General features: G+C 55.8%; 1 protein-coding gene across 2 annotated transcripts; it reads right to left on the bottom strand.

Moving 5' to 3' along the window:
• Positions 1-14,160: 14,160 nt before the first annotated feature.
• On the bottom strand, positions 14,161-39,902 carry CDK18 (cyclin dependent kinase 18). 2 transcript variants are annotated; one of them, XM_042976666.1, is made up of 16 exons: positions 39,851-39,902; positions 22,228-22,377; positions 21,903-22,042; positions 21,181-21,306; positions 20,301-20,357; positions 19,381-19,495; positions 19,092-19,186; positions 18,806-18,868; positions 17,781-17,904; positions 17,559-17,679; positions 16,692-16,789; positions 16,358-16,463; positions 16,189-16,231; positions 15,436-15,526; positions 15,038-15,115; positions 14,161-14,283 (listed from the first exon to the last, which is right to left on the bottom strand). In XM_042976666.1, the coding sequence occupies exons 2-16, from the start codon at positions 22,349-22,351 to the stop codon at positions 14,249-14,251; spliced, it is 1,416 nt and encodes a 471-aa protein (XP_042832600.1). In that variant the 5' UTR covers positions 22,352-22,377; positions 39,851-39,902; the 3' UTR covers positions 14,161-14,248. The 2 variants fall into 2 exon arrangements, with proteins under 2 accessions (XP_042832600.1, XP_042832599.1); XM_042976665.1 differs by lacking the exon at positions 39,851-39,902 and having other exon boundaries at positions 22,228-22,548.
• Between the last annotated feature and the right edge of the window lie 28,581 nt (positions 39,903-68,483).

The following is a 68,483-nucleotide window of genomic DNA, read 5'->3' as shown; positions in this document are numbered from 1 at the left end:
TGGGTAGTTGGCAGATGAGTGATTTTAATTTTCTTCTCTCTTCTTTTTCTGTTTCTCCCCCCACTTATTTTAAATTTTTAAAAATTTATTTATTTTGAGGGGTGCCTGGGTGGCTCAGTCGGTTGAGCATCCGACTTCGGCTCAGGTCGTGATCTCCCAGCTCGTGGGTTCGAGCCCCGCGTCGGGATCTGTGCTGACGGCTCAGAGCCTGGATCCTGCTTTGGATTCTGTGTCTCCCTCTCTCTCTCCCCTTAACCCACTTGTATTCTGTCTCTGTCTCTCTCAAAAATAAACGTAAAAAATTTTTTTTTAATTTATTTATTTTTGAGAGAGACGGAGACAGCAAGAGTGGGGAAGGGGCAGAGAGAGAGAGAGAGAGAGAGAGAGAGAGAGAGGATCCCAAGCAGGCTCCGTGCTGCCAGTGCTGAGGCCGACGCGGGGCTCAATCTCAAGAACCTTGAGATCATGACCTGCGCTGAAACCAAGAATCGGGCACTTAACTGAGCCACCCAGGAACCCCTCCCCCAATTTTTAATGATAAAGATATATTGCTTCTAATGATCAGGAAAAAGCCATGTATGTTCCCCCTCCCCACTGTTTGCAGGAATCCTTTCAATGTGCACGTCGAGGCCCCTGTTGCATTTGCATCCTCCTCTGTGGTTCCCCGTCCCTCCCCCCGACCCCGCACCTCTGGGAGGGTTTATGACCCGTGAACACGGCCCCTTGGCTGTTCTCCCCTGTCCTGCAGTAATGCGACCCAGTCTGTCCAGCTCAAATATCCCCCCTCCCAGATAGAATCAGGAGCGCCCTCCTTTGTGGCCGGGTAACGCACCATCCCCCTCTGCACCGGATTCCTCATGTGTGTGGCCCTTGTCTTATGAGTCACCGTGCTTCCTGGTGCAGTGCAGGCCCTGACTCACTCCGAGTGCCAGGAAAGTGTGGGCCTAACGGCTGTTCCCTCATGGCTTCTTCCACCTTCTGCAAGATGGAGGTACTGAGAGAATTACTATTGGCCACAGTCTCTGCTTCGGTGTCTCCTTTCCGCGTGTCAGAGTTTCTAGGGTGTGAACTTGGTGTTCTGCCTGACCTGGCTGCAGTCCTTGTTCCCCCCCTCGCGGGGCCCCCTACCTAAGTGGCGTTCTTCAAACGGGGATGAATCTTCCAAACCAACAAGGGGTGCTGGACCCCCTCCCAGTGGTCCGGTGTGAGGAGACAGGGCTCTCCCGGGGTGGTTCTTCTGAGGAAGTAGAGGAGTCCCCTTCTTCATGTCCCTGGAGAACACGGGGCTGGGAGACGAGGTGGCATTTGTGGCAGAGACTTGTCCACGGACCCCCCCCCCCCGCCCTCCAGGAGCCTTCCAGTCTTCCTGCCCGCCCCTATCTGGAGGGATGCTGGCCAGAAGGGACAGGGTGGGAGCCGGAGGGGTGACTGGAGCAGGGCCCTGCTGCCCGTCTCCCTGCCTGGAGGACCTGAATTTTCTTTCCGTTTTGCAGAAGAAAGTTGCTGCCAGAGAATTCCATTCCTTCCCGGTTTCCCAGAGTCCATAGACCCAGTGGTTCATAAACTGCGCCCCCGCCCCTGTGCCCCCCATCTCTCACCAAGCCCTGCCCCCAGTTCACAGGGGAGCTGAACCTAAAGGAAATGACAGCGGAGAAGATGTCAAGTTCCTCTCCCGTCCATTTTTGCCCTGGCTTCAGGGATGCTATTTGAGACCTTGCCCCTAATCTGGCCACTGTTGTTCTCATCCTTCTTCCCCAGATTTCCCAAAAGGCTGAGTCTCGGCCTGAGAGTCTGGACACTGGCTCCCTTTGCAGCATCGCCCTCGGATGAGAGCGCCACGAAGGCTGGAGGCGGGGCACACATGGCCCTGGGAGGACACGGGCAGTTACTGATGGAGCCCAGACCATTAACGGTCTCCCGTGTCCGAAACCCTTCCATTAATAAGCGCTAATGGCTGATATTTACAAAGGACCTGGTACGTCCCAGACAGGTTCTGAGTGCTCTCCTGCGTTAAGGAAATGGATTCGTTGACCACATCTGTTTTGCACACAAGGAAACTGAGGCACAGAGAGGTAAAGCAGGTGACCCAAGGTGAATGGTCTAGCCAGGATCTGAACCCTTTGGCTCCAGAGCCTGTGCCCTTAACTGCAAGGCCAAGCTGCCAGGGGAGAGGCCGTCTGCCAGCCCTGCTCTGCCTCCTTCCTGCAGCTTCTTGTGAAGCGCACACGTTCCCGGCGAGGGCCCAGGGACGCCTTGTCCACCTCCTGAGTGTGAATTAGTTTAACAGGTCCTTCCCCCCCGGAAGGAGTTGGCTGCGGGCCTAAGGATAACCCTGGGCTTCTCGCGGGGTGGGTGGGGAATGGAGCCTCAAAAGAGGGCATGTGGGTCAAGGAAGAGCGGGCAGTGTCCTCAGAGCCGCTGAGGGTGGCGGAGAGGGGGAACGGTTAGGTCCCCCAGCTCGGTAGGGACAACAGCAGGGAGACAAGAGGAGGAACAGTGAGGGTAGAGTGAGGAAAGGCCTGAGCTGGCCTCTCAGAGCCAATGCGTTTAGTGTGACCTCCTGGAGAGGAGCAAAGGGGCTTGGAAGCGGATGGACAGGGGAGTGGACAGACAGGGCAGTGGAGGGGTGGCAACAGCCCTCGAGGCCTGATCTGGGTGTCAGGGTCCTGCGGGCCATAGCCTGAGCCCTGACCCTCCAAGGATGCCCTGGGCCACTCCATCAGAGTCCAGAGTCATGATTCTGAATTTGAACCCCCCACACCCAGCCCAGCTCTTGGCTCCCCAGGGGCATGAAGTGTGTCTGTGCCAGCTGGAGGCCAGATGCGGCCAGGATCCTTCTGTTGGAATTGCCTAAAAACCTAGAATAAACTTGTGCCACCACACCCGTGCCGTGGACCATTCAGGGCCTACAGCATGCCCCCTGGTCTTCACGGTGATGCGGGGAGGTGGCCCAGACTATCCTCATCTAGCCCGTGAGCACTTGCGCTCAGGGAGGTTGCCACTCGCTCGGGATTCAAACCCAGAATTGCACACACCGAGCGTGACGCCCCTTCCACTAACCCACAGCTGCCCCCCGGGGCTCCCAGCCAATGCTGTAGCTGTGGGGCCTTCCTGGGATCCCCGCAGGAGTTCCTTGCCTTCCAGACCCTTTGCGCACTGCTTCCCAAACCTCTGTTTGCTTCAGAATCGCCCGGGGAGGGTATTTAAGATGCAGATTTCCAGAGTTCACCCGGCCCCGAGATTCTGACTGTGGCGTCTGGGTTGGGGCCCAGGGTTCTGAATTCGCAGCACACAGCAAATAATTCTAAAGCAGGAGGTTCCTGGAGGCACCCAGCTCTGAGAAACCTGTACTATTTGTCAGCTCAGGATCTCAGCTGTCTGTCCCAAACCCTTTCCCATGGCAAAGGTCCATAAACATCCAAGGGATGAACGAGGACCCCTTTATCCCTGATTTTGTCACTCAGGTTTCTCTTGTGGGCTTAACATGTTGTAAAGGGCGACGGGAGACTTTTCTAGGCTGCAGATTGTCGTCCTCATAGGCTCCAGGCTGCTTCTCCTGGGTTTCACTCCTCAGGCAAGGGACATGTGCGTGAGGTGAGGCCACCATGAGGTCGTGGCAGGGGCATCGGGCTGCACCCACATTTTCAGACCAGGTTGGTGCTCTCTTTGGCGAAAGTCACAGAAGGCAATCCAGACCCCAAGGCAGTGTTTCTCTGATTGTGCCCCAGCAACTTCAGAGTCACCTGTGTTGTCTGGCAAAAAAATGCAGATTCCAGTCACCTAACCTTGTTCTGTTGAGAGGTGGGGTGGGGGACGGGGCCCAGAACTCTGCATTCTTAGCTAACACCCCAACCAATTCTTATGCACGCGAACGGTTGAGAAATCCTGCTGTAGAATGTGGATTTTGCAGCGTCACGGACCTGGGTTCAAAGCTCAGCTCTGCCACGAAATAGCTGTGTGTGTGTGGTCTGGTTAATTCCTTAACCTTTGTGAGACGGTTTCCTCATCTCTAAGAAGCGGGTTACTATGCCGGCCTCTTGAGGATTAAATCAAACTGTGGGAAAATCGATACACAACACCCGGCATCGGGGAACCTCTCCGGGGGCACACCCAGCCACGTGGTAAAGAGGGGGGGGGTGCACAAATTAAATGCCTTCCCCGGGAGGGAAGAGCTGGGCGTACACCCAGCATTACTCATCCATGGCAAACGCCGAACTGTTTTAACACATTTCTGACCCGCGTTTCCTGTAGGATGAGCTCCATGAGCTTTCCAAGGTGACCAGATCCGGTTCCCGTCCTCAGGTGTGAGCCGTCCCAAGTTGGAGTCAGGTGATGTAAACAGAATAACCGTTCAATTTGGCCCCTCGTAGGCAAGTCCTCCACCCCCCCCTCGCCCCCAACCCCTTTCCCCTCCACTTTACATTCCCAAACCCCTCTCTCTGTGGGACTAGCCCCTCTCGGCAAATCACAGGTCAGCCAAGGTCCCTGGGACCTTTAGTCTGGTAGCCGGCTGCCAGGAGTGGGGAGTCTGGGAGTCTTCCTTGCCTTGGCTCCCCGAGTCTGGCCCATCCAAAGAAATGCCAACACTTGTGAGAAGCTTCCATCATTCATAACGGGTCAGTTCCCTCCGGAAATGTTCCCCAGCTCTGCTGAAAGCCTGCCAGGCGACTCGGTGACGTCCAGCTCTCAGCCCACACAATGGGCACGGGCAGAACAATGTGGAGTCAGAAAAACATCCCGCCTGTCCTTAGGCTCACATCCTCCTGGGAGCCCACCCCACGCCCATCCCAAGGCTCCCAGAGCTAGTGGGAAAGGGTGGGGGGAGAAGGAGGGGTGCAGAGAGGGGCCCGGAGCAGCTGTGGAAGAGGCAAGGTGAAGAGTGGCTGTCTTCCGAACCAGCTGGGCGAGTCAGATTAGAAGTCAAATCTGCTTATTCTGGCTCCCCTGCCAGCTCTAAGGGGCCAAGGGCTCAACAGCTCCACACTGGAACGGATTAAAATCGGAGCTGGCAAAAAACTAGTTCAGTGAGGCAAATAGGTGTACCTGATGGGAGACCTTGCTTTGTCACTTAACTAACCGTGTGCAAGGCGTTAAACCTCCCAGGGCCTCAGTTTCCACATCCGTGAAATGGGGTAATCGCGCCTGCCCTGTCTACCCCACAGGATGTTTTCAGAGCAAAATGGGCTACTGTGCTTGAGAGTGCCTCAGTCATTGCAAACAAATTCACCAACCGGTGTTGTTCGCCTAACAAAGCAGTTAGGGTTGGGGTGGCAGTGAAGACCGCTCAGACAGTTTACAATCCGAACCCTAGGAAGACACTGGAAACCCGAGTACAGAACGCAGGCTGTTAGAATTTCTAGACAGTGAGGCTTGGGGGTACGACTGGTTGGAGGTGGAGGGTGTTGGATGACTTACCTCGAGGTCACATTACCATATCAAGCTCTGGTTTTACTCAGGTTGTGTGTATTTGGGTGACGTTTGGGTGATGGGGGTTATGAGAGGCTGAGACCCCCTGAAGCCCTAGTGTCAGCACTTTGGTGCCGGCAGAGCTGAGCACACAGAAAATATTCATGGGGTGGATCACGGAAGACTTCCTGGAGGAGGGGAGTTTGAGACATGCTTGAAAGGAGGAGGGAGGGAAATGATTCATACAAAACACTGAAGTGGAAACAGGTTGGTGTAAAATCTGGAGCAGAGGGGACACTCTAGGGCATCTGGGGCCCCCCTTCACTCTAGGGACAGGGGCGCTGAACTCCCAGCAAGGGGAAGCACCTGTCCAAGGCCCAGTGAGTCTGACTGAGCCGGAGCTGCTGAGGGAGGTGGAAGGAGAAGTCCAGGCAGAGGGAACACGGACAGATGGGCTCTGGAGGTGCAGAGCCTTGAGAGAGGAAGCCCCTTCCGGGAAGGGTGGGTCCTTGGCCCAGCAGCACGAGTGTAGATGGTCACACTACAGAGTGGATGGTCAGACACAGGTGGAGAAAGAGGCTCAGAGGCTGGGGAACATAGGGCTTGGGAACCTTGCGAAGATGCCGGTAGGACCATCGACGGGAAGATTCCTGATGGATCAGACGTTTCATTTTTATATTAATTCATGTTTCTTCACGACCCTGACCCGAACCTAGAGTGTAAAGGTGCAACTCACTTTATGAGGCTTGTAACACTCACAGGTACTGCGGGGGCTGAGGAAGGGGAGGGGAGGGAGGCTCACGGCGGGCAGGCCGCTCCCACCCTCTGGGATTATCACCCGGGCATCTGTGAGGAGCAGATAAACGAAGCCCACTTCGAAGCCATTATTATTATTCCTGCAATCAGCTTATCTCTCCCTGACCAGACGTGAGTTCCTTGAGGAGAGAGCACTGTTTACTTATTTCTAAATCTTTAGTGCTTCACAGGGTTGCTTGGGCCAAGGAGATGTTTAATAAATGTCTGTTGAAGTAAACAAAGGACATTTTTTTAAATTTGGTCAATTTGTTAAATTCACAGCACTCTGCCTGGAACATAGATGTGTTAGGATAAGGGACGTCGGAATTCTCCAGCTCTGATGGCAGTTCGGGAGGAAGAGTGGCTCCCTTCGGACAGAAGGGGTTTTATTCATCCCTGGACCCCCCCACCCCCACCCCAGCACTTCCTCCCTCTAGTGCTCCCTCATGGCACTCACTGGGAAAACAGAGGGTGAGTGATGTCTGCTTCTATGCTGTGAGACAGGTAACAACGCTAACACTTCATGTGATGCTTTCTACGTGGCCAATAAATTCTGAGTGCTTTCCGTGTATGAACTCGTTAAATTTTTTTTTGATGTTTATTCATTGCCGAGAGAGAGAGAGAGAGAGAGAGAGACAGCACAAGTGGAGGAGGGGCAGAGAGAGAGAGAGAGAGGGAGACACAGAATCCGAAGCAGGCTCAGGCTCCGAGGTGTCCGCACAGAGCCCGACGTGGGGCTCGAACTTGGGAACGGCGAGGTAATGACCTAGGCCAAAGTCGGATGCTTAACCAACTGAGCCACCCAGGCGCCCCTATGTATTAACTCGTTTAATCTCCACATTAATCCTACACTCACCCTATTTTACGGATGGGGAAACTGAGGCACGGAGAAGCCATGTTATGTGGTCCCACAACCAGGAAGTGATGGAACAGGATTCAAGTCGAGGCAGCCAGGCACTAGAGAGAGCTCTGCTCTTGACCTCTGCCCTGCTTGTGAATCCTGACCTTCCCTGCTACCTTATATGGTGAAGCTGGGCCGTCCTTTCCATTACCAGGTGGAACTCTTGGCCAGAGGCATACAGTCACAGGTGGCTGAGGATCACCTCTCTAACCCCTGGCCCCATCCCCTCTTCCCCAAGGCAGCCTTCCCACCCTCAACAGCTCCAGCTTCTGGAACCCCAGGTTTGTTCATTCCCACACCCCAGAGTCAGTCCCAGCTCTTGAAAAGCCAAGGTAGTCTGGTCTTAAAGCGAGTGACCTGATTGGGAGGGTGGCCCAAGCCTCCTGGAGTCCAGGGGGAAGGAGGTTTGCAACCCACAGCCACGGTTTACTACATTTTTCTCGGCCACTCTGAGCAATGTTTCTCACTTGTGGGCCAGACCTTGCTCCCCCGCTTGGCAAAGTGGAGACCCAAAGAGTAGTGTCAGACCAGGTACGGATCCGGCCGACCCAGATGGCCCCTTCCTCTGCAAGCCGGTAGGACTTAGGAGAGGCAGTGCACGCCCCCAGAGCTCCCAACAGGTGCTCCCCCAGCCCCTGCCACAGTGCTTCTAGGGACAGAGCACTGGCTACTTCGGAAGGCAGCTGACCCACTTTGAGTGACACCTTGACCCAATGCTTTTATTGTAAACTTTTCCATGCTTCCTTCCCCAGCTCTGTGGAGACAATACTCTGGGCTGAGGTCATCTTAAAGGTTTGCAAAATCTTTGAGATGGAAGGTGCCTAATACATTGTTGAAAATAACAGATCTTATCAAGGGTGAAGAAAGCAAGAAACGAAAAAGCGGCCAATTCTAATGTCAGGATTGGGATCCTGGGGGGAAGGAGGGGGCTGGAATCCCTGCTGCTGGGGACCAGGGTGGGCATGCGCAGCGTACCCATGCCACCGTTTACCGAGCACTGGGTGCCAGCCCCAGGGTTCTCATGAACCCTCACAATCCTGTGAAAAAGGGTGATGCCGCAGAGAAGGAAACTGAGGCACAGAGGGGTGTAACATGCCCAAGGTGACCCAGCTTGCAAGCAGCAGAGATGGGATTTGAATCCAGGCCTGTGTATTTTGGAGCCCTGGATGTGTAAGACTCCGTCTCAGGAACCCAGGACCCAGCTGACCCCTCCTCCAGGGAAAACCTGGATGGCATAAAAAGGTTTTGTTGTGTTTGAAATGTTAAAGAAGAAAAGAACAAAAAGAAAAGAAAGGAAAAGAAAAGAAAAGAAAACAAAAAGAAAAGAAACAAAAAGAAAAGAAAAGAAAGAAAAGAAAAGAAAAGAAAAGAAAGAAAAGAAAAGAAAAGGAAAAAAGAAAAGAAAAGAAAGAAAAAAGAAAAGAAAAGGAAAAAAGAAAAGAAAAGAACTTGGTAAATTTTAAAAGACAACTCTCCTTCCCTCAAGTAACTGAGATCTCATGAGAGGAAGCCAAGACCACATCCTAACTGACTCCGACTCTGAGCTCCCCCAACTAGGGTCTAAGTCAGGGTCAAGTTTGTATCCGGGTGGTACTGGAAACAGAGCCTGGCACATTGTCAGGAGCCCTCAGATGAATAATGAATGAGGGAAGGAGGCAGGGAGGGAGGAGGGAGAGGGGAAGGAGGAGACAGAGGGGAGAGGGGAGGGGGGGAGGGGTCAGGAAATAGGAACAGGGCAGAAGCTCCAAGCAGGGAGGAGTGCTGCCTGCATCCAGGAGGACAAAGCCACGCGCCTGCCACGCTCTGGCTGCACCCCCCCATGGCCGCACAGCCACTGCCACAGCGCCCCATGCCCCCTGCTTGTGTCAACGTCACTAGAAAAGGGATGAGGGTGAAAGAAAGGGAAGCTTGGCCTCAAGAGAGCTTCTCAGGGATTCGGGGCTTGGGGAGGCCGCAAGATCTTCTTCCTCAGGGAGAAGGCCAGGTCAGCTGATGGCTCCCCAGGGTTAAGTGTTCCCCCGCAAAGAGGAAGGGGGAGGGGCAGAAAGAGGGCGTGGCAGAGGGGAAAAGGGAGCGAGAGCCAGGAAGAAGGAGGGAAGGAGGGAGAGGAGAAGAGGCTGATGGGCGGGGGAGGCGCCGGCAGGCAGCGTACCCTCTGCCCCGTCCTGTCCTGTCTCGGGCGGTGGCACACCCTCACCGGAGCTGAGCACCGACCTTCAGAAAGGCCGCCAGGCACAGCGGCCTCCAGCCTCCATGTCCTATGCTGCCCTTCCCATTGGTGGATGGTGGGAGGTCCAGAGGGTCCAGAGGAGGAGCTGGCTGGTGGCAGGGGGCGTGTGGTGGGGTGGGGGCGCAGTGACTGTTGGCTAACCTTCTGGTGCCTATGGTGACCTTTGCTTGTAGGTGACCGGAGGGCGAGGGTGCTGCTCCCAGTCCTCAGGACCCCAGCTGTGCATCCTCTGTGCTGGCCGCCGGCCGCCCACATCTCCCCGGGAGGCCGGTGGTGCTGCTCAGGTGGGCGGGCCTGGGTTCAAGTCCTGACAAACCTGCTCACTGCACACGTTCCATTAGGGTCATCTAAGGAGCTTTTGAAAAACTACTGATGCCTGTCCCCGCCGCCAGGTCTGAGCGAACCGATCTGAGCTGGAGCCAGGCATTGGCATGTCCTACGTGCTCCCCGGCGGCCTCACCAGCCTGCCCGGCCACTGTGCTCCAGCCTGCCTCCTCCTTGCTCATTCTCAAGTACGCTCCCTTCAGGGCCTTTGCTGGAATGCTCTGTCCTTGGGGGTACACCTTCCCCGCCTCCCCCTCAAGTCACGGCTGCCCCTGATCTTGTCAGAGCCCCCACCCCTGGCTGTCACATCTGTCCTGGCCCTGCTCAATTTTGTCCTATCACACTTCTGACCCCTGGATGTACCATGTGTGTATCTGGGTGACATCTTTCTAAGCTCTTTGACAGCAGGGACATGGCGGTTCTTTCACTGCCGCATCCTCAGGGCCCAACATAGCGCCTGGCACTCAATGAGCACTTGACAAGAAGGTGTATGGAGATACCTTCTCTGCCAGCAGGCCTGAGCCCCTGGAAGGTGAGGGCAACCCATGCACCTCGGCGTCCTGGGCCCAGCGACCGATTCATGGTGTGAGGGTTTGCTCTGGAGACAGAAGGGCTCATGAGTGCTGGGAGGCCTCAAGATGGAAGCAGGGGTCCAAAGGGACGGAGGTGGAAAGATGGGCCACAGGGGCGCTGATTCAAGGAAGACAAGGAGGTCTGGTGACAGCGCTGACCCTCAGCGGGTCCAAGCAGCCGAGCAGGGCGAAGGGAGTGGCGGCCTGGGGGACTGGACCAGACTGGAGGGGCAGGGCGACTGGGAGCCCACAGGAAGGGAAGGGTGGGGCTGCGGAGAGCCAGCCCAGGTCCCACCCCACCCCTGCAGCCATCCACAACTAGGACCTTTTGTCAGGCAGCTGCAAACTACAAACGCCCGGCAGAGCGGGCATGGTGAAGGGAGAGGTCAGTTGAGACCCCGGGATCCCTGACCTACTCCAGGAGCAGATGGGGCAGTGGTACCAAGGGGGATATGACTCGCTAAGGGGTGCTTTTGCCCAGGGCTCCAGTGAAACGGGCAGGCTCCTGAGCCCTAAGGTATAAGGACATGATGGCGGGGGTGTCCAGGAAACACGTGCCTGTGTTGTTTAGCCTGGTCGCTAGAGAGCCAGGTGATGGCGCCTGACGCCCTCCACCCCTACAGCTCATAACCAGACTCACCGGGCCCTCCAGCTGCCTTCTCCAGAAGCACTTCTGCACTGAAAGGTTTGGAGCGCTAACTACATACGAAGCCTGGTGCGAACCTGTCACTGGGGGCCCCAGGCTTTCTTGGGCAGCTCAGAGTGCCTTGATGCCCCCCCCATAGACCTCCAACATCCCCCCTACCCATGTGAGCCTCCACAACAGACGGAACAGCTGTCCCCCCCAGGAACTCTTAAAGGGGCAGGCCCCTCTGTGAACTGGTGGCCATCGCTGTCTGCCCACAACGGTGGTCTCGCGAGGTGCTCCAGCAAAGCAGCGGCAGCCTGGAGTCCTGCCTTGTGTTGGCTCCCCTGGCTCCGAGGGCCCCGCACTGTCCACACCTCCTTCTCTCTGCTCCTTTCCCTCCTTGAAGACCAATGGCTGGTATGGCCGACAGACCTGGGATTCTTATTTGCTTGATGACTCTGGGGAAGACAGTTAACTTCACTGTCCTCACCTGCAGAGCAGGGAGAGCGACGGGGCTGTTGTGAGGGGTCAGTGAGATGCTTCCGCACGTGCTTGGCACGTAGTAGGGAGTCTCATCAATATCAGGTCTGTCTGGGTTCTTTCCAAACTCAGCTTGTTTTGTTTTGTGTGTGTGTGTGTGTGTGTGTGTGTGTTTGAGAGAGAGAGAGCTCACTGAAGGGGCAGAGAGAGAGAGAGAGGGAGAGAGTGAATCCCAAGCAGCCTCCGTGCTGTGAGTACAGAGCCCAATTCAGGGCTAGATCTCACAACAGTGAGACCATGACCTGAGCGGAAACTAAGAGTCGGACCCTTAACCGACTGAGCCACCCGGGTGACCCCCCACTCAACTTAGCTTAAAAAGTCTGACTTGGGGGGCACCGGGATGGCTCAGTCAGTTGAATGTCCGACTCTTGATTTCAGCTCAGGTCATGATCCCAGGGTCGTGGGATCAAGCCCTCTGTTGCTTAGCATGGAGCCTGCTTAAGAGTCTCTCTCTCTCCCCCTCTGCCCCTCTCCCTGGCTCACGGTCTCTCTCATATTCATATATATCCCTGATTCCCACCACTACGTCTCCCAACAAGCACTAACTGTCCTATAGTTTGGTGACCGGCTGCCTGAAAAGGGTGAGGAAGTCCAGGGGGCGGAAGTGGTGCTGGGCTGAGAGCCAAGCCCTGGTCCGCCCCTTACTTTCATGACCTTGGAAGACATCACCCAACCTCAGCATTAGCCTCCTTCTCTGAAAGCAGCCACGCCAAGGATGTCAGCGGATTGGAAAGTGGTTATGGCTGGCTATGAGGCCACTGGACAGGGAAAGTCAGGAGGTGCGGTTTGGGGCCGGCCTTCTCCGCGTGCTCTTGGGAGAACAAGCCTGGACGCTGACTTGGAAGACAGAGCAGGATGCTGGGAACTTTGGAAGATGTGTGTGCAAGAAGGTTGTGTGTACCCGAGGGGAGAGGCGGTCTGGGCAGCACAAGGTGGATTCAGGGTTTGTGGACACTGCTGCTGGGCTGGAGGACAGAGGTGCTCACCCTCGTTCTGTGCCCTGGCCTTGGCCATTCCCCATGTCAACCCTCTCTTAAACCTCCCTCCTTCCCTCCCCATTAGTCAGGAAGCTGTTCAGTTGGGGGAGCAGGAGGGTCAGCTACAGCAGCCGGCACCCCTCCCCGGGCCTCCCTCTCTGGCTGGCCCCACCCCTCCAGCCACCACCCTGGGCAGAGGCCTCCTCCACTCCACCCCACAACACCCAGAGCTGACTTCCGGCCCTGGAGGCGGCAGCATCCGGAATCCAGCAGGAAGGGTGCAGGGAACCCCGCCCAAGCCCAGGGTGGGCTCAGAGATCCACACAAACCAAACTCTCTGTCCACTTTATATATATATACATCTACAAGCACGCCCCAGCCGCACTCACGAGGCCTGGAGAAGGGCCTTCGGTCGTCCGTCTTTGGGATCAATCTGTCAAAATCAGCTTTTCGGTACAGACTGCTCGCTCCTTTCTGTACAACATGAATTAAATATATTATCTGTCTTTGTGCTGAGTCACAGGACATTCACAGTACAGTGGGGGAGGAAGGGAGGGACTTGTGGGGAGGCCAAGACCCTCCAGGGCTGCCCCTCAGGCTGAGGGGTCGGGCTGGGCAGGGGTCTTGTGTAGCAAGGCCGGGCCTGGCCTCCTCTTGGCCTTGCCATTCGAGATTCAGCCAAGTGTTGAGGAGACCTTGGGGATACAACAGGCGTGCTCTGAAGGGGTGGTGAGGGTGCCTTCTTTGGGGCTGCGGCCCCTCATACTCCCAGCCTCTCAGGATCAAAGCCTGTGCGTTCTATCCCGCCTTCGTCCACCTCAGACCGTGGCATTTACACCCTACCCTCTGGGGAGAGGGGTGGGCAGAGGTATGGGGAGGCTGGTGCCAGGATTGGGTGGAGCATGGATAGGGACACAGGGGTGGGAAGGAGGGAACGGGGTGGGGGGGGGGCAGGGGCTGTGCTAGCCCCAAGGAGCCGAGGCCGGCCTGGCACCAGTGTCAGGGTGACCTTGCATATCTGCGTGTCACCCCAGGACCCTGGCCCAGGGCCGGCTGATCAGCGCCCGGGCTCGATAAGCAGGAACCGCTCTCGGGAAAGGGTGGACAGGCAGGAGCTTGGGTCAGAGCTCCAAGGGCAGTGAGTGCTCTACCACCTGCCAATTTAAGGCAATCCCGTTCAGGCCAGGAAGAGGGGTGGGAGCCAGCTGAGGTGACAGAGTGAAGCTGGTGGTACCAGGCCACCTCTGGACTCAGCTGGACTCCAGCAGCATACGGGGCCTCTGGCCAGGAGAGGGGATGGGAACATGATGAGGGTGTGGAGAAGGGGGGTGGGCTGCTATTCTCTCTGTTGCTCCCGGGACACCCTCCCTTCGAGTGGGGGGTGGTGGGCTTTGGCACACACATTGGCACGCAGGACTCCAGGGTCCTAGACGAGGTGCCGTGCCGCTTCCTGCTCTCAGAGGGGAAGAGGGTGAGTGAAGTGTGGGCAGGGGTGGGGGGGCACGGTGCTGCCCATGTCCTGGGCACGGTGCTCAGTCTGGCCCCTGGAGTCTCCCGCCTGTGTGGGTCCCACGCTGGTGCCCGAGCACTTCAGGGTGAGACAGGGTCTGAGGTCCCTCCCCGCCCCCTCGTCTCCTAGGACAGCGGCTCCCGCCCCGGCTCCAGGGCCGGTGACAGACGGTGTGGTGTGTAGGTGAAGGCTGCAGGGGAGGCATGTGGGAAGCAGGAAGAGGAAACAGCCGTGGCCAGAGGTCTTCTGGGCCAGCCATCAGCCCTTGCTCCTCAGTCCTGCTGGGGCCACGCAGGCCCCGTCCTGCCTGTGGTTGTGCTCACTGTGACCTCTCGTCTCTCGGGCCGCAGCAGGGGGGTCACGGCTCAGAAGATGCTCTGCCTCCGGCTCTTCCCTCGTCCTGGACAACAGAGGGGAGAGGTGGGGCTGCAGAGAGGGGCCTGGGCGGAAGGGGGCCCGAGATCGGGAGGGACGGCCGTGCTCCGGTGCCACTCTGACAGAGCCAGCAAAAGTATGGTCTCAGAAGCCAGCAGGTCCTGGGTTCAAATCCCATCTCTGTTACTTACTAGCCACATGAAACTGTGACTTAACCTCCCCTATGCCTCAGATTCAGTGATTATGGGATTATTCAGCATTAATAGTACCTACTTCAGGGCACCTGGCTGGCTCAGTTGGGAGAGCCTGTGATGCTTGATCTTGGGGTCGTGAGTTTGAGCCCCACGCTGGGTGTAGAGATTACGTAAGAAAATATATATACACACACACAAGCACCAGCTATAAGGGGTGTTTTAGGATGGACTGGAATAACGCACCTGTCACCCCCTCAGCTGTCCTAGAGACATGGTATGGAGGTGAGAGTATTCAGAGTGTGAACGCACCAGAGAGAGCATGCACCTTCATCAGGGCTTTGTCAGTGCTGTGTCTGGGGTGGGAGTTGACAAGGGACACCCTGGAGGAGGAAGCCTGGGCAGGAGATAGGGAAGCCAGCCCCTTCCCCGCTCCCCACGGGCTCCCCAAAGGAAGGCCCATGTTGCGGAGGCCATGCTGATTTCCCCGCTGCAGGAGGGGCTGGTGGGTCCCATCTCTGTTCTTCCGGAGGGAGGAGCAGCCTGCCTGGTCTACTCCAATAAGGGGAGTGGTGGGGGAGCCCCTACCTGGCTGCTGAAAGGCCAGGCCCCGGTAGCCCGGGTCCTTCTGGAGCTGAATCTCCTTCAGGGAGAAGATGGAGGCAGCTGTGACGAGGGAGGGAAAAGGCAGGGAGAGAGCTGGGTAGGGGCGACCTGCTCCTGGGGCCCATGACCCCCCACACCTCCTGGCTGGGGAACCCCTTCATTCAGGACTGGGCCTTTCAGGCGGTGTCTTAGATCCCACAGTTTCTCCCCTTAGGGTCGGACGAGAACCCAAGGAAGAGAAGCCCCGGGCCCAAGGCTGCTCGGCTAGACTGGGATCTGTGGCTTCTTTGCTCCAGCTCTTCCCCCCACACCTGCTGCCCCTTCTTTGCTTCCAGGGCGACCCTGGTCCCCCCCCCCCCAAGCCTCCCCCAGACACTCACTATCTTCGAGCTGGTGCACACGCTCCCCCAGAGACCGGAAGTAGGGGTGGCTCAGGGCGGCCTCTGCTGACATGCGACTCTTGGATTCATACTGAAAGGCAGAGGGTAGGCTATTGGGCCCTGGCTGGGGACTCTGGGCACCCCTCTGGGCAGGGCAACTACTGCACTAAATTAGGTGGCCAGGATGCGAGGGGCCGCAGTCTAACCCAGGAGCCCCCGGGGTCAGCCGCCAGCCTCCAACTCCAAGCCAGTCCTAGGTCTCCACTCTTAGGGTCTCCAACTACCAAGAGAAAGACAGAAACGGGACTTCCAGAGAGTGACCTCCTCTTGGGATGGAAACACAGACGCTAAAGCAACCATGACCACAACATCAATAATAGAAACATTAACATGGGATATCACCAACTACCCTTCGCTGCGTATTTACTTCACGACAGGTCCCATACTGTGTTCCATGATCTCAATTTGTCCTTGTGACCATCTTCAAAACTACGAATTATTAATTCCTCTTTGCAGTTGAGGAAAAGGAAGCCCAGAAAAGTTCTAGAACTTGCCCACGGCTACACTGCTAGTAGGTGGGTCTGAACTGAGGTTCGAGTTCAGAGCACACCCACTCCCAAGTCCCTCTTGGGCCTGGGTTGGGGCGACAGGGTGGAAGATGGGGGAGACGCCTGAGCTCTGGCGGAGGGCCCAGGTGGGGCACGGGGGTTCGGCGCTATTTGGCTGCCTGGGCCCGGCCAGGCGCACACTCACCAGGAGGAGGCTGGTCAGGAGGTGGATGCCTTCGGTGTCCAACCTGCACGAGAACGGAGCGGGCACAAGCCTGATCTGGGTGGGGTGTGTGTGTGTGTGTGTGTGGCCACCTCCAGAAGGGACAGCCGGGACCACGAGCAGGCCAGGAGGTGTGGGGAAGCACGGCTACCTGGGAGCGTGACTGATGAGCGGCTGGGGGAGGTATCGGGGGAAGTTGTAGGCTCTGAACTCCGACAGGGCCAGCACACCGGGCCACGTCTCTTCCGTAGGGGTCCCTGGGGAGACGAGAGGGGGTGGGAAGGGCATGGTGAGGGGCCAGGGCCAAGGGCGGCTTGGAAAGGTGCAACGAAGGAGGCGGGGGCAGAGAATGGCCGAGGCCACAGGGGTGGCCGCCCGGTTGAGAGCGAGGGGGAGCCCCTCTTCCCAGTCCCTTTAGGCGCCTGGGCTGGACAGAGTCCTGGCGCCCCCTGGTGGCGAGAGGGAGGGAGCGGCCGGAGACTGACCGAGGAGTCGGAAGATGAGGTGTAGTTCCTCCTTGACCGTGGAGCCGGGGAAGAGGGGCCTCCCCGTGGCCATCTCGTAGTGGATGCAGCCCACGCCCCTGCGGGGAGCAATGGGCAGGGGCGGCGTCAGGCTGGGCCTCCTCGCACCTGCCCTTCCTAGGGCTGCTCCACCAGGGCACCAAGGATGCCCTGCCTGCCACGGTGGCTCGAATGGTCATGGCTCTGGGGTGGGCGGCCCGGGACACTGGAGGCTGGCACAGCCCAATCCGCCACCGTGGCCTCTCTCTGGGGCTTCTCTCGGCTCTCCCCTCACGCTGTGGAGTTTGCGGCTGCACCCATGTGGCATCCTTAAGCAGTGCTGTCTCAAGCTTTGTCCACGTGTGCCCCCACCGGAAGAGGAAAGTCCATAAATCCACTCTCCTGGGGAACCCCTGGCACAGAGCACAGTGGCCATTCATCGGAAACCTGTGTTTTAGCTTTAAAACTGGGCTGACTTTTCATTCGACCCCAAATCATACGCGTGTTAATTTTCACACAAAAACAATGTATCCTTTCCGAAATTTTCAGTAGAACCGATGCTTGGGGGAGATTCCTCACGTTTACTCTGGAAGGCCTCCCGTACCCTCTGGTCACCTCCTAGGGGTCCCTGGGGGCATGTTTCAGAAGCATAGCCTTGGAGGGTCTGTTTAGAGCCAGGGGAACCCCGGGGTAGTCCAGACTTAGTTTTTCGTATCCAGCTACTTCAGCTGGATGTCACACGGCTTCTAGTCAAAGGTTAGGCAGTTCTTTGCAGAGGGACTTGAGGCCGCGAAAGGGAATGTGGGGGTGTGAATCCCCCCTCACCTTGGCCCCACGGCGCTCACTCACCACATATCGATGGGGGTGGAGTACTCTGTGGACCCCAACAGCACATCGGGGGGCCTGTACCACAGGGTCACCACCTCATTGGAGTAGGTCTTCGTGGGCACCGACTTGGCCCGCGCCAGGCCTGGGGACAGACGTGTCACTGAATCTCCCTCCCCCACAGCCCCCGCCTCCCGAGGACACCGTGGCGGATCCCCCCTCGCCCTGCCGGGCCGTGGCCCTCACCAAAGTCAGCCAGCTTCAGCTCCCCCCTCTCGCTAATGAGCAGGTTCTGTGGTTTCAGGTCCCGGTGCAGGATCTTGCGGCGGTGGCAGTAGGCAAGGCCCCGGAGCAGCTGGAACATGAAAATCTGCGGGAGGAGGGGAAGAGGACGGCGAGTAAAGGAGACAGCGTGTCCCACGTGGGAGACCCTGCGTCTCTGCCCCACGGCTCGGATGGGGATGGGGCAGGGACGGAGGGGCAGCGAGGTGTCTGGAGAAGAGCTACCTCGTGTTCTACCCACGCTGCTCCCCATCCTGGGCTCCGTCCGTCCCAGGGGATCGCATCCACAGAGGAGGGCATCAGGTGTGCTGGAGGCCAGAGAGTTCTCTGGCCTGGGAGCTGGGGGGGGTGGGCGGGTGGGGCACGAAGGGCCAGGAAGGGCCTGGGCGGGGAGGTGTGCCCTTGATTCTTTAACAATGACCAGAAGAGGTCACTCATCCTTTTACGCTTCTCCAGAAGCCTCCCTTTATCCATACACTCATTTGATGGATGGGAAAGTGGTGCTCAGAGCTGGCGAGGGGATTCTATGTCAACAGCTAGATGGTGGTAGAGGGTGTGTGTCTGCACTGGTGGGGTAGAGAAGGGTGCTGACCCCGAATGGCTGTGACCTTGCACACCCTCATACATTTGAAATTTTTTTTTTTAACGTTTATTTATTTATTTTTGGAGAAAAAGAGACAGAACGTGACGGGGAGAGGGACAGAGAGAGGGAGACACAGAATCGGAAGCAGGCTCCAGGCTCCCAGCTGTCAGCACAGAGCCCGACGCAGGGCTCGAACCCACGGGCCGTGAGATCATGACCTGAGCCGAAGTCGGCCGCTCAACCGACTGAGCCCCCTAGGCGCCCCAATCCTCATACACTTGAAGGTCTGAGCAACCTCAGCAGCTGGGCCCCTATTGGTGAGCGTGGGTTCCCACGCTGGGCTTGAAAACAGGTGGGTGACAAGATGGGGTGTCAGAGGGGCGGTGGCCCTCCTTGAGGCCCTCACCTTGACATTGTGCATGCTCATGAGGTTTCCACAGTGGTCCAGATACTGCTTCAGGTCACTGTCCTGGAACACAGAGCCTGGCTCAGCCCTGACTTGTCCTGACCCCCGGCCGGAAGCCCCTCCCTGGGCAGAGCCCAAGCTCCGAGCTGCCCTTTAAGCCCCCCTGGCCCACTCCCGCACGGGAGCATCTGAGAACCTGGTTCTAGAACAAGGCCTGGGCTGCCCCCTCCCGCTGTCCCCACCCCTACCACTGAAAGGAGAAGCCGCTAGCCCCAGCCCGACTCACCAGGTACTCAAACACCAGGGTGAGAGACCGCTCCGTGTGGATGAGGTCATGCAGAGTCACAATATTGGCATGCTTTAGATTCTTCAGAAGAGACACTGTGGGGTGACAGGCCCACCTGGGTCCCTGGGGCCCCACAAACCCCTCATTCCCTCTCTTCCTGCGATCAGCCTCAGGAGCCCCCCCCCCCCCCCAGCAATGACCCTCTGTCCCCAAGCTCCCACTGGGGATCAGGTCAATGAAGCCCTCCTCCCAGGAGCCCCCAGGAGAGCAGGACCCTAGGACGTTGTACCCTCTCGGATGGCGGTGCAAGGTGCCCCCTCCTCATGCTCCAGCCGGATCTCCTTCAGGGCCACGAGGTTCTCTGTCAGTTTGCTGCGCCCCTTGAAGACTGTGGCATAGGTACCCTGGGGACAAGAACCCCAGCCGCACCAGCCACACTCAGGGCCCACAGTCCTCTGTCCAGCACCCTCCCCCTCGTGCCTCCGCTTGGGCTGGGCCCTGCGTCCCTCTTCTCCTTTCACTGATATTCTCTGTTTCCTCCGAGGCCCACCTCTCTATGACTTTCTCCCTCCCTCCTCCCTGTTCAGGATGCACCGTCCTCCCCCGAGGCCCCCAGTAGGCTAGGTGCCCTTCTATTCTAACACCAGTTTTGCCCTTCCTCGTGTCGACGTTTACAGGTCGGTCTCCTCTTTGGGTTCCGGGAGGGAGAGGGCCACGTCTGTAGACCTCCGCCCACCCCAAGGCTCTGCACCAAGCGTGGTAACAGAAACTGCGGACGGCACCCAGTGCTTACTGTGTGCCGGGCACTAAGTGTGCACACGAGCTTATTATAGTAACCTGTTCTGGCCTCACAACCCTAGGCGGCAGTGCAAGTGCGTCTCCATTTCCAGAGGAAGAAACTAAGGCAGAGAGAGGTCATACGACTGGCCATGGCGACAGAGCTAGCAAATGCTAGAGCAGGGATTTGAATCCAGAGAAGTACTTTCAGGCAAAAAAAAAAAAAAAAAAAAGGCTGGATTATGCCCAGAGCCCACGGGCCACTGTGTCCTCAATGTCCTCCAGGACCTGGGCCCCCCTCAACGCCTGCAAAAGGCTGGGCCAGACTGGCCGGCCAAAATGGTACGCCTCTGTGGGGCGGGGGCAGTGAGAAGGCAGGGAGGGCAAGGAAGACGCTGACCCTGCTCTGAAGCGTCCTGCCCGGTCTCTTACCTCCCCCAGTTTGTCCAGTTTCACGTATGTTTCCAGTTTCCCAAAGCCGATATCTGACTGAGAGGGAGAGACACAGGGTCCTGTGAGCTTCAAGGCCCCAGTAGCCCCACATACATGACACCCCCCCAACCAGCCTCTGGGAGGGAAGGGAATGAGACCCCCATTGGTGAGAGGGAAGAACAGAGGCTAGCGGGGATGAGGGCAGCCACAAATCCTGCCTCTTGGCCTCTCCCCTCTATCCCTGTGATAAAGGAAGGAGTCTTGGAAGTAAGAGTTCCCTCCTCCCCTGGCAGTGGAGGGTGTGGAGCCAGGGCTGGGGCACATGGGACTGCCGCACAACTTCTCCCTGTCTGTCTCCGCCTTGCTTGGATGACCAGCTCCCCCTGGGCAGGAACTGTGCCTTTCAGGACCCAGTTCAGAACCCACCTCCCCGGCAGCCTCTCTCATCAGCATACCTTCTCTAGCTCAGTGGTACCCGACCCTTAACAACGAGATTCCTGGACCCCACCACCCAGAGTCTGATTCTGTAGGTATCTGGAACAGGGACCAGAGTCCATGTTTTTTGCAAGATCCTCCCAAGGAAATCTGATAAGCGTCCGCGACTGGAAAGCACGTGCCAGCTGGTCTATGGATCTCACCCGAGTGGAGATCCTGGGGCCCAGAGAGGACTGGGGGCTCAGCCCCAGGCCCGGCGGGACTCTTCTAGGGAAGGGATGTTGACCAAGTACAAGGTTTGTGAGTCTCCTGAGGCCAGCAGGTGGCGCTGGAGGCCCACAGACTACTGCAGGCCTCAGCTGGGACCCTCAAAACGAGGACTGACGTATCCAAGTTGGGGAGAGGATGGTCCACCCTGGTGACCTCTGACCCTTTTAGGACTCACCAGGGATGCTCGGCGGGACATGCGGCTGAGCGGTTTGGGCAGGTCTGGACTCTCCAGCTGTAGCTTCTGCAGGAATTCCTGGGGCAGGCGGATGTCCATGGGTAGAGAGAGCCTCTTACTGATGTCCTACGTGGCCGGGATGAGACAGGGACACTAGCATTTGCTCCAGGGTACCTCGTGCTGTGGGACCCTCGCCTTTCCCCCAGGGCCCGGCTTTCCTGTACCGCAATCCCAGCAGGGCCACACCATGGACTGTGGTCCCAGGCTCACAGCTGCTTCAAAGATGTGCTCAGAGACATATGTGAACACACAGGGGTTGCTGTGTGACCTTAGGAGGTCCCTTCCCCTCTCTGGGCTGCAGTATAACCATCTACGGAATGAGGTTCCTCCAGACGCTGTGATTCCGTAAGCCTGTTTTTCATTTACTTGGGCACATGCATACGGGTCACAAGAACAATAGTCAAATTGTCCAGCCCTTGCCGTGTACCGGGACTGTTCTACGCACTTGGTATATATTAACTTGCCTAATCTCCACGATGGCCATTTTGACACAAGGAGACTGGTATGCAGTGCTTGAGAAACTTGCTCAAGGTCGCAGAGCTGAATAGTGGCGGAGCTGGGATTTGAACCCATGAAGTCTGGCTCCCACGCAACCACCCTCCTTGGGCATACGTTGTAGACGCGTCTGTCACCTGCACAGGGCAGAGCCCTGGGCCCCTCACCTCCATGGAGAAGCGGCGCTGATTCTGCCGCCGGTACTGCATGCCCGGGGACAGCTGCCCAGGGTCCTCCCTGCTGTCTGTCGGGGAGAAGGTGCTGGACGCCGGCTGGGGGTCTCTGCCGAGAGGACTGAGCTGCAGGTCTGAGAGCAGAGGCATGAGTTGCCCACCCTGGCCCTCTGCCCCGGAGGGAGGGGAGGGGTGGGGAGGGGAGCCTGCTGCCCCACCTCTGTCCTTCCCCAGCAGTGAGGGCGTGGTCAGGACGGGCCAGGAGGGGCTGTGGGGGAGCATCAAGGATGGGGCGGGGGTGGGAGGGCAGACACCTCACCCTCATTGCGCTGGTTGTGGAGCTGGTTGAACTGCTCTGTGAACTCGGTCAAGGACTCCTCGATGGTCTCTGTGCGGGGCACGGATAAGGAAAGACGACGCTTAAAGTTCTTCATCTTGTTCATGGTCAGCAGGGACCAGGCAGCAGGGCCTAAGACGGGAGAGGGGAGAAGGGCAGGTGAGGACACAGCACCGGGTCCGTGCTGACACCAGATGTGAATTCTGGGTCTTGGTCTCCGTCTGCCCCTCGAGCTCTGGGGCCCTGCATCCAGAAGCTGGGGTTGCATCTTCTTAACCAAAGTTCGAGCCCCCAGAGGGGAGGACCTAGCAGCTCTCTTCCTCCCTGCAAATCTCGTTTCCCCAGGATCCCCTGCCCCTGGGGGGAGACGGTCACACCATGAATCAATCAGTATAGCAAAGTACTGCTCATAATAGCCGCAGGATGTGCCAGCAGGACCCTGGGGGCCTCACCGGGGCCAGATGGTAACCTTTTAGCTGCTGGAGGTCTAGAGGGTTCTCAAAAGAGGCCTCGAGTGGCAACAAGGGGACCAGAACTCGGTGACGCTCAGGCCAAATAGCTCTTTACCAACTTGTATGTGAGAGCCTGAGTATGCGAACAGCCAGTAAGCCTTACTGATTGACGCCCACAAGCTGAACATCAGCTCTGCCTACAGCTTTGTGACAGAATCTGGCCCCAACTCCCATTTCACCGTGCTACTGACACCTGGAGGTCCCTCTCTGGCTTGTCCTAGGTCCCTGGGAGACAGGAGAAGAGAAGGAAGGGACAAGGGAGGGGACATATGCATCTGAGCGGGCCCGGCCCCATCTCTCCAGCTGGAGGGAGGTCAGGAGCAGCTGAAGGTCTCAGGGGAACCACAGAAGTTTGCCGGAAAAAGAGGGCCCCAGGGACAGGAGGCTGGGCCCGTCCCTCGCCAGAGCCCCGAGGGCGGCAGGGTGTCCACTGCAGAGAACACAATGGGGGAAGAGGGTGGGCTGCTAGGCTCACCTCCAAGGCCCCTGTCCCAACCAGAAAGGGTTCCCTCCTTGTGGCTCCCCAGCCCTCCTGCCCTCTGAGTGAGGGGACACCCCCAGCCACCCAGTAAGACTGCTTCTTCCTACAGACACTTTCTTTTCTATCCTGCCCTGAAAACCAGAGCGGGGCTGGGCCACCTCGCTTCCCCAAATCACCCCCTCCCTGCTCTCCTCCATGATTTCATAAGCTCTCGGTGTGGCTGCCCTCATCCCGCACTGCCCACACCTCCCTCAGCTGCAGGAGGACTGAGAGGCCTCACAAGGGCCCCACTGATGCCTGACAAGAAGACACCCAGGGCCAGTCCTGTGATGGGAGGGGGGCACCCTGCACCCTCTCCCAGCTTTTACCCAAGCACCAGGCACAGCCCATCCCCAGGGGATGCTCTCCGCCCCGTCACTAGCCAGTACCCCGTTGCCGAGGCAACCAGACCCCTCCGGAATCCTCCCGGTTTAAGGGATTATGGGTCAGTAACATGTTTGCTTTGCTTAATGATCATCCTCTGTCCTCAGCCAGCCTGGAAAGGGTCCCTTCCGTGGGCCTGCTGGCTCCTGGCTGCCCCCAAATGCACCTGAGTCGTGGCCCTGCAGCAACCCTGAGCCCAGAGACTGGGGGTGGCCAGGCCCTCTTTCCTCAGGCCGGCAGGTCTCAGCGTAGAGGTCTCAGGTCTGCACTGCCTACCGAGCCCATCTCTGTCAGCGGGTCGTGGAGGCTCACTTAGTTCAGTGAGGACTGAGCAAATGAGGACTGAGCACCTACAGTGTCCAGCCATTGTGCTAAGGCACGGGGGTCACGATGGCGAGTAAAGTGCGGCCTGTGTTCTCAAGGAACTCGGGCTGGTGACACCTTTGATGAGAAGGTTTCAGAAGCTCTTCTACCAGCTTCCTTGGCAAAGCCCAGCAGGCTTGGACTTTCCCGGTTCTCCATCCCTAAGCTCATTCCTGCCAGCCAACCTCAGCCACTCCTCCATGGCTCTTTGCCATCTCGGGCCTGCCTTCCCCTTTTTAAAAAAAAAAAATTTTTTTGATGTTTATTTACTTTTTTTGAGAGAGAGACAGAGACAGAGCGTGAGCAGGGGAGGGGCAGGGAGACAGGGAGACACAGGATCCGAAGCGGGCTCCAGGCTCCGAGCTGTCAGCACAGAGCCCGACGCGGGGCTCAAACCCACGAACTGCGAGATCATGACCTGAGCCAAAGTCGGACGCTCAACCGACTGAGCCACCCAGGCGCCCCAACAAGACTAATTTTTAAAAATCAATGTCAAAAGCTCATTCTGATTAGTTTACAAAGAATAACATTAAGGACGGACCAATGTATTTTCTAATTACATACGTTCTATTAAAATCTGTCATCATAGAATAAATGCACAAAGGAATTTAGTCCATTGAGGCAGAGCTAAACTCCATATTTTAATCCAGATTCTTACACTTTCTAGGTTATCAACACATTAACACAAAACTATAGTGCAAAATTTTAAGGATCCGAACAAAGAATTTATCTTAGTTTTAAGGCAAGTCAGAAAAATTTTCAGTTGAGCAGCACAAGATTTATCAACCTTAATAAAGATTTAAGTAACACACATATGAAATACAACATAAAAAGACTACTTTTTCATGGCATTAACAGTTTTATGTCAGTATGATGTCCTTAAGACACGTGCACAAAGTGGCAGAACTGGGCACACCATAATCATTGTAAGTCCCCATCTATAAATTTAAAAACAAGCAGAGTTACTATTTGTGAGTCCCTCAGTGGAGTCCAATGACCACTCACTGATGGGTGTCTATCAGGAAAGGTTTTGGTTTTTTGTTTATTTATTTTTGAGACAGAGAGAGACAGCACAAGAGGGCAAAGGGCAGAGAGAGAGGGAGACACAGGATCCGAAGCAGGCTCCAGGCTCCGAGCTGTCAGCACAGAGCCCAACATGGGGCTCGAACCCACGAAGCGTGAGATCATGACCTGAACCGAAGTCGCATGCTCAACCGACTGAGCCCCCCGGGCGCCCCTGGTGCCTTCTGTAGGACTCACAGACGGGAAGCTCCCAGAGGGCAGCCACCCCGCTTCACGCTGTAGTGGCAGCCAGCTGAGGGCGAGGGGTGTCCCACAATAGAAGTTTCATGATAGCGGCGGCATATGGGTTCCGGGGACAAGAAGATCTAGACGCGTCCTACCTGTGGCCTCCCATTCCCAAGCAGGACAGGAGAGCGGAGATGTCCCCACCGTACAGGTCCATTGTTTACCAAACGGGCTGAACATTAGCAGCACGAAGGGAGTATTTTTAAAAACTCAGATTCCTGGGTCTCACCCTCAGAGTCTGGAACGGAGAAGGGGGACTGGGAAAACAAACTTTTTTTTTTTTTTTTTTTAAAGAAGCATCCTCAGTGCTCTGGACACGGAGCCATGGTGAAAAGCATCCGATGTCCAGGTAAGGGATGGTAGTTCACCCCGGTTTCCAGCTTCTGTGCTGATGGGGAATCCTCAGAGCTGGGGAGGTGCAGGAGGGCAGAAGGAAGGCATGCTGAGTAAAGCAGCAGACCCCCCACCCCTCCCTGCCAACCACCACTGCACAGAAGGGAAGGGAATGTCTGCCCTGCAGACTGATGCCCCAGGCTTGGTCATCGTTATCCTAGGGCCTCGTGGCAGTGGGGGGGCGGGGGGGGCAGTCACTTGGCTCCTTGAGGTCTGAGCTCTGCCAAGAGGGACTAGTCACGCCCCCTCCTAAAAACAGGGCTCCCCATAAAGCCGTCCTGCAGTCTGGGATTTATGGGATGGCATGTTGGGTTTGTGTTCAGGAATCCACCAGTAGCTGCCATAAATCTTATGCCCTTGCTCTTGTCTGTAGGGAAGGGGGGCTCATTAAAGGCCTTGGGGGAGGGAGGCCCCCAATTTCTGCAAGACTCGCACCTGCTCCTGCTCTCCCCTCACTTCAGTTAGGAGCCAGGAGCCACCGGCTTGGGTCTAGGGTGGGGTGGAGGGTGGGGTGGGAGCTGGAAGGAGGGTGAAGCAGAGGACGGCTTCTCAAGCAGGAATGCAGGGCCACGCGATGCAGAGGGATGGGGACCGGCTGTTCTCCACCCACTCGGGACCCAGAGGAAGTGATTGTCACTGCAGCAGGAGGGATAGAGGGCAGATGTAAGGATGGACTTTCTGATGGTGACAGTGGAGCAGGCGGCAGGGGTGGTGGCCACAGCAGAGAGTGGACGTCTCTCTCTGCTGGGGACAATCGGGGCATTGAGCCGGACAGGGTCTTGGGTGTGACAGGGCAGACGGAGTGGTGAATGGTTAGTTGTTCCCCAGCTCAAGACATAAGATGCCTCTGTCGCTTTTCCCTTGAGAGAATCGGCTCTTCAGATTTGGGGGTCAAGGGGGAAGGGAGACAGGAAAAAGGCCTGTCACCTTGGTGCTGTCTGCCCCTCACCCCCATCTGGGGACAGAAGGGCTCAGTGTGACCCAGCCTGCGGCCGGCCCAAGGCCGGGCACAGTGTGGCCTTTGTCCCTGGGCCAGGGAGCCATCTGGGGCTGCCTTCGTGCAACTGGTGCCAGGGGAGGAGGGGGATGGGCGTGGGGGATGCTGGCCTGGCTGGGCTGTCTGGGGGGGGGCATGTCGAAGCAAAAGGGCCCCCCTCAGGAACTGTGGGGTAGGCCCTCCACAAGCAGATGCCCAACTAGGCCTTCCCTCCTGCACCCCCTGCCAGGGAAGCCTAAAGCTCTCAGCCTACCTGCTGTCACTTTCTCCCGGGCATACACCGGCTAGCCCGGAGCTTCCTGCTGGGGCCAGAGAAGCGGGCAGCACAGGAGGAACCGGCCGGGAGGAAACCGACACTTGCCCTGAGGCCACCATGCACCCAGTGATGAAGGGCTGAACTTCTGGAATGTTAGCCGCAGCACTTACAGATCCACCACTGCACCCCCTTGCTGGCCCGGGCAGGGAGGACGCTGAGGCTCCAAGATGAGAGCTGACTTGCTCAGAATCATGCGGCAACTTCCTGGTCATTGCCGAGCACACAGACTCCGTGACCACACGGCTCCTTGCTTCTCCTAAGGGGAGCTCTCCCCACCCCACCCCTCCCTATGGACGAGGCTGTGAGTGCTGTTTCCTGTTCCGGGTCTCTCCCACCCCCGCCCCGAATTAAAAACCAAATTCAAATCCTGGTGTTACATTAGCAGGGCTGGATGGTGGCAGTGATGTTCTATGATCTCTTTTAGCTTTGGTTCTGGTCCTTCATTTGACAAGTATCTATTGAACAGCTATTACATGCCATGCCCTGTTGTAGACCCTGAGAATCCATTTATGAAAGAAACAGACATAGTTCCTGCCCTCATGGTATTTATATTTTAATGGTGGGGAGCAGCAGACAAGCAAACAAATACATAAATGCACAGGATGTTAGATGGCGACAAGTGCAATGGAGGAAAACAAAGTAGCAGAGAAGGATGGGGTGTGGGGGTGGGGTGTCGCAACCTGAAACAGGGTGGTCAGGAAGGTCTCCGTGGGCAACTGACACCTTAGGAAGAATTCCAAGAAGGTGTAGGCGAGGGAGTTAGTCATGCCGAACCTGGGGGGAAGCAGATCAGTGCGGAACAGGAGGTGCAAAGGTCCTGAGGCAGAAGTGTTAGTGTGCTCTAAGAACAGCAGTGTGGTTGCAGAGGAGGCCATGGAGGAGCACGGAGCAGATGGTGTTGGTCCCCACAGGGAATAGAAAAGTTTTGGCAGATGACTGACATGATCCCACTTAGATTTTAACAGGGTACCTCTGGCTGCTGTGTTGAGAACAGACTGTATGGGCAAGGAAGGAAGCGGGGAGCCTAGTCAGGAGGCTCCTGTAGAGATCCAGGTGACAGATGGTGGTGGCTGAGACCAGCGTGGGAGCAGTAGACGTGGTTGGCTTCTGGATATATCTTGCAGGTGGAGCCAAAGGGATTTACGGACGGATTTGTAAAGGGGGTGACAGCAGGGAGTCAAGCGGGACCCTGAAGGGCTCTGGCTGGAGCACGTGGAAGGATGGGGTGGCCATCGGTGCAGGTGAGCAAAGCTGGGATGGAGGTTCTGGAGGGAAGCCCAGGAACTGGGTTTGGGGCAAGTGTAGATGTCCAGTGGGCACCTGTGTGTAGGCACGGACCACCCGGACACGGTGCAGCCCGCACAAGGAAGACACTAGGAGACGTCAGCCCTTCTCTAGTCTTCTCTCAAGCCCCTGCTAAGATGCAAGGATGTGCCGGAAGAGAGGCCCCAGATCAAGCTCATCAGACACGTCCCTCGCACACCTCTTTCCAGCCCGTGAAGGGCTCTGAGACCCCGGATGGAAGAGGGGCAGGAGGCAGGAGCCCGTCAGCTATCTGCAGGCCTGAATCCCCTGACAAAGAGGGACAGGCCAGGCAGGCAGGGTCCCCCCCCTCCCCCCACCCCTGCTCAGACTGATAACAACTCTCCAAAGCCATGCAGGGCAGAGGACCCCGGTCCTCAGAGGGGAGAAAGCTCCCCACAGCAGGCCAGGCCGGTCCACAGGCCCTTTGCACAGGTAGTCCGGACACAGCCTGCTGCCCCTGACCCCAGGACAGCCTCTCCCAGCCCCTCCCGCCTACCACCTGCCGGGCCCTTACCGGGAAGCTATGGAGGCAGAGGAGGTTGGCAGAGCATCCAGGGAAGCTGGGTAGGAATGTCCACCTCACGGAAGTGAGACTAACGTGGAAGGCAGGGGTCAGCTCCATCCCTTAACCTCCAGGGAGCCAGGCTTTGAGATTCCTCTCAGCGAACCCTTCCGAGAAGCCCTTTGCCTTCTCCCTAAATAAAGCCCCAATCTGCAGCCTGCACCCAAGGTCCTTCGATCCAGCCCCCTTGCTCCCCGGCTTTGCTCTCCCCACTCCCCACAACCCTAGCTCGGCTCCAGCACCTGTACCCCCTGCACACGGTTCAGGCCTGGGGTCTTCCAAGGCTTCCCCGAACCCCCAGGGCCACCGGGCAGCCCTGTGATGGACACAGTCCGAGAACGCGCATAATCTCCCAGGGCCACAGTGAGGACTTTTCAAGTGCCTCTCCCACAAGGGTGCTCTGCTCTCTCTGCCCGGTGCCGGTGACATACAGCAGACAGGCACGTGGTGAGCACCTACTGGGTTCCAGGAACAAGTCAGATGCTTCTCCCAGCCCCTCTTCTGGTTTTGTCCCGTTTCCTTTTCTTTTTTAGATCCCTGTCTCCGTGGTCCCAGGGGCAGGGCTCCAAGGACAGAACTCCCAACTGCCCACTTTCTGGAGGCCAGAGGGTCTGAGCCTCAGTCTCAAAGGCTGCCCACTGGCCAGGATCCTCAGGGCACCCTCTGCTGCTCGCTCCCTGCCCCCAATCCCGGTCACTCTGCCGCTTTGGGCGGGTTTCAAAAGAACAAGAGGCCACGGGCCGAGCGAGTTTGCAGCCGTCATGAGCTGGGACTTCAGAGACTCGCCTTCCTCCCAGTGAGAAGGGTGCCTCAGGGAGCCCTGCAGATACTGCCTGTTCCACCCTCCTCTGGCTGCCCCTGCCCTGCACAGCGTGGGGCTTCGGTTTCTCCAGCTTGTGACAAGCCTCAGGCCCACCCGTCACCCCACGGCTGCCTGGAGCTGTTGCCACAGCAGAAGCCCCGGAGCCCCCATCACGGACCTCACCCCCGCCCCAGCTCCGGCCTGGATGGGAGGCTGGGAGCCTGGTGCATTCTGGGTGGCCAGCCTCGAGGAGGACACACAGGCCCACAGCCGCCCTGCCAGTGAACAGATGCTGCCTGCAGCCTCTGTTTGGAATGCAGGAAGCAGGCGGGGAAGGCCTTCCGGGAGCCGGCCGGGCTGACCCACAGGAAGCATGGTCAGGAGGTGAAGTGTCTGGGGCTCAGGGGGGCCTCTGCTCTCTGGACAGATGCACCATTTACCCCTGCAGGGTCCCACCTGATGGAAGCATCCTAGAGTGAGGGCCACATGCTGTCCAGGCCTGCTCTCCGAAATTCTCTGCCGCTCGGAGTATGGAAGAAACCCCAGCTCTCCCACCTACCAGCACCGTGACCTGGGAAGACCCCCCCCGCCCCCCATGTCTCAGTTTCCTTGTCCGCTAAGTGGAGAGAATACCTAATCCCTGATCCAACTGCCAAGAAGCTGCCAGACTTAACTTTCTTTCTTGGCTACTTTCTGACAATGTCACTCTATTTAAAATCCTTCAAAATAACATCGCCCTCAGACAAAAGTCCAAACTCCAGGGCCCAGCCGACTAGGCCTCTTGTGTTTTGACCTGTCTCCTTCTGGAGTCTCGGCTCTCACCCCTCCCTGGAGGGTCCGGTGTTACGGAGTGTGCTCGGCATTCCCAGAGTAAGCCACACTCGTGCCCCGCAGCCTTGCACAGGTCGTTCCTTTGGCCTGGATGCCCTTCTTCATTGTTCCCTTGGTAAGACTGCTTCTAAACTCCAGTGTTGCTCTCCCTGGAAAGTCACATGTGACCGCACCTCCTTCCTTTAGGTAAAATGGGATGCTTCCTCCTTGTCGCTCCCATTCCAGCCTGTGAACATCTGTCCTTAGACTGTGGTGTCCTTCGGGACAAGAGCAGGGGCTCTGTGAGCTGTTTTCCCAGCATCTTACACAGTGTAAGGAACCTACAAGGTGCTCAGTCCGTGTTCATGGAGTGAATGAGACCATCGGGCCACTGCACCCCAGTGGCCTGTTTCAAGCTCTTCCCTCTGCAGCTATAATGGGGACGAGGCCCATTGTCCTCCCTCCACCCCCCAAGGTCCCCTTGAACCTCCAGGGTGCTCTCTCTGTGTGAGGCATATGTGATTCTCTTCCTACATCCAGCCCAGCCAAGGTCCTGATTCTAAGTGGTTCTCCTCATCAGGCCAGCTCTACTCTAAGCAGGTAGGCCTCGAGCGCAATGGGGGTGAGCCTGGCCCTGCCCTCCTTCCGGGCACACCAGAGCGAGCCCTTCGGCCCAGTCAACCAGCCCTAGTCCCCCGGGACGTCGCTCCTCCTTGGTTCCCCTGACTCTCAGTGGGAACTGGAACACGGGCAGGACTGGTGGGCCAGGGACTAGGGAAAGCCAGGGAAACGCTCACATCTTCAAGGCCTGACAGAGGTGCAGACTCTTCCACGAGGCCCTCTGCGACGGTCCTCCCTTCTCCTCCAACTGGAAAGCCCACTGGCCCCAGCCTGCGGCATGCCAGCCGTCCCCAAGCAGGGCACTTGGCTCCCTGTACTGTTCCTGTTCACCTGTCTGCTTCTCCAGTTTGCCTGTGAGTTGTCAGGGCAAGGACTGGGTCTGACTCGTCATTACATCCCCAGGGCCTGGCACTGAGCGAGCCCTCAAACGATCAGTGAGGGAGTACCTGGAAGGTGTGAGTTCTGAGTTCTAGGGGCTGTTCAGAGACAAGAGAACAGCCAGGAACAGCCAGGAGACTGTCCGTTGCTCACTGGCCTCGAGGCCTCAGCTGTAACCGAACCTTCCTTCTCTAGCCCTCCACTGATGGCAGTGGTGGGGGCCAGGGGGCCACTGAGGCATGGGGGGAAGCTGCCTGCCCCACGACAACTCCCTCAGTGAGGTCTGCAGAGGTCTCTACTTGGGCTGATGACCCACCATGATGGCTAGACTGGTGATGGAGAAAGTCCTAAGGGGGGGTTCCAACCAAACACCATCGATTGGGGCCTACAGGGCTTGTGGGGAAGGGGGGATGACAGGGCCTGGACCTTCCTCATGGGTTCCCATCCCTCAGGGGCAGACTCCCAGTGCCTCACAGGTCAGGTGCATTATCCGGGATCAGACCTTGACCTTGACCCCTCCTGACCCCCTGACTGCCCACTTCTCTAGCCCCTCTGTGTGGGCCCCACACCAACCCTGTTGATATTCACTCTCTGTTGTTCTCTTTGGCTTCTTACGGTTCAAGGAATGGAGGCTCATGTATCATCTTCTCATATTTTCTTTTTGACCCTTTTTGAGACCCAGCTAAGTCTAGTCTGCAATCTTTAAGGAGGCTCTGAATTTGCAAGTGATACGATGGGACAAGGTGCCCTTCCGCCAGTTCTAGTCCTGGCAGAACATCCCAGACCAGAGGCTACAGCAAGGGGCAGTGTAGGCAAGGCCTGTCCCCACACTGTCCTGCTTCCAAACCGGGCCCGCCTCCCCCCCCCAGGGGAGAAGCCTGCTCCTTTCAGCAGGCTCCATTAAAGACCCTCAAGGATGGGATGCCTGGGTGGCTCAGTCGGTTGAGCATCCAACTTCGGCTCAGGTCATGATCTCACGGTTTGTGGGTTCGAGCCCTGTGTCGGGCTCTGTGCTGACAGCTCGGAGCCTGGAGCCTGCTTCGGATTCTGTGTCTCCCTCTCTCTCTGCCCCTCCCCTGCTCATGCTCCATCTCTCAAAAATAAATAAATGTAAATAAAATAAAATAAAGACCCTTAAGGAAGGTCCCTCAGCCACCTAGCCCAGCATTTTCATTTTTTTGTTGTTTTTGTTTTGTTTTTTAGATTTAATTTTTAAGCAATCTCTATACTCAACATGGGGCTTGAACACACAACCCTGAGATCGAGAGTTGCATGCTCCACCGGCTGGGCCAGGCGGCCCCAGTCTAGTGTTTTCAAAATCCCAAGGTCTGGAACCTTTTCTTCAGTCCCAAAGGAAACAGCTCACACCTGTGTCCTCTGCATTTGCTGAAGTTTAGAGGCCGGTGCCCACCAGCTTCCACACGATAATAAGGAGGAGAAATAAGGCCTATCAAGTTCACCCACCCTGTCCCTCATCCATGGAAGAAGCCCAGCTTTCATGGTGGTCTGTCACAGGATCTTTGTTAACATCAAGCGCTGGCATCCCTGGGGACCTCTCAGTCTCAGGAGCAGGGAGGGCAGGAGGGGAGGCTTTCCCAGCATCTCTCGACTCCGTTCCTATTTATATTCCACTCCCAGTCGCACCCCGCCCACCCCCCCCCCAAAGTCTGGCCCACATTCCAACAGGACCCCCGGCCAATATTTCCCAACCTTTAAGGCAAGCTGGCCTCCTCACATTCAGTAGGGCTTCCCTCCCACCAGGCTGGGCCCAGGCGGCCCCCTCTGCCCAGACCTCCTCCCACCCCTCCCCGCTTCCAAGGCGCCCTCCGAACATCTCACAGTTGTTCAGCTTATCCTCTAAATGCCCCCATCAGTGGCCCCTGCTGCCTGGAGCTCAGGCTCCCCCACTGGTTTTCTCCTCGTCACTCGCTCCTTCCACAAGTACCTGCTCTGGGCCAGGCATAGTCCCAGGCTCCACGCCCCGTCTTCCCCTCCCTCAGCCTCCCAGCTCTCCTGCTTCTCTCTGCCCCTTGCGTCTGTCAGATTCACTTCCTCTACCTGTCCCTCAGTGCCCGGGCTCCCCAGAGTTCCCTCTCCGGCCTCTGTTCTTCCCCTCCACACACTTTCCTGGTGACCTCATGCTCTCCCGTGGTGGAAACCACCAGCCACGTGCCGATGACTCCCAGACCCACAGCTCTGGCCCCAGCAAGCCCCGGAGCCTCAGTGCTACCTGTAGATCTGACCACCTGCCGGGCCACCGCCGTCTGGATGTCCCCCCACCAGGGTCTGAAATACTAGAATAAACCTCACTGGGCCCGGATGTAGCAAATAGTTTGAGATGTGTTTTTAAGTGGAAAGGGCAGATGTGTACAACTGGGAAAGCTGTGTGTGTGCTAGATAGGCACGTGTCATACGTATACACTTACACGTGTCGACTTGTAAATATGAACACTAGATACAGTCCAGAAAGATGCAGGTTAAAATGCTAACGGTAGTGAGCTCAGGGTGGCAGAATGGGGGTGACTGTCGCATCTTCTTTTTGCTTATTCGCATCTTCCAATACTTCCACAATGGCCATTCATTGCTTATTTTAAAAGAAGTAACACTTCTTTTTAAATAAAAAGAAAGTATTTTTAGATTGAGATTCCGAAACTGTTTAGTGCAAGCCTTGGGAGGGCTATAATTATCTGGAACAGGGATTGGCCAACTTTTTCTGTAAAAGGCCAGAGAGTCAATATTTTAAGCTTTGGGGGTCATATGGTCTCTGTGGCAGTCACACAACCCTCCCCCCGCCCTTGTAGAAAAGTCTCCAGAGATGGGGCGCCTGGGTGGCTCAGCGGGTTAAGTGTCCGACTTCAGCTCAGGTCATGATCTCATGGTTTGTGGGTCCGAGCCCCGCATCGGGCTCTGTGCTGACAACTCAGAGCCTGGAGCCTGCTTCAGATTCTGTGTCTCCCTCTCTCTCTGTCCCTCCCCTGGCTTGCGATCTGTCTCTCTCAAAAATAAATGCACATTTAAAAAAAAATTTTTTTTTAGATACCCAGAGACCAGATGTAACCAAGTGAGTGTGGCTGCATTCCAGTAAACTTTGACTCGTGGACAGTAAAACTTGAATTTTATGTAAGTCTCCATGTCTTCGAATATTATTTTCTTCTTCTGACTCTTCCCCAACCATTTAAAACTGTAGAAACCATTCTTAGCTCACGTGCCATACTGCAACAGGCTGGACCCGGCCGAGAGCCAAGTCCCTTGTCCCCGAGAGTCCAGTGCCTGTGTGACACTTGAATCCAGCACCCCCTGCTTTGAGAGTTTTTTTTTTTTCCCCTCATTATCTGACTGTGGGGAGGCCTTCCAGGGTTTCCTGGTTCATCTGAGCCGTGGCAGGGACCAGGTCCGCAGGCCTCCACTGGGGAAGCCCCTGTCCGTGCTCCAGAGTTTAAAAGAACGGCAGAGAGAGTGTCCCTCCTGGAGTCTCAGAGTACAGCTCACCTGATCAGCATGACCGGCAAAAGCTGGAACCACAAACCAGCAGTCTTGCATGGAGCTTTAGAAATCCCTTGATCTGTGCCCTCATTTTTCAGGCGAAGGCAAGACTCTCAGAAAGGGGAATGGGCTGCCCAAGACCACTCAGGCTGAAGAGGCCGAGCTGAGACCAGAACTGAGGGCCTGTGACTGTAAGTGCAATGCCCTTTTTGTTCCCTCAGGGACTGCAAGGACCTGCCCAGAGATAGCTCTCTCTGCACAGGGCAATATCACCTAGACAATCATCAGGCCACCCAAGGACCCGCTTGCCTAGGGAAGAAGCCATGTCAGGTATGGCCTCAGCCCAGAACACGGCACCCAGCCCAGCCACAGTGGAGGGTACTGCCCGCTGGGCTCTGTGCCAGGAACAGGGAGGGGCTCTGGGACCCCTCGTCTGGCCTCATCCCAGAGGTGGTCTGGAGACCCAGCATTGCTGACGTTTTGAGGGATACCCTCCGGCACAGGACCTACCTCCTACTTGCTTCCAGGCACCGAACCCTGCCACGGACACGGGGAAGGACCCAACCCGGTCACCCAGCAAGGGTCTCCTCTGCTGGATGGCTGGGGCCAGGGGAGACAAGCAGCCCCGGTTCCTGAAGGGACCCCCAGAGGCAAGAAAGGGTGGGTTTCTTTAGGGAGGCAAGATGTAAGGACAGAAACCATTCTGGAGTTCTGCTGGAACTTACCACGATAACAATAAAAATGCAGAAGGTGCCTGGAATGAGGGAGGGAGGAAATGGCTTAGGAATATTGCCCTTCTGGATTTGAGGCCTAAGCCCTGGTTTCTTCAGGGGCCATGCAGAGGCCAGGCTACCGAGAACTGCTACGCGTGTCCCAGTGACTCTGCTGGCCACCGCTCCTCGATAACGACACGAGGTGAGGCAAAAAGCTAGGAGGGCTGTGGCCACGACCTCACAGACATCCTCGTAACCACACAAAGTAATACTGCGACTCTCCCCGTTTTCTAAATGAGGAAACTGAACCTTGGGTGAACAAGTCCCTTCACCTAGAGCAATCGCTCACTGAACAGCAGGGGCAGGATTTGAACGAACCTCAAAGTCTGTAAAGTGCCCCCACCCATGCAGGACATTAGACGGGCACTTGTAAAGAATGAGTGAAGGCATCAGCCATTACGGAGTCCTCTTGTCTGTCCCCCGGCCCCCCCCCCCCGACCCCCCCTGATTCCAGGGAAGACCTGAACGTCGGGAGGTGTGGTGGCAGCACAGGGTGAGACCGCCATCCGCGGTTCCAAGAAAGAGGCTCTCACCACCGTCCCTTCAAAATTCTGGCCAGTGTCTCTGCCACCAGCGTGCCCTGTCTCAGCGGGGACACTCATGCCTGCAGGGAGCTTCAGGACCCTTTTTGGTTGGAAGCTAAACCTCTTCCTTGCCTGCCCACCCCTCCCCCTCTGCAGACGAAACTGGGAAAATTTCAGAAGCAGATGGGCTCTCCTTCAGACAGGAGTTCTGGCTGAGATGCGCCTACAGCTTTCCTTCTTCCTTCATCTGCTGCCGCACCACTGGCCAGCTCCTGCCGGGCCCGGCCCCCAGCTCTGGGGCGACCCCCAGGACCCCAGCCCCCTGCCCCAACTGCCAGAAGCCCAGCCTCAGCGCTGGGTTCTGTGGGTGTGCACGCCGCTGTGGGGACCAGGACGAGACAAGACTAGCCGTGGCGTGTTCCCACCCCCTGGAAATGGCAGAGTGCCCACTCAGCAGCTCACGCCAGGAGGGCAAAGGCAAAGGGTCCAGGGTGGGGGAGAGAAGGGGTTAGGGCAGGACACAGGGCTAGAGAAGAGAAATGTGACTTGTTCCCAACGAGGTAAAGCTGATCAGGTGAGTTTGGACCCAGGCCAGCCACTCCCTCATGGACAACAGAGCCAAACGGGGACCGTCATTAATTAAGTAGTGAGCAAGGGTCTCCTTACCCCAGGAAATGGAGGCCCCGCCAGAGGCCTGTCAGAGCAGGAGGCTGTTGGTTTTCCAGCTTCCGGTGCCCCCCTCACTCATGCTGGAAACTAGAGGGCGGAGTCCCTACCACACAGACTCCTGGTCCCCTCCTGGCAGGTTTCCATCCAACCCTTCTTTCCCAACCTGCAAGAACAGAAACGATGTGCAGGGCCCAGCCTGCTGGAATTAGGAAAGCCTGCCTCAGTCTCTACCCCAGAGCCAGGCATGGTGTGATAACCAGGAAATTTCCTTCCCAAATAACCGTCCACGGTACAGCTAGCGGTCATTTAACATCTGCTGCGTGCCAGGCACTAGGAGTTGTTTTATTTAACTCATGTGACAATCCTCCTTACGATGAGCCCCATTTCACAGATGAGGACACTGAGGCTGAGAGAAGCTCAGGAGTTTGCTGGGGAGAAGGGAGTCACACAGCTTGTATGTTCTGGAGCCGGAGTCCAACAAGACCCTGGGTTTGCCCTCCCGTGTAGGTCTCAGACTCAGCGAGGAAAGGAATCGGGAGGGATAGACAGACATGCCGGACAAAAATCCCAGACAGGGTGACCCCCGAAAGAAGACGCATGGCTGGGGTAGCAGCTGAGAAGACAAGCCAGGCTCCACCCTACAGCATGGGGCGTGTTTGCCCGGCCGGCCGACGACAGAGTCTGGGTCTACAGAGAAAACAAGTACAGCCGTAAAGGCAGCTCCACGTCCCCTGGGCCCTGGGGGGTGGCTTCCAGGGCAGGTGGCTGGATCCCAGGAGATCTCAGACCAAGAACCCACTTGTTCCTCAGATCTGGTGCCTTCTCTCCTGCGACCCATGGAGAAGCCTGGCTCTGCCTGGCACAGGACAAGCAGGGGGGCCTCATTTACTCGGAGCACCACACCCATCCTTCCTTCTCCTGAGGACTGATGTCAAACCAGAGAATCCCCAGAGTGGGCTGGGATCTCCTTTGATGGGGCAGGGACTGCGAGCAGGGAGCTCGGGGTCGGATGAAAGAAGGCTGGATCCCACTTATGTGGGACTCTGGGAAAGTTGGCCCCTCAGAGTCTCTGTTTCCTTGCCTGTAAAATGGGGCTAGTAATGCTTACTTTATAAAGCCGGGTAAGACACTGCTTGGCACCCAGTAGATATTCTATAAATGGTAGCCATCAAGGCGTTCAGAAATCGGATGTAACTACTGAAGTCTACTCTGGTTCCGGGAAGCCCCATGAATATGGGAAGAACAAAGGCTCCAGGCTCCTGGAAGGGCATGGGCAGACAGCGGGGAGAGTCCCAGAACCCCAATGGGCAGTGAGGTTGCAGGGGTCGGGGGAGGTCTGCCTCACAGGTTCATCAGTCCAAACAGGAGGTGGCTGGGGCAGAGTAATCCGAGACAGGAGCTTTGCTGTGGCAAGGTGACCCTCTCTCCAGACCGCCTTCAAGATGCAGACCCAAACCCAGAAGCCACTGTTGCCTGGGCCCATCCTTGCCTCCCCTCCACCCTCAGCAATTTTCCCAGCCCCCTCCCAAGGCCACACTAAAGGTAGGGGCTCTCCCAGGGCCGGCAGTGCCTGTCAGCCCGTCCTCCCAGCATCCTGGAGGCCTCTGCTCCCTCAGGCCAGCGTCCTGGAATGTGCTGTGTGCCCATGCCCAGTGGAAAACGCCACCGAACATGCTGTATCTCACAGGGTACTGACCAGGAGGGGCAAGCTGGTGTTGGTAGTGAGTCACAGCGCCCAGGCCGCAGCTGGGGAACTGCTGAGGGTGAGGCTGGGGGGAGGGAGGAGATTCGGGGGGAGCTGACCTCCCCCCACTCCTCACACCACCCTAACTTTGCGGCCCCCCCCTCCCCCCCCTCCTCCCCACCGCCTCCCTGTCAGGAAAGGGTTTGGAGAGCCTTAAAGAGGCCACTGGTGCCTAGGGGCGTGCTGACCCCACAGCACAGAAAATCAGTCACTGTCTCAACAGCCGGAGGCCCACAGGGCCTGCAGACAGCTCCAGGGAACCCCTGCCACCAACAGGGAGAGAGGAGAGGCTTCCAGCCCATTCCCGATTTCAGATCCCCGATCCTCTCCCTCCAACCACCCGCCCCCCCCCATACAGCAGAATCCTCCTGCCACATAGCGCAACAGGCCGCCCGCCCTTCCCCACCGCTCGCTGTATTATTAACCCTTCGCCCACGACTGCTGCGGGGTGGGGGCCGCTGCCCCGTGGTCTCCCTGGTGGGCAGAGAAGAGGCAGCAATCCCCAGAGGCCCCAATCCATCCCCCTCTCCCCAGCGCTGGAACCTGCAGGGCTCCGCGCGTCCTTCCACCTTCACCCCAGGGCTCTGGTCTCCCACCCTCCAGCCTGCCACTCTGGAAAGTTCACCGGAGCCCAGAAAGCCCTTCAAGGCGCGATCTGGCCCCACATTCGCGGGTTCTCCCGTCACCCGGAGACTCCTGACCCTTGCCCTTTCCAGAAGGAAGGGCGACTAGAAAGCGCCTGGTCGGAGCCTGGGTGGAAAACTTTGCTTCCTAGGGTTCTGACCGGAGCCCGGGGGCCAAAGTGAGTCCCGGCGGAGACTCCCTGGGTGGGGGGTGGGGGAAAGCTGCGGCTGCAAAATAGCGCACCTGGAACTTGGGAGGGGGCCGCACGGGGCATCACCCACCCCCGGCACACTGGCCCCTACGCCTCGTGATCTCCGATCTCCCCGCGGCGCTCCGGCATTTCCCTCCAACCTCTCGCCCCAGGGCAAAAGCAGACCGGCGCCTTTAAGAGCCGCTCCGCTTACCTTTGCTCGGTTTACCCGGCGCCGCGGTGCCCCCTCCTCCGACCGCCCCCTTCCTCCCCCGGCGCGCCGCCCGCCCAGCTCTCCGGACACGGCGCGTCGCCCGCGGGACTCACCGCGCGTGTCCTGGGGGCCGCGGCGCGCCGGGTCCCGCCCGCGACGGCCGGGGTGCCGCGGGGCTGGGCGCCGTGCCCTGCGCCCTGCTGGGGTCCCTGCCCGGGCGCGGGGCTGCTTCCCCTGCTCCGGAAAGGTGAGCGGCTCCCCAGAGGAGCCGCAACCTGAGCTGGAGGAGGAGGAGGAGGAGGGAGAAGGGGAGGGGAAGGGAGGGTTGGAGGAAGGTGGGGAAAAGGAGGGAGGGGGAGGAGGAGGAGGAGGAAGGGAAAAACCCGGCCCCCGCCAGAGTTTTTCACGTGTACAAGTTGACTCCTCCCCCGTGCCTCCCGCCCTGCCCACAGCCGCTGCCAATCCCCAGGGCTCCCTCTGCCCGAGTGCCCACCCCTTTCTCCCACTCTGGGAACCAGGGTCCAAGGGCTTCTTCCGGTTTCGTTCCTTAGGCCTGGCCCCTGCCAGCCCTCTGGGGCTGGCCCGGTTAACCCCGACTAGGCAATGAGACCCTCTGGACTGGAGCACCCCAGGACTGGGGCCAGACCACCACGGGTGACTTGCTGACAGTGCTTTTCTGGAAAGGTAGCTTTCCTACCGAGGCTGATCCTGGATCCCAGCCCCTGGCATCCCAGGAGCTAACTTGCAAAGAGTGATCCTGTTGGCTACATTTGCCTTTTGCGTTCTTGGCGACAGTAGCCCTAGGGCTCTCCCTCCGGTGGGACTTGTCACTAACGTTTTGGGACAAAACTCCCACCTGGTTTCCCCACCTCTCCGGGGCCTGAATGAAGCTTCCCTGCTAGTCATCACCGCCACTTCCTACCCGGGAGGGTAATTCAGTTTGTCCTTTTGGAATGAAACTCTGCAGGCCGACTGAGATTCATCCAGGAACCCTTACAGAATAGCCAGTGCCGGTCCCGCTTTCATTTTACAGAAGGGGAAACTGAGGCCCAGAAAGGTGATTGGACTGGCCTACAGTTCCACAAAGAGTCAGAGACAAACCATGATTGGGACTCAAGCCAATGACCACACCATCTAACTTCAGGGATCGAAGGAAAACTGGGATGGAGTGAAGGGCACACCTGTCCCATCCGGGCCCCGCCCAGCCCTGCTTCCTTGCGGGGGCTATCAGAGAGCAGGTGGTACCTCAGACCGTAGGGGCACCGAATCAGAGAGATCTGTGTCCTTGGCCTTGCCAGTGGGCGTGGCCTTTACAGTCTGGGGGTCTTCACAGGCGGTGGGGGGGTGACCTTGAGGAGGGTGGTCCACAGTGTGGATGTGTTTCCTTTCTGGAGGACATGGGCCTACCTACCGTCTGCCCCCCAACACCAGCCCGCATGCAGCCGGCAACACGGATCTCTCCAGACTCCACGGGGGCTGGAGATGGCAGAAAGAAGGAAGACCCTGGGCCCTTGCAGTAGAGTGACTTGTGGGCCGTCAGCAGGGGCACACCACAAAGGGCGTCCCAACTCTGCCACCTGTTTTCTCTGCCAGGGCATGAGATTTCCTGGGCACGCGCACTTTAGGAAGAGAAAACTGCCTGGTGCCGAAGGGGTGCAAAAAGTGGATGGACCCATAGCCTTCAGGCTATGGGAACAGACAGCTGCCTGGCTCCATAATCCATGTGTATGATAACACAGGGGGCAGAGAGGCCATGCAGAGGCAGGGAAGGGACAGGGAGGGCAGGGGAGAGGGCTGTGGCTAAAGAACTGTGCACACTGGTGGATTCAAGAGAACGGGGCCAAACTAGAGTTTCAAGGAACCAGGGGAATGGATGGGGTTGAGAGGTCTCAACAAAAGTTTTCTGAACATCTCTTATATGCCCAATGATAGCCAGGATTCCGGGCACTGGAGATGGATGGAACACAGGCCCTGCCCTCCGGGAGCTCGCGATCTAATGGGACAGGTAACAAGCGACAGGGTGTTGTCTGTCTAACCCAGGTTAGAGCTGCGGCTGCCTGGAGAGTTTGTTTTGCTGCTTGCGCTGAAGGTCCAGGGATAAGAGGACAGTGGAAGACAGGAGGGGGTTTCCGTTTTCTCAGGAAGGGTCACACCTGTGCAGACTTCAGGGGTGAGAGGCCAGAGCTTAGAGTTGCCGGGGCTAGAGGTGATGTGCTAGAAGGAGGCAGGTGCTGGGTTCTGAAGACCCTCCTAACATTCGCCCTCTCCCGAAACTACAGGGCAAAGTGGAACATGTCAGAGGAAAGAGAAATCACCAGGTCTGTGATATAGGATGATCCCTTGGACAGCCAAGTGGAGGCTTGACAGTGGGACAAAATCTGGAGGTAGAACCCCCAATTTGCAGGCTGATCCTGACGATGAATGTCGCAGGCTTAGACTGGGGCAGTGGCAGCAGGGACAGAGGAGGGGGCTGACTTGAGAGACGGTTTGGGAGCCAGGATCATGGAATTTTGTGCCTATTTGAGTCTAGGAGATAAGGGAGCAAAGAATGTCAAGGTTGGAGTCCCTGGTGTGATAGACGAAGCTAGAAGCTTCTTCGGGTTGCCTTGATTCATACAACCTCCTTTTATTGGTTGTGTGACCTTGGGCAAATGACAACCTTCCGGAGCCTCGTTTTGCAATCTGTAAAACAAAGATACTGAAATCGATCTTGCGTGGTCATTGTATATATTAAAGATAATGTATGCCAAAGCGTAGGGCTTAACTCGTAACAGGAATTCAATAAATAGTAGATGTAATTATGATTGTTTCTCCTTTCCACAAACATTTGTTGAGTACCTGATATGTGCCACGGATTGTCCTAGATCTTTGGGACGTAAGTCTCATTCCCTAGTCACGTGTAGCTCACCATCTAGTGGGAGAGAGCTATGCAGAGGATAGCCATATAGCCAAGCAATACGGGCTGGTATGGGCTGGGGCAGAGGAGGAAACTGTGCCCAAAGAATCAAGGACAACTTCACCGAGGAGAGATGACAGCTTAAACCACGTAGGGCCAGCTATCGGCTCAGAGGCTATCATATCGCCCCTGTCTCCCAGACATGGGACTGCGTTTCAGAATCTGAAATGGTCCGTTTTGAAGGCATTTGACATGCTCCTCGGGGTTGGGAGAAGGGGGTGGACTACAGATGAGTGTCTATATGGACGCAGGGAGTGGTACATAGAACCTTGGCAACCCCAGGGCAGGGCATGAGCAGATGGGCAGATAGAAGAGGGGGACCAGGTAAGCGTGAACGTGGGCACGTGGCTGGAGCTTGCTAGCTGGGTAGGAGCCTATATGTGTGTGCACTTGGGCCGTCCTGATTTTTCTGCTCCCTGTCTGTACCCTTCTAAAAATTCCCCGCAAAACCATTTGGTGTCCTCAGCCTGCCTCCCATGCCAATTTTCTTTCCATCCATCTCTTAACGAGCCCAGCTTGGTAGAAGCCGCGCTCCCTGGTCCTCCACTAAGGAAGGACTGCTGCCTTGCTGTCCCACCAAGCAAGACTCTGGGCTTTCCAGCTAGATGGACTGTTACATCTCTGATTTCCCCATCTGTGACATGGAGATAGTAACAGTCCCCTTCTCGTGGAGCCGTTGTGAGGTTTCAATGTGACGTGAACTTGGCGGACAGGGGATGCTTATTTCCCTTCTCTGCCCAGTAACTGCCTCCTTGCAGAGGGTCAGACGAGACTGTCAGCTGAGGATGTCCCCTGGCACACCGGCCTCTGGGGCCCCACGCTATAAGCCTTCCCCTCTGCTAGCCTAAATGGCATCCCCGGGTGGCCCTGGTCACCCTAGGGTATAGTGCTGGCAGGATGACAATGGGGGCCCAGCAGCGGCCCAGCCCACTCTCCCACTCCAATCCTGTCTCTCCTCCCTGCTGCCGATCACATGCCACTGCTCTGCAGATAGGACAGGCGTCCCTGGGCGCCCGAGGGCTGGCGGGGAAGCTGGAAACAGCTCTCCCTCACAGACTGTGTGGGCAGTGCATTCGAATAGCTTCTGAAAAACCAAAGTTCAAGCCCGCCCTACTTTCCCCTGGGAGGCTCAGCATCCAGACAGGGAGACCAGCCAACGGAGAATCTCCTTTTTGCATGTTGCTGCAAACTCTCCTCCCTTCTGGTGCTACCCACACATGTGACACAGTCTCCAAAAGCACTGCAGGGACACTTGGGAGGCCCGGAGACCCGACTCTGGCCCTAAGGTGCCAAGAGCCGTTTCGTTTATCTGGGCCTCAGTTTGCCTCCTCTGAATAATGGGGAATAATGTGAGTGCTGCCTCTCCAGAGGGTTAAATGAGAGTGTGAATGTGAAAGTTTACTTTGTGAAAACACCTGCCTGTGTATGAGATCATTAGTGTTTGGCCAAAGAGACCTTCTTAGGGTTCTCAGGAGACAAGTGAAGACAAGAGAAATGGGAAACTCAGAACAGAGAGAAGTCTTCCCCAAGGACGTCTGTGACCTCAGCAGGAGGAGGGAGAATGGCAACACGGAGCTTGGCCCATGGGCCACCCCGCTGTGGGCTAGCTCCTTACGAGTGTGTGAGTCCGTAGGGGTGGCAGGACGTGGCCGTGCTCAGCCGATGCTTACTCCTCCCCTGAAGAAACTCAGACCATTGTTTTCCAGTGACTTATGGAGAGTGACGGTGATTAGGGTCAGTGTCATTTACCTGGTTCCAGTGTGATGCCACTACAGAGCCCGGGAGCTGCCACTTTGGAGCTGCCACTTTGTCACTGCACCAAGCACCACGTCCTCTCCTCACTGCTTGTGCTAAATGCACGGGTGCGCATGTACTCATGCATGTGTGTGAACACACACATGCACACACACCCCATGCACAACCACTCCAGACTTCCGATGGAACAACAGCTGTGTCCCCAGAAGGTTCTAGAACAGGATGGGCATGTAAACAGAGCAAGCCAATCACAGCCCTGTTGACCCTAGCAACCATCAACCCGATTAGAACCCCCACCCCCACCCCGAGTCCGGCAGTGCCTCCCAAACACACCATATACACACACAACCTTCAGGTGGCTGCATTGCCATGGCAACGAAACCATCGCACAAAGCAGGGAAAATGGGAAAGTGGCCCTTAGCAACAAGACCGGACCAGTCATTGGGGTGAGCACTGGCTAGCGTGAGGTCACGATGCAGAGAGGGTCCCCATGCAGGGAGGGGAGGAAAAGAGGGCTGGTGTGTCTGGAACTTCGAAACCCAGTTTTTAGCCCTGGGCCTCCGCTTGCTCACCTTTGACCTGTAGGGTCACAGATGCCTACTTGTATTTTAGTGTATCCTCAGTGTGTGCCTGTATTATCGCGTTGCAATTACTTTTTAACCAATAAATAAGGATAGGAACTATAGATGATCTTTTCAGAAAACCTCCAGAATGTTGAGACTCCTGGGGAAAGGAAGACTTCTGGTTGATCCTCAGAGAGACCCTAAAATCCAGCTCGGGAGTTCCTCGTAGAGTTGGGCCTCGATTCAGTTTTAAAACATTTCCTTGGTATCTACCCTGTGCCAGGCAGCGATGCTGACTTCAGCCGTGGCCGGGTGGGCTGGGCGGGGCCTGCAGAACGTGTAGGTGGAGACATCTGAGAGCGTCCTGGAGGTCTGTCTGGGCGGGTCTGGAGCAGGTGCTTATACGGACAGCAGGCTGCCTGGAGGAGATTTTGCTCCGGGCCAAGGGAGAGGGCTGAAGCTGGGACCCTGCGGGCCCCCTTGGCGAACTGGCTTCTGACGTCCATCCCTCATCATCCTCCCTTCAGCCAGCTACCAGAGAGACCTTAATTCAAAATGAAAATTTGACAATGGGCTCCTCTGCCCAGCTTCTTCTTCCCGTGGCTCCCCAACAGCCTTGGGTCCCCTCCTTCAGAATCTGACGACAGCTGAGAGACTCCCTTCCTAGCATCCAAAACATACGTGCCCAGCATTTTCCATTCATTTTGGGGAGCTATGGGCCTCTTCAAGCTCATTCATGGACTTGATTGGGGGGGAATAGCATGTGAAGGCCCGTGTGGCCAGCCTCTGCCTCCCTCATCAGCTCACTTGGCTTGCCCCGCCCCCGCCCCCGCCCCCGGTATATAACAGGCCACACCAAACAATGTGCACTCCCCTTGCGGGCACCGCCATACTGGCCTGCTTCACGCCTTTGTGCATGTGTTCCCACCAACTGGAGAGGCCTCTTCCTTCACCCGTTACCTGGTAAACTCCTATTCATGCTTCAAAACCCTGTTCAGGAGTCAACACCTCATAGGTTTTGATGCTGACCAGACAGGCTTGATCACTCCATGGTCTGAAGTACTCCTCTCATTACCTGTCTCCCAATACATGGGGGATCTGTGTCTGTCTTCTTTATCGAGCTTGGAGTGTCCTGAGGCCAGGCACCACTTCTTTAGTCTTTATGTCCCTAGGACCTAGCATGTAATAGGTCTGGGGAACCAAAATAGCAGGACCAAATTGGCAGAGGAAACAGAGCTGACAAAGGAGGAAAATAAGCAGACAGGAAGTTAGGACAGGAGCCAGGAGAAGAGAGGCTATCAAGGAGGAAAGAGGCATCAGAAGCTGGAGGTCAAAATGGTTAAGGACTGAAAGGCATCACTGAATTTGCAACCAGGAAGCCGTTGGTAGGGTAACCAGCAGCCCCAGCTTGCCGGGGACTCCCCCGGTTCTGGAATTTGAAGTCTTGAGTGAACGGTCATGGTTGGCCACCCTGCAGGTTGGTCATGGTTGGTGACCCTAACGAGGGCAGTGCTGGAAGTGAGATTGGGGCAGAAACCTGCCTGAGGCTGGCTGGAGGACCAATGGCAGATGCGGAAGGACGACTGGGGACAACTGGTGACCGACTGCAGAGCCAGTGTGCTGGGTCCGGGAGGGAGAGCAGCGGGAGCCTGAGGATGGCCCCAGCCTCCCAGCCTCTCTCTCCTGGTCCCACTGCCCTGCAGAGAAAGCAAATGAGGCTCGTGTCAAGAACATCGCGTGCCCCTTGACGACTTCCTCCTGAAGGGCTCCAGGGTCACTACCTCTATCGCCTGACTGACCCTCCCCACCACCTCAATGCCCACAGCACCAGTGGCCCTCTGTCCCTTGTATCTGTACTATTTTGTCCTGTAGGCACAACGGATCCAGCTACTCCTGATCGACTTTTCTTCTAAACTTTTATTTAAAATCTTCCTTTGGGAGGGTGCCTGGGTGGCTCGGTCGGTTAAGCAACCGACTTCGGCTCAGGTCATGATCTCACGGTTTGTGAGTTCGAGTCTCGTGTGGGGCTCGGTGCTGACAGCTCAGAGCCTGAAGCCTGCTTCAGATTCTGTCCTTCTCTATCCCTCTCCCTCTCTCTCTACCCCCCCTCCCTGCTCGTGCTCTGTCTCTCTGTTGCTCTCAAAAATAATTAAAAAAAATTTTTTTTAAATACTATAAAATCTTCTTTGGGGGTGCCTGGGTGGCTCAGTCGCTTAAGGATCCAACTCTTGATTTCCCCTCAGGTCATGATCTCATAGTCGTGAGTTGGAGCCTGTGTCAGACTCTGTACTGAGCATGGATCCTGCCTGGGATTCTCTCTCTCTCTCTCTCTCTCTCTCTCTCTCTGCCCCTGCCCCCACGCCACTCTCTCTCTCTCAAAATAAACTTTTTAAAAAATAAAGATTCTTGCAAAAAATAAACTAAAGATAAAAAATGATAAAAATCTTTTAGTTTGTATTTCTTTAGTCTAACTAATTAAACTCTGAACTTCTTAAAGGCAGGGGTCACGCGCTCCCTCCCTGCCTCCTCCTTTCCTCTCTCCTTCTTTCGGGAAACACGAATTAAGCACTGTTTATCCAGTGGTCAAGGTGACAGGCACAGTTCCTACCCTCAGGTATCTCGGTCTGGGTTCAGGCCTCCGAAATGCGGAGAAGCTCATACCCCTGAGCAGCAGGAGACAGTCCACGCGGGGCTTCAGCGAGTCTGAAAGCCCATAACGTCATCTGGAGTAGAGACGTTCGAATGGACCCTGGTGCCGTGGAATAGTGTGTCCGGATCGGAACAACGCATTCGTTAGGAGACACCCGAACTCTGTTTCTCCCAGTTAGATTAAAGAGGAAAGAGGGAGGAAAAACAAGAAGGAGGTTGCTCTTGATCGAAGGAAGAAGCAATAGCCCCCCACAGCCGTGATCACAGGGCCCGCCTCCGTCGGCCGCCGGGACACCGTCTCATTAGCCAGGGTGCCCAGACACCGCACGCCCTGCTGGAGCCACCTCCTTGCCAAGTGTCTGCTCCATAATTAAACACAAAATCCCCGTCTCTTCAAGGCACTGGCTGCCCCTCCTGTGGGGGATAGGGAGGCAGTGGGGAGGGGCTGAGCGTGGGTGAGGCCTCCCTCTGGCCCTGCTGGGGGAAGGGAAATCAGAGGGGTGTGGGTCGTGAATGGGGATCCCCGGGACCCTCCCCTGGGGAGGAGATGTGGGAAGTTCTCAGGGAAAGGAAGTGAAAGGGCGCGGAGCGAGAGGAGGGACCCCGCCTTCTCCCTATCTGACACCAGGACGGACGGAGGGCAAATGGGCCACACGGGCCTTCTGCAGGGTTTCCGAGCTGGACTCTAGAAAGTGAGGTCCTAGAAAGAGGGGTGTTATTAAGTCTTTGCTCCGGGTTTGTCTGAGAACATCTCAGCGTCCATGCACCATACACACACACACACACACACACACATTCCACATTTACACACCCACATATACACACACACCCCTACATACACACATTCCCACCACACACACACACACACACACACACACACACACACGCCACTGGTTTGTAACCAGAAGGGGGCCGACACGGATGGATTCTGGGGGGAGAGGCCTGGACAAGATGGACCCCAGAGACCCTAGTAGCCAAAGTTGGAGTAAGGGGTGGGCTAGCAGACAGGGGCACAGGCCTTTCCTAAAAATGTAACAAGATGCACGTAGGAGAAATCATTTGGTAGGCCTCTTAGGGTCAAGGTGAGCTCGCCTCATGCTCAAGACTGCTCTAGTGACGAGATGGCGGGTGGGAGGACCGAGCACTTTTGCTTTGCTATGTGGGGGGCACGAACTGACTGGGAAAGCCAGAGGGGCCGAGCCTGGCCCAGCGGTCCTTCTCTGCCCAATCCCACCCAAACCTTGGCTTCTCTGCTAAAATCACTTTGAACAAATACTGCGAAGATACCCTGATGAAGAGGTGCCACGTGATTGGCCTGCCCTGGGCACCCACGTGTCTCCAGCCAAACACAATCTCCAGCTGAAGGGTAGAGAAGATACCACGGGGCTTCTGCCCCTACCCAAGTGGGGCTGCTCGGGGGCGCAGCACGAGGGTGGAGTAGAGGCAGAAAGGAGATTGGAGAGAAGACAGGTGCCTCGGGCGTGGGGATGGGGCGTCCACACCCTTCCAGAGTTATCCGATCCCTCTGCCTCAGTGGCTCGGGCCTGAATGACCCGACGCTCCAAGCTCCAAGCCCCGGCTCCAGCAGCTGGATCCTGATGGAGGACAGAGCCACGGAGCACATCATTCTGCACAGGCAAGAAGGTGAGTTCACAGGGGCAGAGACGGGGAGACCCAGAGGCCAGCGCCTCTGAGACCGAGGCATAGATAGAAAACGTGGATGCTATACGTGTGCAAGGCCTTAAATGTCAAAGTGAGCAGCTGGACTGGTGACCAGCACCCAGCTGCAGCACAGAGAACTAACTGCCCATCATCAGACAAGTGCACCCGTCTGGCCCCTGCCCCTCGCCCCTGGGGGTTACCCCGGCTCGGACTGACCCGACCACCACAGGACTGCCACCACCAATCTGGGAAGGAAGGAGAGGCGAGGACAGCCTTGCAGTGCTGACTCACAGTGCTGGCCTCTGAGGCTAGGCCGCCCTGAGAAATGCCGGGGCAGGCTGTGCCTACGGCCTGCTGGGACCAGCGGGGAGCCCTTTGTCACCACACCAGGTGAACCCAGCCCTGGAGAGGCAGCTAATTTCCTGGGGGCTCCTCCCAGACCAACTTCCCCTTTTGCTGCAGCCTGGGAGGGGCTGGGGCCCCGGAGCAGCCAGGTGTGGCCTAAGGGATGGGAGTGGGGCCTGGCAGATGGGAGGGGTCAGGAGGGATCTGGAACCAGAAGGAATCGGGACAGGCCCGGTGTTGGGGGTACAACCAGAAGAGGGAGAAAGGAGTAGGGAGCTTGACTGACAATCTTTTTTCTCTGAGGTAAGCCCGTGACCAGAAGGGTGTGGATGACTGGGGCCTCCCAGGAGCACACCCTGTCTGAGTGATGGAGCAGATACCAGGCCTGCTCAGGTCAGACACACCCGAACGATCAGCTAGGTCCAGGGACCCTATACCTGAATGAACAGGAATGTCCAATCAAAATATATCTGAATATGTCGGGTACTATCAGGTGAAAATGTACCTGAGTGGCCAGGCAGTGGTGGCCACGGTGTGGCTGAGTGAATAGGCGTAACCGGGTACAATGCCTGGATCCACCAGGCTGCCCCCACTCAGACCAGCGTGCCAAATGACCTGGCAAGAAAGACCCAATCCAGGGGACCGGCTGCTGCCGGTGAACAGCCCAGTCTCGCAGGTTGGTATCTAACAGCGCTCAGCACAACCCGGAGAAGGAAAGGATCGGTGAACAGTCTGGAACCCACAGGCCTACTGTTTGCCCCGGGGCACTTGCCCACGGTCCCTCTGCGGTGTTGATAGGGCTCAGCATTTCTTCTCCAGGGTCCCAGCCATTTGTGAACCCACAACTTCGCTCCTCGTTAAACAGCTGGTGACTGAGGCTGATCCAATATTTACTCCTGGAGAGAGGGCAAAGGGGCAGGCGTCACCCCAGGCAGCCCGAGGCGGCAGTTGGCTGGGTTCTGGGGGAGGGGCGATGAGAAGAAGGGAGAAGTTGCTGCGTTTTCTCAGGTACTGGAGGGTTTCTCAGGCCTTAGGTATCCCCGGACCCAACCATCTACTTCCTCTTCCTGCCATGGGCTGGGAGGGACTAGAAGGAAACTTTGGGACCAGTAGTAGATGAGGGGGCTCAGGGTTCTCTCCCTGAGATCAAGAAGGCACCCAGGTCCTGCCGCGGTACCCAGTTGGAGGCACCCATGGCAGGAGGCCTTCCTGCAGGAAGGGGACACTTTTCCCTGGAAGGGGATAGGGACAAGGAAAGGAGGGGCGTTGGGCTGAGACCCCGCTGAGGAAGGAAAGCACGCGGGTGCCAGCATCAGGACCAGCAGCTGCCATGCACAGAAGAGATCGGGCCCACTGTGACTCTGTAGGAGCCCCAAAACTTAGGGGGCGCCTGGGGGCTCAGTCGGTTACCCGTCCAACTCTTGGCTTGGGCTCAAATCATGATCTCACAGTTTGTGGGCTTGAGCCCCGTGTCCGGCTCTGTGCCGGCCCTGCAGAGCCTGCTTGGGATTCTTCTCTCCCCACCCCCCTCTCTTTCTGCCCCTCCCCTGCTCAGGCTCTCTCTGTGTCTCTCAAAATAAACTTAAAAAATCATTTAAAATATCTAGCACCCCTTAATACATGATCGTTCTTGGCAGGGGTGGCTTTACAGATACTCAGTCTTGCACAACGCACGGGGTCAGGCCCAGGTGGTCCCACGTTCAGGAGGCCCCACGCTTGGTTTAATGCCTCATTGTTGCCTTCTTGAAATTCCTCATGCTCTTTAAACAAGGGGCCCTGCGGTTTTCATTTTGCTTTGGGTCCTGCAAATTATCTAACGAATCCTGCTTATTGGTTTGGGTTCAGTTCCCTGAATCCAGAAAGAATTGACCGTGCCCCGTGCCGGAACAAGCCTCCACCGTTTCATCATTTCAGGAGTTTCTATGCCCACGAAGTTTCTCTGCAACAGAGGGTGGTCTCCGTGATGCCACCAGCCCCATTTAGTGTTAAGTGCCCCACAAGGTTGGGAGCCTCCACTCGTCCCAAATCACTTCCTCCAAGAATGCATGGCAGGGTCACGACACTTGCCGAGCCCCCCTCGGCTCCCACTGGGGTGATGAGGGCTACAGGCCAGGGAAGAGACAGAGCTCTGAGTAATAAGGTCAGAAAACGACGACCAGGTTAGACACTCCAGACACCGCTTGTCCCAGGACTGGAACCCGAGGCGGAGCCGGAGCCGGACCCGGAGCCGCCTCCTCCCTCCGACGCAGACTGCTCTGAGGCATCTGACCTCCACAGCGTCTGCCCCTTGGCTGTTTTTAGACTCCTGTTCCCAAGGGGCCCAGCCCGTTTGCTAAATTGGCAGTCTGGGCCCACCTACTGACCCCTGAGAAGCATTGCTGCAGGGGAAATGGAAACAGATAGGCTGGGAGGCTGCCTGTCTCTTCCTATTCGCTCTCAAAACAGGACTTGACCTGGGATCCTTTTACAAGGACACGGGAGTGGGTTGGGGAGGATGAGGGAGAAGACACTGGGAAGAGGAGTGTGGCATCCCACACTGCATGACGGGGGGGGGGGGTGAGAAGTCATAAGCCCCCCCCCCAAAGACCATGACATGCCAGAGCCAGAAGGGACCTCTGAGAAATAGATCAGAGAGGGAAGGTAAGTCACCCTAAGTCACAGAGCCAGGATTGGAAGTTGGGTCGCCTAATGGCAAGTCCGGGGGTCTTTCTGCCTCATCATTTGAATTCAGGATCAGAGACAAACTGGGAGAGTGGGGGACATGAGAGATGGAGAGGCTGTCTTCTTCCCATCCCCCTCCTTCTACACACACACACACACACACACACACACACGGTTCGAATTCCTCCTGGGGACTGGTGGGGACCCAGGTCTGGTAAAATGGGCTCGGAGTCAGCAGGTATGTGCCCTCTGACCCTCCTATTGGCATGGCCTCTGAAATCTGAGTCTCCTGGCCTGGTAAGCCATGCTATGCTTCTGCCAAGGGCCCTTCTGCTAATGGCTGATCTGATGTGGCTACTATGTTTCTGAGTCCCCAGGCTGAGATTACAACACCTCTTGGGAAGTAAGGAACCTGGGGGATTCCCATTCAGTGTGGCATTTGAAAGTTAATAACGTTAACTGCTGATATTTAAGCACTTTCTATGTGCCAAGCACTGTTCTAAGAGCTTTTCGTGTATCAATTCGTCCAGTACTCAGACAGCCCTATGGAAATAGATATTATCATTGTCCTTATTTTAGAGTTGAAACTGAAACAGAGAAGTCAAGTAAGTTGCCCAAGGTCACACAGCTAGTAAACATCAGAGCTGGGATTTGAAACTAGGCAGCCTGGGAGTGTGTACCCTGTGTTCCTCCAGCCCTCCCCAAGTGAGTGCTACCCTTCGGGCTTCTAGGTCAGAGCTCCTGGCAATATAATACTTGCTTGATTCCAGGGAATTTTTAGTTGGAAAAAGCTACATGTGTTTCTACCCACATATACATAAACCCCCCTGATTCAGCTCTCCTCCCCTCCTATACCTGGGTACCAGGCATTTGCCCAACCAGTTGGCAAATCTGAAATTTGGGGGGCCTACCCCTCTCTCCCAAGCCCCTTTCCCGCCCCTCAGGACACCCCTTAAAGGGCTATGCTGCCACCTCCTGGCCACAAAGTGTTAAGACTAGCCCAGGGGTGTTTTTCAGGATTCTTCTCTGATGTCATCCTCTCCCAGGGCTATGTGACCACCTACATGCTGCTGACTCCCATATATATATGATCATTGAAGGTTTGGTTTTGCAATCTTTATTGAGATGCAGTTGATACATACCATTGTGCAAATCTGTGGTGTGCAAATGATGATGTGATATATGTATATGCTGTGAAATGATCACACATCCGTGGCCTCGTAAAGTTATGGGTTTTTAAATTTTTTTTCAAGTTTTATCTATTATTTTGTGAAAGAGAGAGAGAGAGCAGAGAGCATGAGAAGGGGAGGGGCAGAGAGAGAAGGGGAGAGAGAGAATCCCAAGCACGCTCCACACTGTCAGTGCAGAGCCTGACATGGGGCTCGAACTCACAAACTGTGAGATCATGACCTAAACCGAAATCAAGAAACAGATTGCTTGACCTACGGAGTTACCCAGGTGCCCCCAGTTATAGGTTTTTAAATTTTACTTAAAAATTTTTTTTAACGTTTATTTATTTTTGAGAGACAGAGAGAGCAGGAGTGGGGAAGGAGCAGTGAGAGAGGGAGACACAGAATCCGAAGCAGGCTCCAGGCTCTGAGCTGTCAGCACAGAGCCCAACACGGGGCGTGAACTCACGAACCGCGAGATCATGACCTGAGCCGAAGTCGGCGTTTAACTGACAGAGCCACCCAGGTGCCCCTAAATTTTACTTTCAAATTTATTTAGTAATCTCTACACCCAACATGGGGCTCGAACTCACAACCCCAAGATCAAGGGTGCAATGCTCTACCAACTGAACCAGCCAAGCACCCCTCGTATAGTTACATTTTGAATGTGAGGGGCGGGGGGGAAGTGAGAACATTTAAGATCTATTCTCAGCCCAAATCTTCATCTCTTCTGAGATCCAGGTCTGTGTGTCCTGATGCAAAAGGCCCTAATACCCCAGCACCCAGCACCCCGTAATTTCCCCGAGTTCAGAGCTGGAACCAGACACCAGGTGTCCTGGCCCATAACTCAGTTCTCATTGCTTCTCCAACAACATAGCATGAGACACAGACACAATGTGCCCCGGAGGAGGACAAGATAAGGATCACATGCTAGCTGGTGTCAGAGTCAGGATGTAGACCCAAGCTGGGGTGGGAGCAGCACCCTGCACGCTTTCTGGAGCAAACCACATCGCTGCTGGGGGTTTGGAGAAGGGAAACGCCTTCTCCAGGTAACACACAGGTAAGGAAGGGTAACGTAAACTGAAGGGCTGGTGAACCATGGGGCTTTTACATTTTTTAAATTTTTTTTTCAACGTTTTTTTATTTATTTTTGGGACAGAGAGAGACAGAGCATGAACGGGGGAGGGGCAGAGAGAGAGGGAGACACAGAATCGGAAACAGGCTCCAGGCTCCGAGCCATCAGCCCAGAGCCCGACGCGGGGCTCGAACTCACGGACCGCGAGATCGTGACCTGGCTGAAGTCGGACGCTTAACTGACTGCGCCACCCAGGCGCCCCAAAAGATGCGTTTTACATTTTTAAATGGTCGAACAAATTCGAAAGAAGAATATGTCATGACACCCCAAATTACGTGAAGTTCAAATCTCAATGTCTGCAGATAAAGTTTTATTGAACCAGCCGTGCTCATTCACTTATGCATTCTCTATGATTGCTTCCAGCTACAATGGCAGACTTGAGTTGTAACGCAGACCATATGGCCGCAAAGCTTAAAATAGTTGCTATCTGGCCCTTTGCGGAAAAGTGTGTGGATCCTGAGCTTAGAGTAAAAGGGCCTTGAGCCACAGGATCTGCCCCCTTGTTGCAGCGGAAGCAGCCTGTCCGCTGGGTGGGATGGAGTTGGGGGGAGGGCGGTAAGGGGTAGAGGATGCGGGATGTGCAGGCTGCAGACAGCAGAGGAAGGAGGGGCCGGTCAAAGGAGCAGAAGGAGGAGATAGGCTCTTGGGAGACCTTCACCAGAGCCAGCTGCCCTGATTTTCCCAGGACAAGACTCCCCAGTGAAGAACCTACATCTTCCCAGCTTCCTGCTAGCTCCCTAGGGGAATCCTAAAGGCGCCCAGACCCCTCCCCACACCCTCTGGTCTGGAAATCCCGGCTCCACCATTGTGAACTGCTGGGCTTACACAATCCCATAACCTCTAAACCCTAGGATTTTCACCTGTGAGAAGGGGATCATAACACAGACCTTGGAGGACTGTTGAGAATTCTACAAGGTGACAAATCTCACAGCACAGTTCCCAGTGCACAGTGGCTTCCTGCCATCCACAGACCTTGCTGCTGTTAGGGCAGGCGGGCCCTGCCAGGGCTACGGAAGTGGGTGCACCTCCTAATCGCGCCCACTAGGGGGCAGGAGGGCCCTGCTGGCTGCCAGGAGGGCGTCAGCGGGAGTCGGTCTGCAGCTTCCCCGCATGGGGAGAGGTGTCTGCCCCTGCTGTTTACAAGCCTGGCCTGTGATCAGCTCCTGCTCTCCCTACAGCCTGCTGAGGGCCGGACTGACGCAGAGCTTCCTGCCGGGGGCAGGCCAGGCTTTTTTCTTGCCCTTTCTGGGGCCGGCTGGGCTGAGGCCAGGCCGCTGGATAAATAAATATTCCTTCTCCCATCTATTTGCATATCACCTCTCGTCAACCTCCAGTGCCCCTGGATGCAGGCAGAGCAGGTGGGATGATGTCGTCCCAGCGAGGGCACCGGAGCTCAGAGGGGGTGGGGGTGGGGGGTGACTTGCCCAAGATGCCACAGTTCATTAGCAGGGTGGCTGGGATTATAGCTCGGAACATATCTTCCGATGCCAGGTGTGGCTCTCTCCTGGTCATCTGCGGCCACACTGTCCCTGAGGCTCGACCTGCCGCCGCTTCCCTCAGTGTCCTGCTCCTGATGATGAAACACCAAACCGCTCCTCTGTGGAACTCGGGAACGTTTCAAGTGCTTCCCCGCACGTGAGCTCATTTCAACTGAGAACAGGCTCTCCCAGGGGGTTTGAGGCAGAGACTGTTGGGTCCAGGGGTTTGTGGGAACAGTTGGGAACGCGAGGGCACACTGGCACATACACACGCGGACGGGAGGCTCAGCTGCAGACTGTGACAGGGAGGTTGCTGGGCTGAAGTGGTCGGGGAAGGCTGTCGGGAGAATGGCCCTTGGGGAGGCGCAGGAAGGAGAGCGGAGAGGCAGAAAGGCTCATGGTCTTTCAGGGGCTGCAGCGAACCAGACGGGGGGTCTGGACCAGCCAGCAGAGTAGAGGGGAGTATGGGAGCCCATAAAGTTAGAGGCGGCTGCTTGGCAAACAGCCTTGAATGCCAGGCTAAGGGAGGTGGATTTGGTCATGTGGGCAGCGGGGAGAGCAGAGAAGGCTTTTGAAGGAGGGTAGGACAGTAAGTGCTGCGGAAGTTTCGGGAAGGCTGATGTGAAAGTGATGAGGAGACTGGACACATCGGGAAGGAAGCAGAGGAGGATGCTTCTGTGCTACAGGCTGAGGGCCACCAACGGCCTGGAGAAGGCACGGGTTCCAGGTGAACTGCCAGGGTGTCGAGCCCGATACGATGTGGGAGGGCGAAGGAGGAAGACTAGCCCAAATTAGGACCAGCTGGAGAGCCACGTGGTGCCCATGAGTGAGGGGGCAATGGTAGGGACAAGAGGACGAATTCTTTTTACAGGAGGCAGGATTTGAGGACATGAGGTAGAAACGCTCTGTGACCACTTCAAGATACCCTAGTGCCCTGCTTGTCCGCAGTTTCACTCACCCGGGGTCCAGAAGCAGATGACCCTCCTTCTGAGTATCATCAGAAGGTCAACAGCAGCCTAACGCTACGTCCCGGTGCCCACGTAGCTCATCACGTGGCCGTTTTGTCATCTCACGTCACCACAAGGGTGAGTACTGTACAGTAAGAGATTTTGAGAAAGAGACCCCATAACTTTAACTACGGTGTATTGTTATAATTGTTCTATTTTGTTATTTTTTGTTAATCTCTTACTGTGCCTAATTTATCTTTTTAACTTTATTTATTTATTTATAGAGAGAGAGAGAGAGAGAGAGAGAGTGAGAGCGAGTGGGGGAGGGGCAGAGAGAGGGGAGAGAGAATCCCAAGCAGGCTCCGCGCTGCCAGTGCAGAGCTCGATGCGGGGCTCGAACTCACGAACCGTGAGATCATGACCTAAACCTAGGCTAAGAGTCGGACGCTTAATGAACTGAGCCACCCAGGTGCTCCTACGGTGCCTAATTTATACATTAAACTTGATTGTAGGTACGGACGTACAGGAAAAAACATAGTATACGAGGGGTCGGTACTCTCTGTGGTTTCCGGGTCTGGGGACATAACCTCCGTGGGCATTGGAAGAGAGGGCTTGAGACACAGATAAGGAGGGAAGTAGCCACATGGACATGACCTCTGGAGCTGTGAGAAGGAGTACCGATGCCAGGTGGGCAGGGTAGGGGAAGGCTGAGTCCCAGCAGGAAAGGGGGTGATCAGGGGAGGGCCCAGGGGCAGGCTGTCTGTATGGGTCTCCCGGGGAGGGGGGGGAGTCCCCTTCTTCATCCCAGCAGCTCCTGAGTGGGGCGACCATGGTTGGTTCAGGGGGAACATTTGTCCTACGTCAGGCCAATCAGAGAATTACGGCACTTTTGGTGGACGTGCGGGGCAAAGATCTTTCCATGTACATGAACAAAGAGGCATGTGGGACCAAGAGAACTTGACCCCCATCTGGGAGCCCCCGGGGAGCCAGCCTAAGGCTGAGGAAGACAGCAGGAGATGGAAAGAAACTTGGCCCTTGGGGACATCCTAGAGTTGCCCCATCGATCCTTGCCTGAACCACTGGTGAATGAATAAGTGTCCGTTGTGGTTGAAGGCGGTTAAGATAGAGTTTTCTGTTTCCTGTAAATGTAAGATCCCTCATTCACAAGAAGGAGGAGAACTTGAAGAATGTCACTTGTTAGTGATCAAGGGAGAAGGTTTCAAAACGGAGGGAAGATGAATAGTATCAAATGCTGAGCGTGTCAGGTCAGAGATGGCTTTTCAGCCAAAAATTGGGTGACAGAAGAGGAAACAGGGGGTCAGACAGGTTCCTGTAGGCAGACTCACAGCTGGGACTCAGGACTCACAGTCAAGTTCATTACCTCAAAGGGAAAAGGGCAGCTGAGTCTTGGAGAAGCTATTCCTGGGGGTATTCCTCACTAATGGTTTTGATATACTCCCCGCCAGTCCCTACTCAACTCCTTTCCAGAAAGTTCTGGAGGCTTAATGGCCATCTCCCTGCCTTCATGCCAAACTTCCAGTCAGCTAAGTTCTACCTCAGACAAGAAAACAGCTCGTATTTTTGACACTCGTTAGACAAAGAGGGACCACATTGCTTCTTACTGAACCACCCCAACTTTCAGCTGAGTGCGACCTGTCGACCTGTCGGCCCTCCCACTGATGGGCGCTTGTCGGTGGGTCTGTAGGGCATCTGGAGGTGACACACTGGGCGAGGAGAGAAAGAAGAGCGGGGGCAGACAAGCAGGAGTGGCTGCACGGGCACCCGGGCCCCCTGTCCCAAACGCGGCCCCTGGGCTGGGCTGGGCTGGGCTGCGGCAGGGCCAGGCTCTTCCTGAGCCGATTACCCTGTGGTCTAAGTGAGTGGAGCTGAGAATGCTATTGTAGCAAGAGGCTTACCGAAATGCAGACACCCAACCCTGGCATGTCCTGACACACAGACGGGGGAAATAAGCAGAATAAAGCTCCCAGCTCTAAGCCGCCCTATTGTCCGGCTTGTTGCTAAAATACCTTGCTGAGCTTTCTGCCAAGTGCCCCGCCCCCCTCTAGAACAGCACTGTGTGGCCCTATGGGCTCCCCCTCGCGAACTGGTGGGGGAGGCTCCCCACGGGGAGGTGAGGGCAGAGGCGTACAGCCTAGATGTGACCGAGGAGACCTGTGCAGATGAATATGTGGCCCGAGGTCACGTGGCAAGTCAGTAGGAGGGCCAGGATAGCATCAGGGTCTGGACCCGGCCGACCTTCCCTTCCGGAGCTGTGCCTGCCAGACACCGCTCTTCCCCATCTCCCGCCACAGACCAAGGGGGGCTACCCTCTAGGAACCCCGTGGCAGCTCCCCCCCAGCCACCGGTGCCAACGCTCTCCCCACCCCACCCCTGTGCACACGGCCGCTTGGGGTCGTCCTCAGTTTGGTGCTGGTGCTGGGTGGAGTCCCATAAAGGGAGATAACTAACGTCCCGCCCACCGCTGCCAGGGGAAACCAGAGTGGAAAAGTCCCATCCCACCGTCAGGGGGCAGGCAGGAAGTGGGGGAGGGTCCGTGGACCCCCCCATCGACAGGAGGCCTGGAGGGGCCCTGGAAACTGCAGGGCCCTGGAAGACCAGAGTAAGCACTGGGGCTTTCCATGAAGCTGGTGGCTCTGGGGTGCTGTGGAAGGTGGGGCCGGGCAGTGGCTGGGGGTGGGGAGGGCAGGGCAGGTGGGAGGAAGTGGGGCCTGGGAGGCAGCGGGCTGTGGGACTCTTGTGTAACCTCCGCACACGGCCACCTGGGTGTCCCAAAGGTACTTCAGAGGTAACGTGTCCCAGCCTGAGCTCTGGCGCTCCCCTACGACGTTCTCCTAGTTCTGTTTCCTGGCTGGAGAAGCACCGGCCCCCCAGGACCCAGCCAGAGATCAGGAGGTCCTCCTCCCCGTCTCCTCCTTCTGATTCCTCACTTCCTGCCAGGCCCCACAGTTCGCCAAGTTTACCTTCTCTGTGTTTCTCCAACTCAACCTCCCTCTCCCACCAGCCCCTGCTCCCCTCTTCTCACCTGGATCACAGGAACTGGCTCTCTTTGCCTGCACCCACAAACCCGTCCCCCCAGGGGGCCTCCAGGCTCAAACCCCAAAGGGGCTCGCCTAGCCGCTCTCTGTCCCATTTACATCTCCAGGGTCTCCCCATCCCCACTGGGATCAGGTTGGACTGCTCAGCATGACCAAAAAGGCACCTGTGGTTTGACTCCCGCTTGCCAAGGCAGTGCGGGATGTGATCCGAGGCACGGATGCTAGAGCCTGACTTCCTGGGTTCAAATCCCACCTGCTACTTCCTAGCTTGTGACCAAGGGCAAGTTACTGAACCTCTCTGTGCCACCGTTTCCTCGTCTGTGAAATCAGAATGTTAAGAGGTTAAGAGTACCTGCCTCATAGGCTTGTGAGAATTCCATGAGCTCCTCTGAGAACTGGGAGCGTTACTACTGCCTCCCCCAGCTTCCTCTGCTGCCCCTTTCTGCCGCACGCATTCGCTTCGGCAGCTTGGCTCAGCTTGGCACTTCTTGTCATCACCCCCCCACCATGCAAATTGCGTTATTTCTCAACTCAGTGTCTGGGCCCCTCTGAGAGGTGACTTCCTTTTACCCGCCTCGCTGTACCCACCACGTGCTTGCTGCTTGTCCTGCTGGCGTGTGACTGTCTGTCTGTCTCCCTTGCTAGACTGCCAGTCCCTCCTGGAGCCCTGGTGCCCAGAACCGCATGGCACACAGTGTGCCCTTGATACATGTGTGTTGAGTGAGCGAATGAATGAATGGAATGAAATGTTTTCCCTGAGAGTCCAGCACATTTCACTACAGGGAAAGTGCTTGTGTAGGAGGACTTTGCTGGCATCACCGTGACCTCAGGGATACATGTTATTATTTGCGTCCCTCCCCAGGCACATGTCTGTTCCACTACAATGGCCACCAAGAACGCAATGATGGGCCAAGCCGAGGGAAGGGATGGAGCCATCTGGGGTCTATGGACCGCGGCTGGAGGGACCCGCAGAGGGAGGAAACAAAGAGGAAGGAAAATGGGACCTGGGGCTGCCAAAAGCCAGCTGTCCCTTGATTCTTGTGACCCTGGGGACCTACCCCTAGTGCGACCCAAAGACGTTCCCTGGGCTGGAGTCAGACCAACGCTCTGGTCCCATAGTTCCTCCAGGCCGCCACTCTGAACCCTATAAGACGGGACAGTAATACCTACTCTATGTTCCTGGGGTGATTGTAAGGCTCGGATTCATTCACTCGCCCATCGTCCCCCCACCCTCCATTCATTCAGTAGCGTTACTGTGTGTCTTCCGTTCCAGGTAAGGGCACTGGCTGCAGAGGGCATGACCTGGAGTAAGACATATGGAGCCCCGGCCCCCAGAGAACTTGGAGAGTGAGACAGACGGACAGTGGAACAGTGACGTTCAAGTGTGGTGAGTTACGACCAAGAGAGGGTAGAGAATAATGAAAGAGAAGGAAATGAGAGGGGGATAGTCCTTGCTGAGACACCAGGACGGCCCTCTGCTCGTGCGGTGGTACCGGGTGCCAAAGGCATGGGGTCTTGTAGTCTCTCATGGTCACTGATTCCTGGCATCATGACCCTGCTCCCTCCCTGCCCTCCCATGCCAAGGACCACATTGCTGCTCTTCGGTTTGCAAAAAGCCTTTGACCATTAAGCGCTTAATATTGTGAAGCTCAGGGGCACCTGGGTGGCTCAGTCGGTTGAGCGTCCGACTGCGGCTCAGGTCATGATCTCACGGCTTGTGAGTTCGGGCCCCGCGTCGGGCTCTGTGCTGACAGCTCAGAGCCTGAAGCCTGCTTTGGATTCTGTGTCTCCCTCTCTCTCTGCTGCTAACCCACCCACGTTCTGTCTCTGTCTCTCTCAAAAATAAATAAACATTAAAAAAATTTTTAGGGGCACCTGGGTGGCTCAGTCGGTTAAGCGGCCGACTTCGGCTCAGGTCATGATCTCGCGGTCCGTGAGTTCGAGCCCCGCGTTGGGCTCTGTGCTGACCGCTTAGAGTTTGGAGCCTCTTCAGATTCTGTGTCTTTCTCTCTCTCTCTGCCCCTCCCCCGCTCACACTCTGTCTCTCTCTGTCTCTCAAAAATAAATAAACATTTAAAAAATTTTTTAAAAAATATTCTGAAGCTCAAAGGCCTTATATATATTAACATATTAATATCTATATATTTATGCATATCGATATATAAATGTCTATATTCAGATATTGATATATTAACATCTATATTCATCCATATTTATATATCTATATACATAAGTATATAGATATATATATATATCTATGTATGTGTATATATCTCTATATATGTATATATATCTATATACATAAGTATATATACTTATGTATATAGATATATAAATATCTATAGATACGTAAATTTGTTTGTTTGTTTGTTTGTTTACTTATTTAAGTAACCTCTACACCCAACATGGGGCTTGCACTCATGACCCTGAGATCAAGAGCTGCCTGTTCTGTGTCAGGCGACCCCCTGCCCCACCTTTGTGTTTAGAGCCAAGTTTAAGTTCGTTCACGACATCTGGGAAGAGAAGGTTGATGGTCCAGTAGTCCTTCCCTACTCGTCCAAGGAGCTGAGATGGCCTGGCCCCCGTGTGTCTCTCTCCTGTACTCATCTGGAGGCAAGCTAGCATTGTTTAAAAGTTCCACGCTGGAGCTGGATGACATGGGTTTGAATCTCTCCTCACCCCCTGTGCCAGCGGGATGATCTTGGACAAGCTACCTAAACTCTCTGAGCCTCAGCTTCTGTCTTTGTAATATCCGTACTACGGGGTTGTTGTTAGACTTCGTGACTTAATATATGTGTGCTTAAAACAGTAATTGCCCAAAAAACAATGATTACGTGTGACAAGTTCTCTTATAGTGTTTTATGAGCACTGTCCTTGCTCTTACCAAGACATGTCTCTCTTTTTTTTTAGTGTTTATTTATTTTTGAAATAGAGAGCACCAGTGGGGGAGGGGCAGAGAGAGAGAGGGAGACAGAGGATTCAAAGCAGGCTCTGTGCTCACTGCAGGGCGCCAGAGGCAGGGTGAGATCTTGACCTGAGCTAAAGTCGGATGCTCAACTGACTGAGCCACCTGCCCCCCTCCCCATCTCTTCTTTTTTTTTAATATTTATTTTTGAGAGAGAGAGAGAGAGAGAGAGAGAGAGAGCGAGCAGGCTGGGTGCGGGGCAGAGAGAGAGGGAGACAGAGAATCCAAGGCAGGCTCTGAGCTGACAGAAGAGACATCCACACAGGGACAGGCAAAGAGCCCCCTACCAGGCTTGAACTCATGAACCTCAAGATCATGACCTGAGCTGAAATCGGACACTTAACTGACTGAGCCACCCAGGCGCCCCTTACCATGACAGGTTATGTCACCTGTCTGCTTCTCCCAAGGTTCTTGAGGGCAGAGACCCTCCCACATCCTCCTTCATCTTGATATCCTCGAGACCTGGCATAGTGCCCAGCTCAGAGCAGACAGGCCAAAAATATTGTTGAGTGCCGACTGACTAAATGGTCAGTAGGAGCGCTGGGATCGGCTGGTGGGAGAGCCAACACTGCCCGGACACGGGCAGGGCGAAAGATGCCGGGGTCACAGGAGGCAACGTCAGGGCAAGCCTGGTCCGGGTGCCATACTTCTTTTCCTGCTCACGGCGACCCAGGGTGCTGTGGCCATCTGCTGGGGCGGGAAGGGCAGGTGCCCAGGGAGGTAGAGTTTGGAGCCAGCCTAGAGGATTTAGTCTCCTGCCACTGAGCTCCTGGACCGGGGACAGCTAGAGGGAGAGTCCACATGGCCCTCCAGAATGGATGGGGCACTGGTCAGTCACCCCTGGAACCGCCGGGGGCGTGAGGAAGTAGAGGGTGGTCCTGGGGGCTGCCAAGATGGAGAGAGGAGGAGGGCTGTCCCGTGTTGGACAGGACACAGAATGTCAGCGTCAGCAAAACCCAGCCCCCTGCCCTCACACGCTGTGAGGAAGTGGGACCTGCTCAGGACCTCCCAGGGCTCACACTCTGGTCACCCATGTGCTTTCCACCCAACCCACGGACTTGCAGAAGACGCGTGCAGAGGCTTGGGTGTCAGTCCTTGAAGCTCAGCGGAGCCCTTCGGCAGCATGGCGGGGACTCTGAAGTCTCACTCAGTTGAGGGAGATGATGAGTCACAGACAATCGGAAGCACATTCTAATGGAGATTGTGTTCTAAGTCGATTAAGGACTGGTCTTGTTGCTAATGGACAAGAAATGTCTGAAATACTGGATTACGGGTGTGGAGGGATCCCTCTGCTCCCTCAGCCTGCTCCCACTTGGGCTCCTTTTGCTCCTCTCAGCCCCCCACCCCTATGCACGGGACCCGCCGACCAGCCGAGCGACGAAACGGCTGACAACGTTGCAGGTAGGAGCGTCCTGCTGAAGTGACAGCATCTGCTCCGGAGACCCCAGGGGGCCTCCAATAGGAGGGGCTTCACGGCCCAGAGGAGACCCCAAGGGGGCTGGGATGCACGCCCTGGCTCTCGGGGATAAGGAGGCGGTGCTCAGAACCCCCCCCCCCCCCGCCCCAACAACCAAGGGTTCTGTTGTCAGATTCCTGACAGCTCCTAGCCTGACTCTGGTTCCCCACCCAGCCACCACCCCCCCACACACCACACATACCACACATGCAAACACACTTACATACTCACCATGGGCACACCCTCACACACAGATACATAACACACACACAAACACGTATAAACACACAGCCACACCTTTCCCACCCTCACCATCTCATGGTGGACACATACCCACATCACTTTGCTTCCTTCTCGTGCTAATTCCAGACAGACGTGCCCATGAGATGTGCTATTTGTTCCCGGTGGCACACGAGGTAATGGCTAAGGGTGAACTTGGGGGAACAGCTGTAGCTCTGTTTGAAGTTATTTGCGTGGTTTTCATCAAGTCTTTGCTGGCAGCTATTTTCCATTCATTTCGTTATTCCACGTGTTATTTGTATGTCGATCGAACACCTACTATGTGCTAGGCACGGTCCTAGGTTCTGATGACCTTCCTTTGGGTTCCTCCAGAAGTGGGCCTTGAGAAAAGGGCTTTAAAAGAATTAAAAAGCTTTATTGAGATTTCATTCATTCACTATAAAATTTACCCATTTGTATTGCATATTTTGGTGATTTTTAGTGTATTTTCAGAGCTGTGCCACCACCACCACACTCAATTTTAGAACAGGGTCATCACCCTCTAAAGAATCCCACAGGGACACCCGGGTAACTCAATGAGTCAAGCGTCAGACTTTGGCTTAGGTCATGATCTTGTGGTTCATGAGTTTGAGCCCCACATCGGGCTTTCTGCGGTCAGCGCGGAACCTGCTTTGGATCCCGCGTCCCCTCCCTCTCTCCCCCTCCCTCTCTTCCCCTCCCTGGCTTGTGCTGCCTCTCAAAACTAAACATTAAAAAAAAAAGAAATCCCACAGACCTTAGTCGTCTTTCCCCATTGTCCTCTCTCCCTGCCTTCCTGGCAACTACAAACGGACTTTGTCTAGAGATATACCTACTCTAGACATTTAATATAAATGGAATCGTACAATACGTGGCCTTTTGTGACTGGCTTCTTTCACTTAGCGTACTATTTTGCAGATTCACCCACATTGTAGCATACGTCAGTGTTTCATTCATTTTTGTGGCTGAATACGGTTCCACTATATGGGTCTGCCACATTCTGCTTATCCATTCCTCAGTTAATGGACACTTAGGTTGTTTCACTTTCTGACTATCATCGATTACGCTGCTATGAACGTGTGCATGTACAAGTTTTTGTGTGGACATATGTCTTCAATTCTTTCGGGTGTGTACCTAGGAATGGGGTTGCTGTGTCATATGGTAACTCCATGTTTGACATTTTGAGAAACTGCCAAACTGTTTTCTAAAGCAGCTGGACCATTTTACATCCCCACTAGCAATGCATGAGCGTTCCAATTCGAGATAAGATTTGAACTGTAGGATTCTATTTGGGAAGTGATCCCAGGAAACACCAGTAGGAGAACAGGGGAGGGAGAAAGAGAAGGGAAGGCGGCCAGTAAAGGATTATCATCGAGCAAATTACCACTGAGAACAATTGAAGCTTAAGGCCACTGCCTAACTCTGGGAGTGAAGAACTCGGCACTTCAAAGTCATTCTGCCCGAGGAGGAGGGGGCAAGGGGATGTATAAACCGATTTCCAGGAGCCTCGTTTGAGGGCTTCTGGGTGTGTCTGCGTGTGTGTTGATTTCCCGTCAGTTCCCTTTTGCTTGATGCAGATACAAGCAAAGCAGGCACAGCTGGAGAAAGCCATCCTGCAGAGAAATGCAGATGCTGGCAGCTGGAGTCAAGTCTGCTGTGCACTGACTGTGGTGGGGTGGAGGAGGTGAGCTCGGGCACCAACAGCAACTGCTACCTTCAGCGAACAAAGCCCCTGCCCTCATGAGGCTTGCCGTCTAATGAGAGTGATGTAAACAAACCTATGTAGTGCATAGCCAGGTAGCACTGGGGAAAGGAGGTGGAGGGGGATGAGGGACGCCGTGTTAGCTCAGGTGGTCAGGGCAGGCATCTCAGAGAAGGTGAAATTTTAGCTGAGACCTGAATGAGGTGAGAGACAGGCCATCTGCAGGCGGTTGAATGTCAAATGGGGAACAGCATTGGAATCAGGGCTGTGGAAATAGCCAAGTGCTGAGACCCAGGGTGGGGGCAGGGAATAACCTTAGAAGGCTGGGGAACTGCAAGAGGTCCAGAGTAGCTTCCACAGAGTGAATGAGGCAGAGTAGGAAAGAGCAGAGACACGGCCAAGCTGAGGAATAAGTATGGATTTTGTTCGAAGGGTAATGGAGGGCACCGGATGGATGAGAGCAGGAGAATTTCCGATCTGATTTACACTTTTGTTTCTTGCTATCACAGCCACTGGGTTCCAGAAGTACTGAAAAGCCCTCAAAGCTGCTAACACCTTGTTGCTGGGCATCCAAACCCAGCCCCCAAACATTCATTCATTCTACTTATTAGTTCCGGCACTGGTCCGGGCGTTGGGTGTGCAACAGTGAACACATGTGATGTAAGCCCTGCCCTCACGGAGCATACATTCTAATAGGGGATGAGTAACAGTAAACAGCATACATATATTATACCTATAACCTATAAATACTATAAGATATTAATATATAACTCATATTAGAAAATGATCGATGCTTTAGACTAGAGAAAAATGAAGTAGACACAAGGAGTCCAGAGTACTAGGAAGTGCTTAGAAAGTTCAAATAGAGGTGCGAGGGTGGCTTCTCGAAGGGGCTGACAACACTCAGCACCTCTCAGCCTGTCTGGCTCCCAAAGCCCCCTGCACACCTCCAGGGTATCCAGAGTCCCTGCAGCCAGGGAGGGAGGGCATGGCTGGGGATCTCCAGGGGAGACAAAGGAGAGCAGGGCCCCTGGGGTGTGTGTATCAGCTGGTTCAGGCTCATAACCTGGGAAGAGGAGAAGGAGCCAGTGTGGGGGCAGGGGAGGGAGGGGGGCTGGGTCTGCCAAGCCACAGGGGAATATTGATGAGTTTTCTGGCAAGAAACGATGGAGCTCGTAGGGATGGTGTAATGAAGACAGATGATCCCAGGCCAGCTCTGTGCATCTTCCTGCTGGAGGAGGGAGAGTCACAACTAGGTGTGTGGTGGGGGAGGGCTTGCCAAGTGCCTGGGTGCCCTTTGCTCTCGTATCCCCATCCTTTCCCCTTCTCCCCGGCCACCCTTCCTCCCTGCTTCTATAGGAGTGCCACGGAGGAAAGGGAATGGGATTCCCCCCCCCCCCCGATTGTATCTTTCTTCTTGACTGTGGTAAAATACACAGAACATAAAATTTGCCGTTAGTGACATTTAGTATAGTCACAAGATTGTGCACCATTGCCACTATGTATCCAGAAAATTTCATCACACCAAAAGCAAGTTCCACACTCATTAATAGGTACCCCCCTCCCCCCACCAGCCCCTGGCAACCATTAGTCTGCTTTCTGTGTCTATAGATTTGCCTATTCTGGGGGCACTTGGGTGACCCAGTTGGCTAAGCATCTGACTTCAGCTCAGGTCATGATCTCACGGTTCATGAGTTCAAGCCTCACGTCAGTCTCTATGCTGACAGCTCAGAGCCTGGAGCCTACTTTGAAATCTGTCTCTCTCTCTCTCTCTCTCTCTCTCTCTCTCTCTCTCCCCTCCCCTGCTCTCTCTCTCTCTCAAAAATAAATAAACATTAAAAAATTAGATTTGCCTGTTCTGGATATTTCATATAAATGGAGTCACGCAATATGTGGCTTTGTATGTCAGGGTTCTTTTACTTCATGTTTTCAAGGTTCATCCGTGTTACAGCATGTATGAGTACTTCATTCCGTTTTCTGGCTGAATAA

The sequence above is a fragment of the Panthera tigris genome, chromosome F3 (assembly GCF_018350195.1).
Source record: "Panthera tigris isolate Pti1 chromosome F3, P.tigris_Pti1_mat1.1, whole genome shotgun sequence".
In the NCBI taxonomy this organism is placed as follows: Eukaryota; Metazoa; Chordata; class Mammalia; order Carnivora; family Felidae; genus Panthera; species Panthera tigris.
The sequence above is the reverse complement of the archived record's forward strand: the minus strand, read 5'-3'. Positions and strand labels throughout refer to the sequence as shown.

Excerpts from the sequence above, each read along its gene's own strand:
- CDK18 (XM_042976665.1), bottom strand. The coding sequence starts at position 22,513 with ATGCAACCCCAGCTTCTGGATGCAGGGCCCCAGAGCTCGAGGGGCAGA. Across the intron at positions 19,496-20,300 it reads AACTGGACAAACTGGGGGAG|GGTACCTATGCCACAGTCTT; the intron begins GTAAGAGACCGG and ends TCTTGTCCCCAG. Across the intron at positions 14,284-15,037 it reads CCTGGCCTTTCAGCAGCCAG|GACGAGGGAAGAGCCGGAGG; the intron begins GTAGGGGCTCCC and ends TCTGTTGTCCAG.